General features: G+C 46.0%; 5 protein-coding genes across 5 annotated transcripts in view; 1 reads left to right on the forward strand and 4 right to left on the reverse strand.

The window, feature by feature from the left end:
* Positions 1 to 1,830: 1,830 nt before the first annotated feature.
* On the reverse strand, positions 1,831 to 32,990 carry LOC108153259 (dendritic arbor reduction protein 1). The gene is made up of 6 exons (XM_017283122.2): positions 31,887 to 32,990; positions 10,629 to 11,175; positions 9,333 to 10,153; positions 8,618 to 9,245; positions 6,184 to 6,243; positions 1,831 to 2,781 (listed from the first exon to the last, which is right to left on the reverse strand). Exons 1-6 carry the CDS (start codon positions 31,947 to 31,949, stop codon positions 2,594 to 2,596), a joined length of 2,307 nt encoding a protein of 768 aa, XP_017138611.1. The 5' UTR covers positions 31,950 to 32,990; the 3' UTR covers positions 1,831 to 2,593.
* A 5,355-nt stretch (positions 32,991 to 38,345) lies between these two features.
* LOC108153260 lies at positions 38,346 to 39,046 on the forward strand. Its single transcript, XM_017283123.2, has 3 exons — positions 38,346 to 38,533; positions 38,588 to 38,670; positions 38,755 to 39,046. The coding sequence occupies exons 1-3, from the start codon at positions 38,437 to 38,439 to the stop codon at positions 38,968 to 38,970; spliced, it is 396 nt and encodes a 131-aa protein (XP_017138612.1). The 5' UTR covers positions 38,346 to 38,436; the 3' UTR covers positions 38,971 to 39,046.
* A 21,101-nt stretch (positions 39,047 to 60,147) lies between these two features.
* LOC108153535 (divergent protein kinase domain 1C) lies at positions 60,148 to 62,483 on the reverse strand. The gene is made up of 5 exons (XM_017283600.2): positions 61,669 to 62,483; positions 61,432 to 61,584; positions 61,222 to 61,359; positions 60,949 to 61,157; positions 60,148 to 60,890 (listed from the first exon to the last, which is right to left on the reverse strand). The coding sequence occupies exons 1-5, from the start codon at positions 61,816 to 61,818 to the stop codon at positions 60,299 to 60,301; spliced, it is 1,242 nt and encodes a 413-aa protein (XP_017139089.1). The 5' UTR covers positions 61,819 to 62,483; the 3' UTR covers positions 60,148 to 60,298.
* An 894-nt stretch (positions 62,484 to 63,377) lies between these two features.
* The window catches only part of LOC108152190 (glucose transporter type 1), an 82,090-nt gene continuing 74,340 nt past the window's right edge, over positions 63,378 to 71,127 (reverse strand). Inside the window, 1 exon segment of the mRNA XM_017281336.2 lies at positions 63,378 to 68,301. Coding sequence (XP_017136825.1) covers positions 65,669 to 68,301 — 2,633 coding nt within the window. The 3' untranslated portion in view covers positions 63,378 to 65,668.
* On the reverse strand, positions 69,129 to 71,111 carry LOC117186167 (glucose transporter type 1-like). Its single transcript, XM_033386403.1, has one exon. It carries the CDS (start codon positions 69,959 to 69,961, stop codon positions 69,497 to 69,499), a length of 465 nt encoding a protein of 154 aa, XP_033242294.1. The 5' UTR covers positions 69,962 to 71,111; the 3' UTR covers positions 69,129 to 69,496.

A 71,127-nucleotide genomic window follows, 5' to 3' on the forward strand; every position in this document is an offset into this window, starting at 1 on the left:
GATCTGCGATCCGCGATCTGCGACTGAAATCGAATCAATTTTATATGAAGTCTGCCTGCCTCCCCCCTCCCCCGGGTCCTCCTCCTCCTCCTCCTCGATTGTTCGTCATTCAAGTGGGTGCTGTAGACAAAAACCTTTGTGGCATGTACTCGTGCCTCGTATCTCGTACTCGTATGCATAATATCAATTTGTGGGGTCCTCAGACATACCGACACGTACGACTACGAGTACGAGCTCTTTGTGTGTGTGTGTGTGCGTTTATATTAAGTTTATCTAGCAATCTTAAGCCAATTTAATAAGCGGGTTGCCCCGTTGTGGCCGCAAAGTTGAGCTGTCAGTCGTAATATGATTAATCAGCGCACCGTACCGCACCGCACCGCACCGCCCCGCCCCGCACCGCTCACCGCTCACCGACGGACGCACCACAATTGAAGATACTCGTATGAGAGGAATTGTACGGTACAATGAACGCGGGGCCCCCAAAGTGAGCGATGGAATGGCACAAAGATTGAATGGATGGATGTGGGGATATGTGGATATGTGGATGAATGGGGGCATGCCAATGTCTCAACGCCCACATGCGTGGGTATACACAGAGCGGTCTGCTTCCAGAGTGTATCAGCGAATGGAATGGGTAACGCGTTGATGGGTATGAAAGAAAGCTGGCCGAAAAGCCTTGAACTCGGCCAAAGATTCAAGAAGATACCAGTAATCGAAGCAAGAGTTGTCCAACACTGCCTCCTTTTAGTGTTGAACAGAGCAGCTGAGATGGAAGGACGTAGCATCGGTCCACAAATTAGCTGTCATAAATTTGTGACAAATTTAACGATTTTCCCCCGTGGGGTTTCCCCCCAAAACCCCCCAATAATTTGATGGTGCCCCACGTTCTCGTAAAACACAAAATGATTAACCTTTTTTCGAGCCCAGACGCATTTTTATCGCCTCCAATCAAAACACAATGACGCGCTCGAAATTCGAAATGCAATGCGAACAATCGAAATTATTATTGTTTTTTTGTTAACAATTTTCAAGCAGCAGCGCGGGGCAGGGGCAGGGGCAGGGGCACCGCATTTGCTTGACATGTTTGATTCGTGTACAAAATATCTTGATAATGATCGCGGGGCAATGACAACGAAACGCAATTCAGTTTCAAGTTCCACAAGACAGAGAGAGAGAGAGAGAGAGAGAGACATTCCACCTGGTGTCGGGTCTGCGGTTCGGTGCGGTCACACTTATCGGCTTTGGATTCCCGTGATCTAAATGAAATAATTGTCTACTTGGTGGCTTACCCAGGGGGGGATTTTATGAAGAGAAAACAATGGAGGCAACTCCTTGGAGACTAGAAAAGAAACGGGAGACTTCAGGAAGTTTTCCTATTCATGAAATCGAAGATGAACACACCTCTATGCCTGGGAGCAGCTTCGCACGGAACATTCAACGTGAATTCAAATATTTTTAATCACTTTTCAAGAACTCAAAATATTTGTGGATTTCGTCATTTCCAAGGGTTTTCTATGCCTGGGAGCAGCTCTGCACGGAACATTCAACGTGAATTCAAATATTTTTAGTCAATTTTCAAAAACTCAAAATATTTGTGGATTTCGTCATTTCCACGGGTTTTCTGTAATTTTTGCGCTGTAATGGGTTCGATTTTAACGTTCAAATATCGTTTTTAGGTTTATAAATTCATGGAATCGAGAACCGAATCGAGGCCTTGGAATTTGCCTTATCTTCAGACCCAATGGAGCTGAAATCTCTGGTAAGTAATGCTTACCAAAGCTTAAAGAAATATTTTGTGACTGAGAGAAAAGATTTTGGTTTTTTTTGGTTTTCAAAAATGTTTATTGGATTGTTTTGTGCCAGCACTTTTTGGTGGTTTGAAACAGTATACAGCGACGCACACACATACTTATAATCTACACATAGTATACATGGATACATGCGTGGAAATACATATAGATCTATGGCTAAAAAAAAAAAAAAACACTAGTCGTACACGGAATACAGTTACAGTTACAGTTACAGTTACAGATACAGATACAGTTGGATAATTATACGTTAGATATAGTACATACAATAAATGTAGCATTTAGCGGTCTATCAACTATATGTGTGTTTTTTGTTGTTTGTTTGTCTATGATCTAATCCTACGATGACGGAATCTATTTAGATCTTATGCGAGAGAAAACCTTTATACAAGTGCGAGTAGTGGGGGGTAGTGGGGGTGGTGGGGGTGGTAGGGGGATTAGCGATGCTTAAGAGTAGGTTTTTGTTTTAGTTTGTTGAATGTTGAAGCAGGATGGTAACAGTAATTTCACTAGTACTTAAGCTAGTTATAGATTTTTGAGTTAGTTTGAGTTCTTGCCAGCGATTCCTAGATGCCTAGATGCCTAGAGTGTAGTACCATGTAGTAGTTAACCTTTCAACTAAACCGAATTCATGTCATATCTAAACTAAAGTCCTTTGGATTGTGGTATAGTTGATTTTGTTGTTGTTGTTGTTGTTGTTGCTGTTGTTGTTGCTGTTGTTGCTGCTGTGTTTGTTGCTCTGCTGCTGGTCCACCGCCGCCTGCCGGGGGGACCTTCTTTCGCTCTCATTTGTTCTTGGGCAGATGCCGCTTCATGTGCAACGCCAAATGATCGCTACGCGCAAAACTCCGCTCGCAGACGAGGCACTTGAAGGGCTTGGCGCCCGTGTGCTTGCGGTAGTGCCGCGTCAGCTCATCGGAACGGGCGAACCGCCACTCGCACTCGGGCCACTGGCAGGTGTAGGGCTTTTCACCTGTAAAACCAAGACAAAAACAAAGATGTTTGTGGATGAGTATCGAGTATCGGGCATTTGTGAGCTGTAGAAAACGGAAACTTCTAACGACTAAACCTCGTTTGGACACCCTCCAGAGGCCTTTTGAGTGCACTTTCCACGAGACAAAAAATTGGGTTGGGACTGGGACTACTGGGATCTTTCCATTTTATAATTTTTATTCGGCATTTGTAGGGCGGATATCCAGCAAAATATTGATGGATTGAAACAAAAATTATACGACTCTTTACAGGATTTTTGATTCGTGTTGATAGAGCGGATGTACTAGAAGATACAGCGATCCAAAGTTAAGGTTTTCTAACATTTTAATTTTTTTATTTTAAATTTTTTTATTTTTTTTTTGGTAATTTTTTTTTAAATATTTAATAAAATACACAAAAAACCAACTATTTTTATAATTTTTGTTTTATTGTATTTGGTGCTATTTTTAGTTCCGCTAGTTCTTGGGTCGCAAATTCCCAGCAATTCCCCAAAATGTTTGCTTGTTGATCTCTGACATATTTTTTTGGTGTCTTTTCTGCAGAAATTATAGAGTCTGCCTAAGGCTTATAATCTTATAATGTATATGTGAAAATATAGCAATCAAAAAGCCCCAGAAAGACTTTTTTCTAAGGCTGTTTCTTTCCATAAACTTTCGCCCCGAAAATTCCACATTAATTTTGACAGCTTTCTGGAGACCATCTCGGAATCTCTGAGAGCATAAGAAATACTCGTAAACCTTTTCATTGGTGGCGGACAAACGCACAAATTTTGTTTAGTTTTGGTTTCGGTTTCGGCTTCGAGTGTTGCATGAGCTTCGATCTCGAGTGTCGAGTGGCCACTCGTCTGACACTTTTCGATTTTTGGTGGGGGGAGGGGAGGGGGATGGTGGTGTCTTTTGCGGCGTGACTTATTGGTTTATTCAGATCTCATTTTAATGAACTTGAGTGTTCATCGATTCGCAGAGCTAACTGGAGACACGTGTGCTCTATGCTGTGTGCTTCGTAGGGGGTTTCGAAAATGTGACTCATAGAATCGAATCGAATCTCTATGGAGAGGAAAGACCTCCCCGAAACACACAGCAACAACAGCAACAGGCTGTCCGTGGGAATATAATTTGGCAATGATCAGAAAAAAAAGGCCAACAAACAAACAGACAAAAGTTATGTAAATGTTGTTTTGTAATGTGCGATGAACGCAATGCGATAAGCGGATCGGAGTGGAGCAGAGCAGAGCGGAGAGCAGAGAGAATTACTTCATAATTTTACTTGTGGGGCCGCCACCGATAAGGCCGCCCGGCAATACAAATAAATTTCGAGCTAAACCAAAAAAGGCGCTGAATGGGGAGGCTGAAGCAGGGACTGGGACAGCGACTGGGACTGAGGCTGGAGCTCGCGACTATAGCCTCTGGCTAATCGTCGATTCGAGTCCGGTGGGTCCATGGGTCCACAGCCTAGACCTCCTCCAGTCGCCGGTCGCCGGTCGCCGGTCGCCGGTCGCTGGGCATAAAAATTCAAACTAATTTATGGCAGCGCGAACATATTAGCAAACAAATCAGTACAAAATAAGCCACAGTCGGAGGAGCCGCAAGAGGCCTAGGGACGGACCGGGAATGGAGACTGGGAATTGGGAGACCGCTGACTGGTAGATACGAGAAATTTATGCGTTCGCTTGTTGCATAAAGATTAGTTACCAAATGATTTTCTAATCGACGCAGGCAGATAAAAACAAAAAGCCCAAATAAAACGGAGAAATTTACGAGCCAAGTGGAGGATGAGGCCGGCCAAGAGGCTGTGGATGGGTATTGGTATCTGATCTGATCTGTGGACTCGATTTTCCCTTTCGTATGTCTTCCCTTTCCATTAGAAACGCATTAGAAACAACAAACAAAGGCCACAAACGTGGCTAACAAACATCTCAAGCGACAGACAGGCAGATCTCTCGATGACTCGGGCAAATATTGAAGCAAAATTTCCATCGGGCATCCATCTGCAGGTCTCCTCCTGCTGCAGCGTTGCGTTGCTAATCAGCAAAGACAACAACACTCGACTGGCGTCTGTGGCGCCTCAAGTTGTGCCGCAAATTGCATGAGGAATGCCTGTCTGTCTGTCCGTGTGTGTGTGTGTGGAGTACGGGTGGGGTTTTCGTCGAGTGCTGTGGTGTGGCACGGACGTTAACTAACTCAAAAGCCAAACAAACGGACAGCCATCAGACGGTAGCCAAAAACACTTGAGAAACTGAGTGAGAGGGAGAGGGAGAGCGAGACAGGGGGCCAGTGGGGCTCAAAGGATCGTGTTGGCCAAAGGCTGGGTATAAAAAGTGTTTGCCCCAAATTAGAAGGAGAGAAAGAGCCGAGATGCCCCAAAGTCCGCCTGCATTCAGCATTGATCTCTACGAGATTCCACATTCGAGAGTCAAGGTTTTGGCTTCTCTTTGACCTTTTCTCCAGCGGCGGCAGCAGTAAATACTTGGGGCTATTCCGTTTCCCCCTTTTGATGGGGCGTTAACGTTTATCGCTTAAGTGAAAATCAGCGCAGAATATCATACGAATGCGAATGCGAATACGAATACGAATACTCGTAATAATAAAAATGTTTTTAAGGGGCAGACGTTTTAAGTTGTGGCATAAATCAGGTGGTCATGTGCGATTAATAAAACTCCCCACCCCACCCCACCCCACCCCCTGCCAAGGAAAAAAAAAAAAAGGAATGGGGAAGAGCCACTGGAGGATCCGCTGCCTTGTTGTTTTTTTGTCTGTTGTCTGTTGTGTGGGGCATAAAACGTGTGGCCCATAAAACGAAGGCAAAGGCAGAGGCAGTGGCAGTGGCAGAGGCAGATGCAGGTGGTGATCAACATCATCAGGCATCCAGGCATCGGGCCTGGGGAGAGAGCATCAGGCAGTTGCAGCAGATCCGAATGGAACGTCAAGTGTAATCTGAGCAAGAAGAAGGAGCCGCCGAAATGCAGGCCAAACGTGCGCCCAGCTGATGGCGTTGGCGATTGCCGCTGAATTGCTGCTGCTGCTGCCGCTGGATGTTGCAACAACCACTGACCACAAGAAAAACAAAGCCAGAGCCACACGAAAGAAAAAAACCAAACCATAGAAATCACGATTTTTGCTCTGCGGTTGAAAATTGAAAAAAAAAACCAAGAAAAAAAAAAGAAACTGAACAGCAGACAAATCCGCTCGAAGGCGATCTTTGGGCCAAATTATTTGCCTGGCAGAAACAACAAATATGAGATTGCGAATTAATCAAAAGGCTGCCCACTCTGCCACTGCCAGTGCCACTGCAGCTGCAGCCCACATGCCCCACAGACCTGCAGACCTGAAGACCTGAAGACAGACAGAAATCTGTGACCCGAGTGGGTGGAAGGCGGACTTACCCGTGTGTATCCTCTGATGGGCCTTCAAATGCGAGCTTTTTGTGTAAACCTTGGAGCAACCTGAAAGATACGAAAGGAAAATGGATTAGGAAATGGCAAAAGAAAAATATATGTGGCTCCATCTCGATAGAGAAGTGGGTCACTGGGCGTTGGCTCTGTGGATTTTGTTCCTTTAATTAGGAAGTTCATTTAAGAGAAAGTCTCCGCCACCGAGGAGACGCCACTCGGATCGCTGGGAGCAAGTGACATTTATGAGGCACTTACAAGGATGCCATGCCCCCTCCTCGCACACGTACGCTCTAATTGAAAGCTGCAGCATGTACGTGCCGCGCCAAACAATGCCCCCGAAACCGAATCAGCGGCAGTCAAGAATGTTGCACCGAGAGACAGCAGCAGGCAGCAGGCAACATGCAACCAGCATCGACAATCGTCGACAGTTGAACGCGTGATTGGTCGCATAGATACGAACCGAACCGAACCGAATCGATACGGAGGACTGCACTGCACTGCACTGCACTGCGACTGCACCTTCGATCTCCTCCAGACATAACTCACTTGTTGCCACAGTCCGAAGTTGCATGCAGCAGAGCCAACCGTTCACCCATCGACTGATGCGTGCGTTTATGGCATAATAACTTCATTTGGACAGCATTTTTGTTTGCCATTCAGTCAGTCAGTCAGTCAGTCATTCAGTCATTCAATCGCGAGTCCCATTCCAAGTCTAATATTTGTGGTCTTACGCGCATTCTGTACTGTACTCCCCGTACTCCCCGTACTCCCTGTACTCTGTGTACTCCGTGTACTGCCTGTAGTTGCTGTTAGTTGTCTAAAAATGGCCATGGCAAACGTGTCAGACAATTGTCAATTATTTATTAGTGGCAACGCACGTACAGGCCCCAAGCCCCAAGACCCAGGCCCCATCGATCCATCGATCCCAGACAGACACAAAACTCCGTCTGGGACTCCGCTTTGGAGTCGCTATTTTGTGGCTAAATCTGTGGCCAGACAATCATTGCCTCTAGCTTTGGGCTCTTAAGTGCTTTTTTGGCCATCCATCGATGGCTAATGGATGGAGATACGCGTCGGGTACTCGGTGGAGGGGACAGCATAGAGCGTGGAATTGAATGGCGGGGGAGATGATGTGATATCTCCCATCTTTAGTTGAGTTCTCTTTAAAGAGCTTTTGATGGATTGTTGTTTTGGTATTTTGGAGAAGATCTTCCGTTTTGGACTTAGAAGATCCAAGATCGAAGGCGGAAGGAAACAGAGGGGTTTCTGTAGACTGCAGAAGGTTACCCTTCTCTGAACTTCTAGCTAGAGGTCTACAGCTCTAACAGAGCATAGATATTTCTTTGGTGGTTTATTGGGAGGATCTTCAGAAGATTCTCTTAGAAGACAAGTTTTCTGAATAATTTTCCATACTTTTCCAAAGAAATACTCCCTCCGCAGTGGCCCCTCTTCTGTACTCGGCTGTAAGGAGCTCCATATCATGGTGATTCTTCAGAGATTCTTCGTAGATCGTTGGAGGATCCCAAACTTTGAGGGGATTGTTCAATTGTTCTGCTTGAACCGAAGGCTAGTGATCGAAGGCGATCCTCGAAAGGTTTCTTCAAATGAAGAAGCCTTCTAGTGGGTAAGCGATCCTCTTGTTGTGTGATCCTTAAAGGCCTTACTGTTTTCCCAATCGTTCTTTACCCAGGAAATACTCTTTACAGGAAACATAAGAAGACAGATCAATCGAGAGATCGTTCTTTTGCTCATTGATTTGTGGACCTCTCCTCCATGATCCCATTCAGCCGTGAGTCAACCTATTTGCGGATCTGTGTATCTATGACATTGAAAACGCTCTGTGCAACGATCGGTTGCAATGTGTAACGAAAGCCACAGCTCACTGTGGATGTGGAGGTGGAGGAGTAGGAAACGTCGTCTTACATAAATATGGCAATTGGCTAATTAGAATTACAAAGAAGGCAATAGAAAAAGCGCCACAACAGCCACAACAACGGCAGCAGCAAAGAGCACTGTGGCTGGGGGCAGGGGGCAGGGAGGGGGGGGTCACTGTCACACAGTGAGCGACAGAAAGATGCGGACGATGGCAGAAAGATAATAAATAAATGTATAGATAAATGGAGAGAATAAATAAATGCCGATTGGAAATACGCGTCACGCATGCGCAATGGGGAACGCACGTGGAGCGGGCTCTAGAGCTAGAGATTCCTCTAGATGGGGCAGGGGAATGGGGCAGGGACTGGGGGCAGGGGAGTCTTCTCTGTTACGAAAAGTGTCGCAAAGCGCGCGAAATGATAAACGAGAGGAGCGACATGCAGCGAATGCCTAAAGATCTACAGATCTACAGATCAGCAGTCGCGTCGAGTCGAGTCGAGGAGGAAGCGCAGTGGCATCTTCTGGCACTGGCACTGGCACTGGTACTCACCCACGAAATCACAGTGATGGATGCGACGCTTCTCCAGCTCCGGATTGTTCCGGCGATTGTAGCGCACTGTCCGGACGCTCATGAGGCTGGCAATGTGCGCCGCCGTACCGGGCTGATGGTGCGCATGCCGGCCCCTCCTGCCCCCGGAGGAGCCACCTGATCGCGGCGGTGGGGCCGCAGGTGCCACGGGGGAGGGCTGCTGCTGGGGCAGCTGCAGTTGCACGGACGCTGAGGCGGAGGCTGTGAGGGCGGTGAGCGTTGTCGAGGAGCCACCGCCTACGCCCAGCAGCTGCAGCTGCGGCGGCTGTGGGAGTCCCAGGAGCCCGTGACCTTGCTGGTAGGGCGGTGGCGGGGTGGTGCGTCTCTGAGCGGCAGCGGCGGCCGCTGAGGGGCTGCCCGGATCGGAGCTGGGCGGCGTCAGGGGTGGCACGAACATGTGGCGCGTCGACGAGGAGGCCGATGACGAGGAGGCTGAGGAGGATGTGGCAGAGGGAGTGCTGGGTGCCGCCGGGGGGCACAGTTGTTGCAATTGAGCAACGCCATGTTGAGCTGTGGGCGTGGCAGTGGCGGACGCAGCACTGGCTGCTGCTGCGGATGGCGGGTGTATTTGGTATTTGGTGTGAAATGTCTGCAACGAAACCGAGAAGGGAAGGGAAGAGAAGAGACGGGAGAGATTGAAGGCTGGTTAGGGGGCAACGTTGGACAAGACTCTTACCTGACTGCTGTGCCAGCTATAGCCGTAGCTGCTGCTGCTGCTGCTGCTGCCGATGGCCGTTGCACTCGTGTTGCCACCGATGCTGCTGCTGCTGTTGCTACCGTTGAGATAGCCGCCGCCCGATGCGGCATTCAATTGAGATGCGTATTGCTGCTGATAGGAGGAGGTGCTGCTGTTGTCGCCGGGGGTCGCCGTCGCCTGCAGCAGCTGCTTGGGGCTGTTGCTGCCACTGTGCTGCTGCTGCTGCTGTTGCTGTTGCTGCTGCACTAGCTGTTGTTGCAATTGCAACTCCACCACCGTCTCGACAGCGGGTGGCAGCACCGACGACAGGCTGGGATGATGCTGGTACAAGTGCTGCTGCTGTTGCTGCTGTTGTTGATAATGTTGCTGATAGTGTTGCTGATGTTGCTGCTGGTATTGCTGCTGCTGCTGTTGCTGCTGCTGCTGTTGCTGCTGCTGCTGCTGCTGCTGTTGTCGCTGCTGCTTCTCTGTCTTGATCTCCAGGGGACTGAGCAGTGGCGTTGAGAAAGTCTCAAGCAGGCTCTCATCCAGTGCCTCCATTTTGACCTGTGGCTGCTGCTGCTGCTGCTGTTGCACCGATGCTGCATTGTCCCCATTGCTGGTGCTGCTTGTTGTTGTGTTGTTGCTGCTACTGTTGTTGCCACTGTTGCCGCCACCATTCGTTGTGGCACTCAGCATGAGCGCATTCTCTGGATCGATATTTTGGATTGAGGTAGTAATATCGTCCCAGAGCACTGGCCTCTGATACGGATCGTCCAATGGATCCGCAAAGAGCGTAGCCGTCTCTTTGTTTTTGGTTTCTGTTACAAAAGAAGAGGAGGAGAAGCACAGAGGAAATCGCTTTATAATCGATCGATGCTAACACATTATGCAAATCATTCGGGCGTGGATCGGGGGGATCTATGAGAAATCTCGCATATGCATGAAATTTTCTAACCAGCTGCTGATTTGTTTGACTATTTATAGAGCTTGCTGTGCTGCCCGAAGAAGGGGAGGCTCAAGCAGAGTCTTAAGAGGCCCATGGATGCGCTATAGACGTATCTTTTGGATACACCAAAGATCTACAAGAGATGGCAGCTCATTCGCACTTCGCTGAGGCTGGAACTTGTCTGAATTTTTGTGGGTCTTGGCTTTTGGTATCCGATTTCACATTTTCGATATTGACTTGCGAGATTTCTCCATGCGTGTAATTTTCGGGGTGCCTCCCCTCTATCCTCTTCCCTCTCCGTTCTCTATTCCCTAGGGGTGGGGGGGAGGGGGGTGGTTGGAACTTACCATACAAATACTCCTTCTCCCCGCCAGTGCTGCTGCTGCCGCCCGTTGCCCGTCCCCCGCCATAGCCCAGGGCCACCTCGTAGGTCGCACCATCGTAGAGGGGCGTGCAGGCATAGGCAGAGTTCGAATTGGAGTTGGGGGAGCCAGCGGCATGCTGCTGCTGCTGCTGGGGATCCGCTGTGCCATAGCCCACCGATGACAGCTGCCACGCGTCTGTGGCCCCAGCACCGCCGCTCTCGCCGCTCTGCAGGCTGTGCGACTGCTGCTGCTGGTGCAAGTGGTGCGCGTGGTGGTGCTGGTGCTGATGGTGGTGCTGGTGCTGGTGCGAATGATGGTGATGCAGGTGATGATGGTGGAACTGATGCTGCTGCTGGGTCTGCTGCTGCTGCTGCTGCTGCTGCTGGTGGGACGTTGCAAGGCTGGGGGTCTGGCTGCCATTGCTGTTGTGGCTGTTGTTGGTGGCGGCCAGAACCTCCAGCTCGACGTCGGCGGGCTCTATCTTGTGGAGACGTCCCATCAGCTCGTGCCGATAGTCCAGTTCCGGGGACTGCCACAAAAAACAGAGAGAAAGAGAGAGAGAGAAGGGAAGAGAAGAGCGTAAAGTGTTAGTAAATCGTGTGGTATATGGCCCATCTGGTAATCAGAGGAACGGCTCTCCGCCTCCTCCCTGGCCATAAATTTTGATTAAACTTTTATCGCCCTGCCTTGCCACACTCTGGGCTCCAGGGGCTCCCCTCCCTCCTGCTCCTACTCCTGCTCGTGCCCTCCCCCTTGCTGTTGCCGCTGCCGCTGCCGCTGCTGCTGCGGCTTCTACTTTATCTTTATGTTCCGTCTTTGAGCATTTCTTTTCTCTCGCTTTTCTTTCTTTATTTTTATTTGTTGGAGTTTTATTTTTATTCTGATTTTGATTTTGATTTGGATTTGAAGTTTTATTTTTATGGCCAGCAGAGACACAGCACAGCAGTCGCTGTCGCAGTCGCTGTCGCAGTCGTGCTGTGTCTGCTGCGTTTCGTTGCAAGTTCGTTGCCTAAGTCTTTCGGTTTGGGGCAAACAAATTGGTTTTGCTTAGTGGCTTTTGCGAGCCCTGGCATTTGTCCAGGCCCGAATGTTGCCAATCTGTGAGATGATTAATCCAAAAGTAGAAAAAGAAGGTATTTATAGATCTATTTATAGATAGAAGCCTTTGTCTCCACCTTTCCTTTGTTTTGGGGGGCCGGAGAAGAGGCCACGTTGTCTCCGCCGCTAATTTATGGCAACACTTAACGTTGTTTAGGCAAACATAATAATCATTTGGCAAATTAGCCAGGTTTTTGCTTGTTTTTATACTCCCCACAGAACCGCAATGAACGCTTTTCACATGCAAATGATGTGTGGCAGCAGACCCAAGGGACAGTATATCATCAAAAGTGTCGATCCGATCGAAAGGCCAGCCAAAAAATAGCCAAAAAAAAACCACACACACACACAAATCTGACTCAATTCGAGAAATGCTCGACACTGACTCATGATGCCCCCCGTGCCACACATCAGCAGCAACCCCGAACCGAATAGCAATGTTGCCTCGTTTTCTCTGCTGTTTTTTTTTTCTTTTCTGTTTTGTTTTATGAGCTGAAAATTTACGAGCATGGCAAATTATTTTAGCTGCAATATTTTTGCTGTGCGGTGCGGTGTGCCGCAGCATTTTTTCCATTTTATTGACTGCGGGAATACCTTTTTGGATACCCCGTGACTCTAGGGGTATATTGGAGGGATCACCCCTCAAAACTTCAATTTCTCTCCGACTTCTATACATAATTTCTTTAAATAAGGAAACCACAAATGCAAAAACATTGAGAAGTATATTATCTAGTAGATTGCTGAATCTGAATCAAATCGGTTGATTATTGCAGCCAGTCGTTTGGCTGTTTGAACACCTGGCTCCTCCTCGAACACTATTCAACACAGAGCAATGAGCTTTTGCCTGGCTACAGGGGGCACATGGATCTTGGGTATCTTGCGGGTCGAATCACTTGGGCCTTTTCCGACTGGTTATGGTTGTGTTTTTGGGGGCTTTCTGTGGCGGCGGCGGCGGCGGCGGCCCCACTCTTTTTGGTGAATAATGTTTGCTCAAAAGCGGGAGGTCAAACATATGGCGTGTGATAATTTTAATAGATTTTCGTGTATACCTAGTATATATATGTTTCACTGCTGTTCGTATGAGTAATGTCTGTTTTCCCCGCTGTCGCGAGAGTCGCTAGTGCCGCTCAGAGCGGAGTGTAGAGTGTGGAGTGTGGAGGAGTGTGATGTGATTGTCTCGATGGATTGTGGACTGTGGATTTCCACGAATCGGTTTTCCCTGTTGGCCCCCAACTATCGCCGTTGGCAAAAGTTCTCGCTCTCCCTCTCGCGCGGCGAGTCCAGGGCGCATTTAGTGGGCTCCCCACGCAAATGACCTCATAAGAATGCGTGGCGTGTCGCCGCGTCACTGCTGGTGGAGCCTTGCGGAATCTTTAATGAAATGGGGGCCTTTGGGCATTAGCCCCGTAGTTCGATTTGGACTTTGGAGGCAGCCGGCAGCAGGCAGCTCTCTAGGCAACGGTAACCTGTCTTTGGGCCTCTCTTTCACTGGGTCTCTCTTCGTCTCTCCCCGTCTCTCCCCATCTCTTGTTGACACATTGACAGGGCCCCAACGAGAGCCACAAACATGAATTTCAATTATGAACCTGTTGTTGTTGTTGTTGTCGTCGTTCTTTTGGACATTTCTCTATAGAGTTCTCTGCTCGGCCCTTCTCCTTCCCTCTCTCTTTCTGAGGAGGAGAAATTATGTTCAGGTACTTATAATTTCAATTTCTTTTTTTTTTTATACTTTATGTTTTTTATTCTTTTTTTTTTCTGTGTGTTTCCTTTGTGTCTGTGGCACACCAAAGTATTTTTATTTATTTATGATTCTTTTTTGAGCATTAAAATGCCGTTGTTAATAAACCCCCCGCCCCCCTCCCGATAAATGGGCATTACGTATAATGCCAGATAAATATTTGCATAAATTTGTAGGGAACTTTGGTAGGAGCTGCCTTTCAAATGCTCGAATGCTCAAATGCTGTCCCTGATTTGGTTCTTTCTTCGAGTGGTTTGTGATTTGTGTTTTGTTTTATGTTTTATGTTATTGTTTATTGATTTGACCCATTTGCGGCGCTGTGGTGTTGCGGGTGTTGATCGATGGGGCTTAGATGGGGCCCATAAACCATAAAACTGCAGCACCAGTGATTGCATGCCATTCCATATGCAGGCCAGGGAATGCGTTGGATATCGATGAGGGTTCTGGTGGGAGGGAACTGGGGTGTGAGAGCTCTGGAAAGCCATTGAGTATGAAGACACTTTGGACACTTTTTGAATCTCTTTCAAGGGAAATAGTTGGCGGAATACCATGAAAACCTTTCAAAGGGCTTCTATTCCCAAATTTCAGGTGTGCCTAATGCCTTTTTTTCCATCCCTCATTGGCCATTTAGCTTTTCACCAGGAATTTTCCTTATTCTTCCATCTCCAAATCCTTTTTCCAGGGCTTTTCATAGGAGAATTGTATAAGTATTCCATTCAAACCCATTTCCAATGATGAAGTACAGTGAAACCTGCCACAATTCCAGGGATTTCCGCCCATCTCTGACACCAGCTATGATTCATTCAAGGAAAGCTCTTCTTCCTTTTCTTATACCCCCGTCCCCTTCGTTTCCCTGTATAATTTTTCTCCTATTTTCCCATGGTTTTACGCTGCCCTCCCCTCCCCTCCCCTTCCCTTTGTTCCACCCACCGATTGGCCATGGCTCGTGGATTTTCGAGTGCATTTTTGCGGCTATTTAGCAATTCGTTTTGGTGATTTTTCATAGGTATTTCTGACTTTTATGTGGACTGACACACAGCTCCTGCTGCTGCTGTTGCATCTGCAAGTGCAACTGCAGCTTCATTAGGTGCTGTTGATGCTGATGCTGCTGCTGCTGCTTGTGGCATGCCGCTTTGGCATTTCTCAGGTGAATGGCGGCTACAAAACGTGAGCCTCTGCTGGCTGTTGCCTGTTGCCTTTTAATGGCCAAAAGCGTTAAGTGCATATAAGCACACAAATAAAGTTGTTAACTATTGTTTAACGCCACAGAGCGACAGAGGGACAGAGGGACGGATCAGACAGAGCAGACAGACCAGACGGAGACGGAGACAGAGGAGGGACAAAGACATTGTTGTGGCACCTACACGTGTATTAAGGCCCCCAAACAGCAAACGGCAACAACAGAAACCATATTTATTTATAAGAAAACAACAACAAGCTGAGACCAGAGACCAGAGGGAGAGCATAAAAAATAATGACAAACATAAATATCAACGTTTACGAGTGCAACGTGACTTCATTTCAAATCGAACAAAATATGCAAAATATCAACACCACAAAACGCACAAAAAACAGACGCAAAGATACAAATATACCCACGATATATATATACATATATATGTATATATATAGGAGGGAACACTGAGAGATATATGCCTTGTATTCCTAGTATATTTATGATTTCCCTAAAGAGAAGCCCAAAAGATGGAACATACTTCTACAAGAAGGGAAATATATATTTATTTCTTTGAGTGTACAGAAGGGGAGAAAGAGACAGAGAGAGAGAGAGAGAACTGTGGGTCTGTCTGTCTGTCACACGTGCTTCGGATGGTCAAGAACCTCTGCTCTCAAAGAGGGCCCAAATTTGGCACTTGCTTTGCTCTGCTCTCACAGATACACACACACACACGTACAACTAATAATAATAGCCATAAAAATTAATAAATTTGATGTTCCATTATATTCCGCTGTGTTGTTGGTACTTTTATTGTGCTGCCTCGACAGGCGCTTTGCATTTTAAAGAGCCCCACTCTATGGGGACCCCTTCACCCTTCTTCTCCCTCCCCCCCTCCCCAAGTCTTTGGGCACACATTTGACATTTCTGGCAGTGTCTTTCTCTCTCTCTCTCTCTCTGTGAATCGTTTTCCCCGTGTTTCTATCGATTAACAGCCATCAATATGCCAAAAATCAAAAAGCCCCTATTAAAAAAGATGTCAAATTGCCAACTGTTTATTTGATATTTTTACTATTATTAATTTTGAACATTTTCTTTGGAGCAGAGCTGCTGTTGGGGCGCTTTGGTGATCGCTTGGATCTCGGATCTCCACCAATATTGAGCCATAAAATTGGCTTCATTTTGCGGCTCTGACAGATGCCGCTGCCGCTGCCGCTGCTGGTGCTGCGTCGTCGCATAAAACCTGATCATAAATGTCGCTTGATCTGTGGATCTTTGGATCTGTGCATATATTTCTTCCAATAAAACCGCTAAGAAATGGGTCCAAATATAATATCAATAACAAAAGCATTTGAACTGCGGGAAGATAATAAATTAAATGCCTAAATGGTTCAACAGGGAATGGGTCTATAAAAAGCCAATGGATCTACGAGAACCAGGCGCCCACGCCGAACAGCAGACGGAGGGACTCTGGTATACAATCTGGTATATCCGAGAAATATATACGGGATTTATTTGGAGGAGAGTTTGTCTTTTGGGGCTGTTGTGCGGTAATTGCTGCGGACAAAACGATTCGATTGAACGGCAAACTTCATTAACGGCACGTGCCAAATATCACTGAATAGATCTTTGCCTTTGGAATTCCATGGGGGCCATGGGACGGGATGGGGCCCCCTAACAATGGATGCCCGATGTATCCAGCGGATAAGCGTCGAGTCGAACGGCCAAAAGTAATTGCTTGGCCAAAGAGAAAGAAAATAAACGACAAGAAAAGAAAAGAAAAGAAAAGAAAGAGAGGAGCTGCCGCACAGACAATCGAATAATCGTTCAATAATCGATGAATTCATTGCGCGAGTGCGCGAGTATTGTTCCCCCGAAGACCTCCCCCCCCGCCCCGCCCCCCGGCCCGAGGGCAAACTTCAATCGAAAATATTTCCTGAAATTTTGTTTAATGAAATTTTTTTTTGCATAGAAATAGTGAAAGTTTTCCATTAAGACGGGAAACGATATATTTGACACATTCAACGAGAGAGAGAGAGAGAGAGAGAGAGAGAGACGGCAACTTTGTGGCAAGAACAAGTTCGTTGCCAGAGTCATTCGATTCGATTCGATTCGATTCGATTCGATTGAAATCAATGCCAAATGCCACATTTGACCCTCTTCAAGGGGCAGGCACTCTTTTTGCAAATTAGAAACCTCCTTTTGCCATAAAAACTAAACGCTCGGCCATAAACAAAACAAAAACAGAAGATCGTAAAAATCGTTTAGTTTTACTCGTTGTTCAGTTTTGTTGTACCACATATGTATGTGACTCATGGGGCAGGCAGGCAGGCAGCCAGCAGGCAGGCAGCAGCCCAAGAAACAATTTGCATAAAAAATCACTGGCAATTATTTTATTGGACCAAACGAACATAAATCTTGGCCAACGAGTCCACAGACGAATGGAGATGGAAATGGAGAGAGAGAGACAGAGAGAGAGAGAGCGAAAAGTAGGAAAAACTATGCCAAATATGTTTTCCGCATTTTTCACTGCCTCTGCACCTTTTGCCTGCCACGTTTTGTCGCCAAAATATATCAGCATAGCAAATCAAATTTGGAACAGTAGTTGGGCGGGGGGGGTTGGGTAGCGGGGAGGGGGCCTTCTGGGGCCCACTCTTTGCCCAGATGGAGTGGAGTCGGAGTCGAGGCAACGACAAGTGCAGGCCCATGCTCGACATGCGTTTTGCATCGTTTCGTTTCGTTTCGTTTCGTTTTGGTTTGGTTTTGGCTTTTGGGTTTTTCGTTTTTCTGGTTGGGAAATGGTCTGGTCACTCCACACAGCCTTTCCCCCCCGCTTGGGGCTTTTGTGCAGTCAATTTCTTGGAACTTGGAACTGAATTTTGTATGTCTTTTGGGAGGAGAAGGATTACATGGCGACTGCACATTTTGCATTATTCAGTGTGCCTCTTTTCGAATCGAATGGGGAATGCCCTGCCTCCTCCAGCCACTGCCCCATTGCCACATTGCCACATGCAGTTGCAAGCAGGCAGGCAGGCAGGCAGGCGTGTAGGTATTGACAGGCCATGCAGCTACCTGTTGCACACACTCGTGCTGCAACCTTTACATGGGACATGCCGCAGCGAGAATCATTTACACGCGAGCAGGTCTGCAGAGGCAGAGGCTGTAGCTGTAGCTGTGGCTGTGGCACGAAGGAGGCACTCTGTGGTGGCTCATGCCGCGCTTGGAGTCTGATTTGGTTTATTTGCTTGTCGCCAGCTGCCCCAATTTGTTGGCACAGCGGGGATGCGCGTCTGCTGTGGCACCAGCTAGAAGTATCTGCTGCAACCGCCCCCCCCACCTCCTTGTAACACCTTCCATCCACCAGAAAGCAGAGCCCATCAATTAGGTGCACAGATTCGAAGCTTATAAATATTTAAAGGGCATTAGGAGGGGGCAAAGATCTATCTCAAGAGACAGATAGATCTGTGAGGAATTTGGGAAACTCTACGAGACCCTCGAGAAGGTGTCAATTTGACATAAATGGGTCTCTTCCTCTCTCCTTCTCTCTCCCTCCTGCTCTCTCTCTCTCTGTCTCTTATCTACTGTGCTCGCGTCGTTTACATAATTAAATGAGGTCTCTCCTGCCTCTTGCTGCATGCCCCCCCCCCCCCCCCCCTCTCTGCAGTCGCAATGATTTCTAATCGTAAAACAGGCGCTAAGTGGAAGGGCAAACATTAGCCACAGAGAAGAAAAAAACATCTCATCTCTCGACAAGAAAAAAAGGTGTTAAAAGAAAAGCATGAAACGTTTATCTGCCTTCCCTTTTCCCTCTCTCTCGCTCTCTCTCGCTCTCCCTCTACGCTTTGGGGTTCGTTTTCTTAAAAGTCCATTAAAAAAAATCAAATGTTGCCTGGTCATCTTTTTAATAGGGGCAGCTGCAAATTCCACTCTCCCTTTCGCGCTCAGAGCTCTGGCCGAGCATTCATCAACTCTGATCAAATTTTAGATCATCATCATAAATTTAGTCGAACGCCCTCGCCCCCATATCATATCATATCATATCATGGCGAGGGAGAGACCCTTAACCCTCAACCCTCAACGCTCCTCCGCCCAGATAATGATGCCAGTCCGTGGCAGACCCTCAACCCTCCTCAATGGCGTTCATCTGCTGCCGCCGCCCCCGAGCACCTCATCCATACAGCCATACAGCCGTATAGCCATATCCATCTCCCTTTTTTGTTGTTCAGTGTCTTTTTCATTAGCGTTCGGGTTATTAACCACCTTTCTGCCCCGTGTCCCGTGCCCCGTGCCCCCCACTCCTCTGTCGTGGCATGTCTGTCCTTTGGCTGTGCCTGTGCCTGTGCCCTTTAGAGCCCGACATTTTAACACCTTTATGAAGGTGTGTGCCTGCCTGTCGATCTCTGGCACTGGCATTGCCATTGGCATTGGCGTGTGCTGCCGCTGCCGCTGACGCTCGAGGAGACGCGTGCGAGTCTTTAAAAATTAACTGGCGTCGTCTTTCTCTGACAAAATGTGTTTTTCTGACTCCTTCTTTTTGTATTTTAGTGCCAAGGAGAAAACCAGATGGAGCACGGGAAGGAGGAGGAGGAGGAGTTCCCTGAACCAAGGATCATAAATCTCCTGCAAGCCCAAGCCCAAGCTTTAGCCGAATGGAATGCAGATTGAAGGGTGAGAAAAGTATTCTCTAAAGGAAATCTATCCTCCAAATACTCCCGATATTCGGTAGAGAATCGTGCAATGTTCCCGCCTGGACCAATCCCCCCCGAGCTCTCGACCCAAAAAATGAGTCCACTTTTAATTCTTGCAACCCACTTTTGAGCGCCAATGATTCATTTGAAAATGTGTGTGTTGCAATCGTATTCCCCTGCCGCAGCGCGATTCCCGGGCCGCGATTCAATGGACCTTTTCAAATGCCATTCATTATGCCACTAAACTTATTAGCTACAAATGTGTCTCCTCAATGTGTCACGTTACAGTCCCCCAACGGCGGCATAAATCACTTGCCAAAACAGCGGCAGCGGCAGTCCCACTGGCGGGCAGACAGGGGAGTAGGGGAACAGCCACAATTGTTGTGGCGGGACAATGCGAGACAGCAGCAGCAGCAGCAGGCCAAAGAAATGCGTTAATCAATGCAAGAGCCCCAAAAAAAGAGTAGCAGCAGCAGCAGCAGAAAAGCCGAAAAGCCAAAGCCAAAAATGGGCAGAGGGAGACCAGCCCACAAAAATCAGAAAACACACACACACACACACACACACACAACCATCGACTGTGTCGCACGTGAGTCCCAGATGAGTGGCTCCACGAAAGGGAGGAGGAGGAGGAGATGGAGGGGCAGCGACAGAGACACTTGCCGAAACGCTTGAAACTTCCTCATTTGGCATGACCACAAAAAAACACGTATCCCCTCCCGTGCATACCCTGGACATACCCCTCCTCCCTCCCTTAGGTCTCCAGTGAAGTGAATCTGAATCGCACTTCATTAAGACGTATTTTTTATTTTTTGCTGAATATTTGCTGTAAAAATAACAAACGAGAAAAACAAAATACGAAAACTGAAAAACGAAAACCGAAATGTAAGCTTAAAATATTTGCGCTTTTGTTAACGAGAGAGGCAGGCAGGCAGCCGAGGAGCATTTTGCGTTAATGATGCACATTGTTCAATGAAAATGAAAGCACCCCCCGCCCCCCGTCCAGCTGCAACTGCAACTCCAAGCTGAGGCTGAGGCTGAGGCTGTGACCTGCGTTTCAAAAGGATTCCAGGGCTGTGCCGGACATTGTTTGGGGTATATTTTCCCTAGAAATGAAAGAGACTTTCCCTTTGAAATCAGATTCCGACTGGATACACTTTCGACCTGTGCATTCCCATGGATTCGATGCTCGAAAACTGTCTCTGGATTTGCCCTGAAATGGTGTCGAATTTCCTTTGAAATCAGGACACCATTGCGTCTATCTTGGGTTAGTCGTTGACCTCGCTCTGGAGACCATCTTGGCGACCAGTTGGTACCAGTTTAGGTCTGGCTGTTGTACTTCTGAATACCCTTGTTCGTCATGTGCATCCCTGTGGGATTTATGGCCCCACTCAAGCCGATTAGTTTGCCTCTCTCGCACAAAAACCCACTCTGACGTCAAAGGCAGCTCCTCCTCGGCTCCTCCTCTCGTTCGCCGCGCAGGTGGGCGTCAATTGGAGCAGCAGCCGAGCAGCTGCATCCAAAATAAGACCCCAAACAAATGGCAAAACAAGCCGAAATGATTGCCCGCTTCCTGCTCACAAAGAGTTGGGTGGGGGGAGGGGCAAAGGGGCGGATGGGGGCACTGGCACTACAGTGTCTGGAGAATTATGCACTAAGCGATTGTCATTACAATAAATTTCGCATATTGTGCGCATAAATTTCGCACAAGCTTCAAAGGAGTCGTCGTTGCAGTCGCAGCTGCTGCTGCCACAGTGGGGACATCCATAGCTGGATAGCTGGATAGCTGGGGAGCTGGGGAGCTCGAGAGCTGTGTGCCCCATGACTCATGTGGTGGTGGTGGTGGTGGTGGTGGTGGCTGTTCTTATTGTCGACAAAACTGGGTCAAATTGCGGCACATTCGTGTGCTTAGAATGCCGCCTCATACAGACGGTGCGACATAGAGACAATGAGTCAACGGTTACGTATACGCAATGTGGGCCAGGGCAGTAACTTCTTCGAAATGACATTTTCCACAGCTGGAAGTTTACTCTTTTTTTTTTTTGGGTTTTTTTTGTAACATTTTTGGGCAGCTGTCGAGCTGTCAAAACGTTTGCCTTATCGACAATTCAATTAGCTTCAGTTTGAGCCGCAGAGAGCCCGAATGTTGCCACAGAAAAAGTGGCAGGCAAAACCGAATCGAAGCGAAACGAAACGAAACGAAACGAGAGTCTGCCACATTAACGATATAAATTGATAGTTGGCCTGTCAAAATCTTTTGGCACATATCTATTTCGCGTTGACTAGCATTCAAATATCGGGCCCAAATGGACTCTCCTTCGTATGCCGCATGCCTGCTGCTGCTGCTGTATGCAGATTGTGTGGCAAGTTTAAAATGCCACCAGACATCACCACCAGATAGACAGACAAACAGACAGACAGACAGACAGACGTTTGTGCTACTGTTTAACATTTTTGAAGCATTTTTTTTGTTGTTGGTTTTTGCCGAGTTTTTTTTTGCTCATTCAAAAGTCCATCGACTGACTGTCCAATTAAGCATTTATTTTCCAGCATTTAATTAGAGGAGAGATAAAACTAAACGTTTAGTTTAGTGATTGGAAAATGGGTGGAAAAATATGACAGAGAATGGGAATTCCACATGGAAATGGGCGAGCTCCAGAGGTGGCCTCTCCTCTCTGCCCCCCGCCCTATTCCTCTGCTAATTTCACTTATTATGGAACACCTTTCACTGCCTCTGCCTCTGCCTCTCTCCCTCTCTCTTTTTGTGAGTCGGTGTCCCTCCGTGGAATGGCAGAATGTGATTTATTTTAACGATCCACCCAAATGAGTTTAATTTGCTACTCGATTGTATTTGTTGTATTGGCTTAACTGTTTGTTTAATTCTCGTGTTAAGTGCATTTAACTTTTAACAGTGACATATAAATTATCAGGCAGCAACCTTGGGCAGTTCTCGATTCTCTCTCTTTCTATAATTGCAAATGAACTGTCGGCAGAGGGAGCACAGAGGAAGGGAGATACAGTACTCGTACTATTGGTAGAACCAGAGATACATACATACATACATACGTATTTGCAGCTCTTATAAAATCAAATAAAAGTAAGACTGAAATGTACAAATGCGCCTCGAGGGCAGACATATTTTGACCATCGGTTTGTACAATTAATAAAATCAGAAACAGAAACATAAACAGAAAAAAAAAAACTCACAGCACAAATCCAGGGGCATAAATTATAAGGCTAACATATGTCTGGCCTGCCACTGCTCCCTGCCCCCTGCCCCTCCCCTCTATGGGAGGCAACTGCTGCCAATTGCAATCACGACTCAGACGCGGCGGACCCGGCCAGAAATCTGTGCCTGGGCCTGGGCCTGTGCCTGGCCAGAAATCATAGCCACGGCTTGGGACAAATGCGGCATGATGGCCCAAGGGGACGGGCCAGGCAATTACCAACAACTGGGAAATTAAAATGCATGTGCAGCAGAGGGGCAACGGAGGGGCACCATCGGTGGGGCGAACACCGAGATGAATGCGTGTGGGGCACACACGGCTGCTCGGTGACCCCTTGAACCGCCTGTATGCCGCCGTCGCCGCTGCAGCTTCATAAAATATGTGACAGCTTTGACACCAACAAACAAATAACCCTCTCCTCTCCTCACCGTCCTGCCCTGCCCTGCCCCTACCTGACTCTCCCTCTCCCTCTCCCTTATGCCCCCACCTGCAAACCTCTTTAGGGGGCAACATCATGTCCAACAAGATTTTCGTTTAAAATGCGAACAGGTTTCGCTTTTATTTTCCCTCTTGGAGTGCCGCCACGCCGCCGCTGCTGCCACACTGCACAGCATCGAATCGAAGATATTTCAACTCTTACTTTCCATAGAAACATCACACCTTTGGCGGGGAACGAGAACCCCTGTTGGCCAGTGTAAACCCAGAGCGAGAAAGGCACAGCCACAGCCACCACCAGAGATAGAGATTATGCTAATTTTCGGCATTTCATTGAGGAAAAAGAGCCTCCATATCCATATCGTAGCTATGGGAGGAGTGCAGTGTGAGTGCGGAGGCATTTCATTGAGGCCAAGAGATATTTACGCAACCAGTTAACAGAAAACCCGATTCCCCCGCCAGTCCCCCCCCCCCCCCCCCCTCCCTCTCCCAGAGGGGTCCAGAATAGAGCGGGGCAGGGGAGGGTGAAACAAAACTCCCGAAAATAGACAAACAGAAACAGGAAAAAAAAGAGGCGAAAGACAAAAAAATTCGAAATAAATCAATGGTAAAGACGACGACGGAATAAACAATAATTTGGTTAAATTAGAAAATCGGTAACAAAAATCAATGATGCTGAAAATTTTCATAATAATAGCGTTAATAGGTATCATAACAACGCTGCCCCCCCTCCCATACCCCATACCCCTACCACAGACCCCAACAATGGCTTTTGAGGGAAAGGTGGGAAAAGATACTCCCCGCTGGAGTTGGGGGCTCTTGGATTTGAAAGATGGCAGGGCAGTGGAGTAGCGCGGGGGGAGGGGTGAACAGTTAATGGACGACAAATTGTTGAATGAAATTGATATGGGAATGGTTTGGGGGCCATGGGAAAGAGATGGAGTATCGATTGTGGAATTTCTCTAGGACTTTATTATGCTAGGAAATACAATAAAATAATTCCTATATTTCTATTTCTACTAGAAATTTCCCGAACAATCAAAATGGCGACATTTTCCATTCGTTCTTGGCATAACTGTTTCAGTGCGAAATTCTTCCTATATACAGCACCCACACTTACACACACTCTATATATACACTGGTACATACATATGTACATATGTATACGTATACTTTCCGTTAAGCTATGGAACATGCGCAGTCGCCTCTATCCGCTCCGCTCGACGGCTGTTAAGCACCATTAAGCAGCAAAAGCAAACGTCGCCATGTTGAGACAGCCCCCAGTGCCTCCCCTCCCCCTCCCCTACCACCCTGCCAACATCAATCCCCACCGCAGACAGTGCCCGACACCCGCTGGAAGCGTCCAACCAGCAGCCGCCAGCAGCAACAACAAGCAGAGGCATTAGCAAAAGCTTTGCGGCAAGCGCAGCAAATCAAAACACATTTCATAGTTTCACACACACCGAGAGGGAGAGGGAGAGAGAGAGAGAGCGTGAGGGAGAGCGCGAGCGAGAGAGCGAGACCGAGAGAGAGTGATAAATACAGCAGCAAAAGCTGTGAGAGTATGTCAGACAGGGGTGTGGTCAGAGAGGGGGTTGCCAAGATAAATACTAAGAATTCTGCAGTTGTAAAATATTTGAGCATTTATTTTCTAATCAGTTCAGGCGACCCCTTCTGCTGTATAGTCCCCCCTCCCCCCCCCCCCCCCCCCCCCCCCCCCCCCCCCCTACGCCACTGCCAGCACACAGGCACACAGACACACGGCCATACAATATGCTCATATTTATGCGTGTGGAGTGGGGAGATAATAGCAGAAACAAAAACAGAAACTGCTTGCTTTTGTTTCATTTAAAGCTGAGTGACATCGCTGCTAGGTGCTCTCTCTCTCTCTCTCGCACGCACGCTCTCCACTGCTATTTATCTATCACCCACTCTGCACCCCCGCTAAGTACCCAACCTCCGCTCCGCTCCATCCACAAGCATCGATTGCCGCGACGCCATTTGCTGCTGCCGCTGCCGCTGCCGCCGCTGCTGCCGACGGCCCCGACCCCCGCTGTCGTTCTGCTCATGTGCGCATGACGAATGACCGCAATTTGCGACAGTTTTTTTTTTTCTCCCTCAACTATGATATCTTTCTCTCCCTCTAGCATTATCTATCTCTCTTTCCGACTGATGTTTGACTATCTATTGATTGTCTGTCTATTTTCTTTATTGGCTGCCTTTAAATGTATATATTCTTGCCTATTCTCGTACCCGTACACCGTACCCGTACCCCTACACCGTACGCCGTACCCCTACACCCTACCCCTACCCGTATATAAGTTTATTTATTCTAATGACAAGTCACTCGAAACTGAATTATATTGATATTGCGCTATTGCTATTGGCATTTCGTGTTCGTCGTTCCCGTCTAGAGCGCCATTTTCTATGGCCAGCAACGATTTGTTATAGTATTTTATGTGAGGTTTTTGTAAATGGAATTAATTGGATTTTTATGGGAAATTTATTTTGAAATTGCTTTTGTGCGGGAAAATGCAATTGCGAAATAGTTTTGCAAAAGAGTTTCAGCAAAGGAATTACATATGTATGTACATCCACACTCGCAGAATCTCAAGGGAATTCTCTTAACTTGAACACACACACACACATTCTGTTTACATTTCCCATATGACACCGAGTATCCTGTGCTGTGCTGCACTTTCCACTTTCCACTTTCCACCCTCTGCTACGCTGCCACTCATTTGCATGAAAACCTTCGCACAGCTATTGCATATCATCGGGATATTGAATATCCTTTGCTCCGCACTGAACAAACACACTAAAAATGCATAATAAAACATTAATTGACGTCGATGACGCGTCGCCTCAAAAATATTCTCACAATTTCACGCTAAGCAATCATCATCGCACACGGACACACGGGCAGACGGACACACGGGCACATGGAATGGGATAGGATGGTAGGGTGACCAGTGAAGCTACGAAATGGTTATGGTTGAGGGTGACAACCCTGACATCGGAGGGCACAGGAAATGCCCGAGCCGAGGGCGACCTGAGGGCATTTTCGCTGTAAGTGGAAGAACATTGGAAGCACATAAAACCAATTTCCGATCAAAGGTGGAAATCACTGAAGCCTGACGATCGCCAGAAAGAGGGGGGAGGGAACTGCTGGCATGCGCAACATGTTGGAATCAATAAAAATTTGAAATGAAATGAAAACTGTTGAATAATACAGGATTTGCGGGCAATTAATTTGTGTTTTGTGTGCAGCAGCAGCAACAACAGCAACAGGAAATATGTTTGTACATATGTATGTTTGTAGTAGTAGTACCTCCCAGGGAAAAGCAAACCTGCCGAGAGGGGTCCCCGAAAAGGGGTTCAACGGCCAAGCACAAGATCACTCACTGCGACTCCCTTTTCCGATACTATACGATACGATACGATACGATACGACACGATACGATACGATACTATTATTGACAGGCTCTATTAGTGGGTCAATTGCCCAACACACAGATCTCTGGCGCTACGATCTTCCATTCTCTCCTCAGGCTCGTGCGTGTACGGCTGCGTACTGTGGCAATTAGCGCAAGTGATCGACGGATCAACGGATCAACGGAACGATGATCGATGATCGACGATCGGCGTTCGAGTGGTACGGGGAATGGTACCCGGGGTAATAATAGAAATCTTCGATCTTTAGGTGATAAAAGTTAAGTAAGCAAATAATGTAAATTGGAATAATCTTGTGCGCATGCTGTATGCTTTATGCTCTTTGTGTGCTCTTTGTGTGCGTCTTCTTTCCAGTTCCAATTCCAATTCCAGTTCCAGTTCCATTCCATCAAAAGTTAAGCTTACGAAATGGGTTTACATCAACTTGAACGAAAATTGGCCCGCCATTAGCTGGGCCGGGATTTCGATTTCAATTTGAATTTGCAATTTGAGCGTATCTTTTTGGGATGTTATTTATTTATTTGAACTTTTGTGCTTTTGTGTGTTGGGGCTTGGGGTTTGGGTTTTACGAGCTGCCCAAAGGGACGCCCATCTCGGACCAGATCTCGAGATGGGAGGCGGCCGGCTGGTGATGCGATGTGATGTGATGTGATGACTCTATCAGTGGTCGCCGATCGAAATGTGTTTGCCCCATTGTTGTTTTGCCACATTTCTCACCTTCAGGCTTCAGGCCCAATGATGTTTTTTTTTTATTTTTTTTTTTTCGGGGCGATGAGATGTTGCGCCTTGACGCGCTGTCGGCAGAAATAAATTTCAGTTTTTATTGAGATTTACAGCAAGAGCGTTTGACATCGGCCTGGGTCACCTAAGCCGTTCAACTATTTGAAGATTTTACGCGGATTTGGTTTCATAATCAAATAATTGATCTTAATGCGGCATCAAATGAGCTCTCTCGAGGGGAGAGCTTTAAATATATTTTATTTCGTTTCCAAGTCTCCCCCCCCGGACTCCCCCAGTACCCACCTCTGTCCCATCTGTGGCAACTGTGGAAACGTGTCTCTCTGTCAGCTGCTGAGCTTTTGATCCAATCAAACTTGAAACGAATTGCGCTTCAATGTTGCCTTCCAGCCGGCACAGGGGACACCGATACCGAGGCGATACCGAGGGGCACACAGGCACACAGCCACACAATGCTCTGTGTTTTAGCACCTCCACTGCGGCAGAGTGCGGAGAGTGGAGAGTGGACCCAGCAGCGACATTCGAGTAGTATAAAAAGTATGGTTTTTATTTCAGCAAACTAGTTTCCGCAATAATTCGCCGAATTTGAAACGTTTCTTTGGCTGCGACTCGAGGCAATCTATCAAAAATTTGTCTGACTCGAAGAAATGTTGGGATTAAGTGGAGAAAAGGGTACCCAAAGGCGGCAATAAAAGCGCTCACGTGCCATAAAAAATGGGGTTTAATGGCGGAGGGAAGCGGGCAAGATTGAAGAGGGATTTGATATTGATTGCAGGATGATTCAATCGAAAATCACTCAAAGATTGATGGAGCCTCCGGCTGTGGATCGTATGACCGTCGTATATCAAATCCAGATACGAGTATCTATAACTTTTAGTTTCTCTTCTAAGCAGTCCACTCTTCTATCTACGAGGTATCCTTAAGGTTCTCTCTCTCTCTCTCTCTCTCTCTCTCTCTGCTATGCTCTGATCTCCGATTGTGCACTCAATGAATTGTGAGTGATTGATTTTCCTCGGACAAAAGTTGACCTCCAGACTGGAGCGGCGTATCAATCAAAATTTGGCCAGAAATAAATGATATTTTGTGCCATTTTTGGCGCATTTTTTTCTGTGTTAGTGTTTGTGTGTGTGTGCCAGTTTTCGTTTTCGTTTTCATTTGCATGAATTGGCAAAAGCCAGACCAAAAGGCAAGAAAAAAAAAAATAATAATAAATATATGGCAAAGACTGGCAAATAAAATCTTTGTGGCATTGTGATTGAGGAAACAGAAAATTGAACAAGGGATTTGCATAGGAATCGATCGAAGATAGAAAGATGGATGGATGGTTGGATGGATGGATGGTGGGATGGGGGGGGATAGATGGATGAACTGTCGGCGATCTCCCACTGTGCACTGCGCGGGGCCTTAATGAGATTTTTGCAAACTGTTTTCATGGCTTACTCCAGTTATTATCTAACTGTTGGCCCCAACCATTGTCTGGGGCCCTGTGTAATTGGCATTTTCGGTGTCTTGTGGCATGGGGCATGTAGCTGGTGCCTGTGGGGCTGCTTCACTCTTGAACTCAATTTTTTCGAAATGGAAAGTCAACTATTGACATGAACATTTCTCGTAATTATCTTATCGGAGCCATTATTTGGCCTTTTTTCTATCTAATTTGCCACAAAGTTTTTATTGGCCGCCCGATGAACAGACAATTGTATCTGTTGTGTATCTGGCAGATACTCCGTATCGGTGGGTGGGGAGGGGGCTCTGCAATTCTTGTTAAATTTTCAGCTCCGATTGCCACTTTGAAGGCGGCCGCCGGCCTTTGTGTGATTCGTGAATGCAAATACGAGTACGGGTATTTTCTCTATTGATTTAGATACGGAATAGCCCATGCCCATATAATATACGACTATACATATTTGTGTCTATATTTTTAAGGTTTCTTTGATTTTTTTGATTCCTGTGTGTCGCTTAGAATCGTATCTTTTATTGACAAATCACTCTTTTGACTGCAGGTTTCGTTTAGTACAGCAATTTGCATAAATCTTTGCCCCGTGCTGACAGTGGAGTCACCTCCATCGCCACCCCACCCCCCTTGTTCTTGGCAAACTTATGAGTTATCTGATTTTTATCTATACTTAATTATTTACGATTGAAGCACAATGGTCTCAGGGCCATTAATCAGTGCAGTGCCAGAGCCAGAGCCAGTAACAGTCCCAGTGCCTGGCCCCACAGTTGGACTTGAGTGGAGTGGAGTGGAGCGGAGTGGAGCGGAGTGCCTACGTGCTTGATTAGCTCCATTATTCACCCGATATCTATAGGATATGTATACCGATACATACGTACCGATATATGTACAGCAGTACGCGACTCATTGCTTGCTAATTCCTTGTAAATGGATCGTAAACTAATTCGTAAACTCGTTCGCTAAATGCCATAAAAGATGAAAGTTTCTGTTTTCGTCATAATCGGTGTGAATCGTGGGAATTACCGCGTCATATCTGTCGAGTCTGTCTGTCGAGTATCTGCCGAGGAGTATCTACGAGTGTGGCAAATCAGTGGACAAAACGGAAGAAGCGCCGCCCGCTCCTCAGACGCCCCCCCTATCTCTGCACTCGACTCCAATCTTCCACTCTTTCACTCGTCCATGCAGACAGGCAGTCGGACAGACGGACAGGGGGGCAACAGCGCTTTGTACTTTTGCGACTGTCTGTAAATATTTGACAACACATGCCTAATTAGTGCAGCTATTGAGTGTTGGATGGGTGACAGGCGGAACAACCAACGTCACCTGCCATAACACCATAAGACAACAACAACACCACCGCAGAGGAACAACAACCAACACTTGTCGAACATGAAGGAAGGAAAAGAGGGGTCTGGGGGCTCTTTTACGACACTGTGCTGTGTTTCCTGAGAAGTGCCAATGTCGCGGGTTCTTTTTCGGAGAGTGCTGGGCTCTTCTCTTATCTCTCTGGAAGGAAGGAAGCACTTAAGTTGTTGCTGTGTGGCGGGAGGGGGAGGGCTTTTGTTGAGTAAGGCAATAGTTCTTGCAGAGAACTTATCAATGAAGAGGCGTAAGACTGGAAGGCCGTCTTCTGGAGGGAACAAGTAGATAAAACAAAGGGGGAAATGTTTGCCACAGAAGGAGGGAAAAGCTCAAAGAACAGGCACAAGGAATACTCTCCGATAGGCATCGAATCAATGAAGTTCCAGTAGATATTTCTCTAGGAGTTGATCGCTTTCTCATGGAAACCCCCTCCAGTTCCAAGGTCCTACGCATTGAACTGCAACATCTGTTCTGTTGACATTTGCCCACTTATTAATAGGAAGGATAAATATTCCCTGGAAAGGCAGCATTACTCATCCGCAGAATAACATATTTATAGACTCCCCGCCCTGCTCCCACCGCCGCCAGCGATGCCACACAGGCTGTAGAGACCGACCAGGGACAGGGGTTTCTCGGGGTTCTACGGGGATGAAGAAGGCACCACCTCATCAGTCGACAGACGACAGACGGCACACAGCACTTGGCACATTGGCAAAGTGTTGTGGGCAAATATTGACGTGGAGCTTCGCAAGTGAGCGCGAGTCAAACAATGGAACAAACACAACACACACACGCAACACACACACACGCAACACACACACACTCGAGCAGGAACAGGCTGGCAAACATTTGCCCCGAAAGAAAGGAGCGGGAGAGGGCGAATGGAGGGTGTCAGAAGATCGCCACAATTTCCTTGCGGAACGCGTGAAAAGTGCGGCCAAACGTTCGACGCCCCTGAGACGGCCAGGGGATGGGTTCTCCGGGGGCTCTACTCTGGGACCAGTTCAAACGATCGGCCCGACGCGCTGTTTAAGAACGGCTTAAAGAGCGTCGGACTGCATCGAATGTGCCCTGCAGGTGATAACGAGATTTACAAATCGATTGCCGCGTTGACAAATACACAAATACGAGACGAGTACGAGTACACGTATGGCAGGGAATCGCCGGCCCAGGGAGAAAGAACTAAGAACCAGAGGGACACCTGAGAAGGTGCTAATCCGTGTGAAAACATTCGCGGAGACGCATTATTCAAGTGCAGTCCGTCCCCGTCTCCTGTCGATCGCCTCAGATACAAGTATCAATCCATCCGCTCGATAATCAAGCTAATTTGTTTTCAATTATTATTGTAATTTACGATTGCCGCGTGCGCTTTTTATTTACACTCGTAATGTCTACCTCCCTCGGAGATTGAGATTAAGATGGAAATCCAGCGAAAATCAGGCACAAAAATCGACACAAAAATCTGGCCCAGGGCAAGATTTGCATTTTGATAAGCGGAAGTCGGGGTTACTCGGAAAGGTGTTTGTTTTTTGTGTGGTTTTTTTTTCTCGTTTAGGCCTTGTCTTATATGTCTTATTGTTTTGTCAAATTTGGCTAAAATTAATTTGCCATAAAATCTGTTTAATTAACGCATTTTGCTGATAATTATGGGAAGTAATTGTTTACGAGATGTTTTTTTGGCTTTTTCAAGGGAAGGCACAAGTGCTAAGAGGATTGGTTTTTTGATTGAAAGGCAACCCTTCCACCTGAATCTTTTTCCTGTTTGCAAAAAGAGGGTTTCTCTGAGACCCTCTACCTTAGATGCAGAATGATGCTCTGCAATTTCTATCGATGTTTGACCCACTTTTGGACGTAGTTCTCGTTCGGGGACTCACCTGCATCACCCAGTAGTTATTGTTGGCCGCGAATTGGTCACCGATTATGATATCCGTATGCATTTAAGCGGAGTTTCTTCGCATCCAGGGGCTCCGTTCGAGGAAAGGCTTCAGAGGACACCACTCACACACACGCACACGCACACACGCACACGGAGAGCGGTGTTTGCGGCTGCGGCTGCTGCTTGCGGCTTGCGGCTTGTGCTTATATTTAACTGAATAATTTGTTGAATTTGTTGAATTTTGTCTTATTTGCGGGTAATTAAGGCAGCGACAGCGACAGCGACAGCGTTTCCCTGACTCACGAGTCACGACGACGACCAGTTCAAGGCACAATGATTAATCAAAATTTGCAGTCGGTTGCTGGTTGCTGGTGGCTGGTTGCTGGTTGCTTTTGCGGGTTTCAGTTTCGGGAATTTATTTCCGAATTATTGAATATTATCGAATATTATTGAATACCTTTGAATCTTGGCATGGCACTTGGTGAGGGAACAACAGTAACAAAAAAAACAGCAGCAGGCATTGGCGCACGTCTTAACAATATTTTTTTAATTGAATTTACTTGCAAGGATATGCAAATGAATGGATATGCACTCTCGATCACTTTCTTCCTCTTCCCCGGAGCTCTTTTTTTGCGAGAACATTAAGTATCGTTTGGCTTTTGTTTTGCGGGACTTTTTATGGCTCGATCCTTTACGACGTATCGCAATACGCGTAATGCAAAAAAAAAAAAATTAAAAGCCGCCGGCTTTCCACTTCCGCATTCGTTTCAGAGAGACGATGCGATGCGATGCGCGCGTTCTCCACTGCGGATGGATGATTATTCGTATCTAGTATCTTTTGTTGTATCTTGTCTGCGCCTGCAATTTGTGGGCTATAAACGATTTCTTCTATATCTTATAGAGGGAACTTCTTGGTCAAGAGAACGCGACTCTGACTCTGACTCTGACAGTGGCTCTGACTCTGACTCTGACTCTGAATCCGGCTAACGGCAGTCGAGAGTGATGGGACAGAAAGAGTGGTTTTCTCGCGCGGTGTCGGTCGTGTCTGGGGAAGTCGTCACTTCGCTGGCGGGAACCGAGTTCGTACTGATTGGACGAGCGAGGGTTTTGCGCAGAAGAACCTCGCCGCCAGTCCAGTCGCGCTACAGCGCTGTAGCGCTCTGCTTGGATAACCCTCCCCTGCTTGCTCACTCTACCTCTCTACCTCTCCTGCTCGCTTTCTCTCTCTTTCTGTCTCTCTGCACACCTTTGCCGGAGCGCCGGAGCGCCGGTGGCCAGGTGTGCTCCCCAGACCCAGCCACAAGCCGTCAGGCCGCCAGGCCGCATGTGGGTGAGAGCAGCTTACGCTTGCTCGTTCTCTCTCTCTGCCTCTGGCTCTCAGGTGATCACCGCCAACTCGTTTTCTCTCTTATACAAGGCCTCTCTCAGGTGTGCGAGCAGCTGATCTTATTGGAGGTATAAGAGTATAAGAGCACCCGATGGGTTTTAATTGAATGAACTGCTGGGATTCGCCATTTTAGATTCAATCTCTAGCGGGAGGAGCGGACTCGAGGGGAATTAAATGAGGGAAAGCACGTATAAGAAGTAAATAAAAGTCACTTCCTAGCTCAAGGAACCCCCAAACTAACTCTAGAAAATGTTGGGAGCTTCTCCCTCCTTCAGGGATCATTAATTTTGACACATTTCAGATGGGTTATACCATTTTCCCATACCCCTGCCATTTTCCAGTTCCCAAAAACATCACGCAAACATCGAACGGACCCCAAGCTGTTACCACAAAATAAAACATAATTAAACAAAATTAAAGCATTAATTTTGGCCAGGTTATGGCCTGTCTTTGGCCAGAAATCAATACTATGACAATTAAAACACATTCGCAGGAGTATCTACATATTCGTAATCCAGAGTCAAGAGTCCAGAGTCCAGTGTCCAGTGTCCAGAGTGCGGTTGCCAGGTGGAAAGCAGTTTTCCGCCCCATGGGGCAAGGGATAAGGGTTTCCCCGAACGGTCCCCCAGTGTTGGCCATAAAATTACCCCAGCGCACGCCACGCATAAAAGCCATTTTCATTTTGTCCTCCAGGCGGTGGAGAGCCATCCCCCAAAAGCCATTTAGGTCGAAAGCTTATGTTGGGCCAATGATGGGGGGATGATGGTGCGAGTACATGGTATTGGAATAGTGTGGTGGGAGGTGGGGGGGTGGGGAGGGGGAACCTGCACGCAAACGTCGCTTTGTCTGGGGCTGCAAACATGAGCGATGCATGGGGTAGGGCGGGGGGCAGAGAACAGATAAAATAGAGGTGTGGCCTCTCCGCAAAAGCGGCGCAGACGCCGAGGCCAGCCAATCCGCAGCCAAGTTAGAGCGAGAGAGCGCGCACAGACAAAGCAAGAGGGAGAGATGGTGAGAGAAAGAGCGAGAGAGAGAGGGAGAGCGAGAAAGAGAGGTCGAGAGCGAGAGCGAGAGAGAGAGAGAGAGAGCTGCAGCTCACGCAGGTGAAGTAGCAGCAACAACAGCACTGAAAACATTAACCAGCGGCAGCCAGATACAAATGTATCTATGTATCCATCGTATAGGTGTGTTAGTTACTTACACACACACACACACACATGCAGGTATAGATGCAGATACACACATTCCAGTCTATTGATAATTGACTGCCGCTGTCTATCCATCCGTCCGTCCGTCCTTCCGTCCGTCTGTTCTGGTACGAGTATTTACTCCGTGCAAATTTACCATTAATGCCAAAGCAGACGTTTCTACAGATACACAGCCATAGATATGGATACCCTTCGCAGCGTACACCCGCAGATACATTTGAATCTTTGGCTGACATTGTTGTATCCCCCTGCAGCCCCCCGCCAGTGTTTTCTTTGTTGGTTTTCAGACGAGGCTTTTGTTTGCTCCCGAGCTGCTTGTCTTACGTTGAACGCAAGCAAAAGATACATTTTGAAGTCCGTACTTGACTCCATGCCCATTGACAAATGTTAAACGATTTATGGTGATTTTGGCCTAGAATGAAGAGAGCCCGATCATGCCTATACTCGTCTGTCTGATGATGGCAGATGGCAGCAGACGAAGAGCAGCAGATTCACTCCCATTCATGCCCGTATCGTATCTGCGGCCCAAAGCCCTGAAGATCTTCCAGCAAACTTCTTCCCGTAACTAATCCATCACTCGGTGGTATCTTTTACCCGTAATCTCTTCCTTAATTTCCCCCAAAACTACTTATAATGTATCAATTTTGGCGCTCTTATGTCGTGATCTTTCGGATACATCATAAATATTCGAATGGGATGTCCTGCGAGGGTCGTAAGACCCCTTCTGGATTATTGATTTGCCCGCAAGCGATACTCGCACCCGATATCTTGTAGATTTATTGAGGCTACTGCTCACTCGGAGAGTCTCCTTCCTCCTACTCCTCCTGGAGCTCCTCCTGCACCTCCTGTGTTCACCGCACACAACGAAGGCAGTCACCTCTCATTGAACTACCTGTTGTACCCTCGAAGGAGATCTCAACTTATCGTTCAAGTCAACATGATTAATTACATTCTGAAGACCCTTGGCCCATGCCCCTGCCCCTGCCGCTGCCCCTGCAACCGATGGCCCCTCGAGATCGTTTCGTTTGAATTTGTGGCCAAAATATTGTCACGCTTCGAGATCGGTCTTGACAACAAACATGACCGAAACCCTCCAAGGAAATAAATGCTCTCCTCTCCGCCTGATTGATTCCACTTGGCGGCACTTGTCGATAAAGAGTCTCTCTCCCTCTCTCTCTCTCTGTTCCTCTGTCTCTGGGAAACGATTCCAATTTATTGTCAACTCCGATCTACCATCCAAGGCAACCCACAAGATTACGCGGCAATTTGTTTTGTCTGCACAATTCTTAGGAATTATTTTCTTAATAATTTCTTTCCTTTCGGTTTCGGTTTCGGTTTGGGCTTCGGTGTTCTTATCTTTTGAATTTAAACGAAATTATTTGTTTGCATAATAAGTGAATTGAAGTGGAGTGAAGTGAAGTGTCTCCCGTCTCGAGGGAATTGGGGCAGGGCCCACACCGAGTGCCGTCTAATCCAGCCGTCGATTGGCCAACAGAGATAGCGTCCTCTACGGCTCTTCTTAGATCTTTCTCTATCTCTCTCTCTCGGTTTTGAGGGCAATTCCATCGTTCTGCAATGCGCATTCTATGCAAATGCCGAGATGCCGCGATGCCGCGTTGCAACTGCGAAATTTATGCGAATGCTAATCAAGTTAACACCAGATCTCGGCTGTCTTTGTCGTCTGACAATTTTTAAAGTGCGTATCTGTGTCGCACAGCAACAACAATTATTAATGATTTTGCTAAATGTTACAGAAAATAATGACAGCTACAGAGAGCTGCCAGAGAGCACGGGGCACCGCAGTGCCGCAGTTGAACAATTACAAATGCACACAAAATGCCTCCTGCACCGGAGGGAGGCAGAGGCAGGGGCAGGGGCAGGGCTCTCTGCAGAGCACCGTTTTCAACACCTCAACGAAGACCCCGCCGAAAGCCCACATTTTGTGCGTTGAATGAATGATTCGACATGTTCCAAGTGGGCGGCCTGGCGGGCCGCTGAGGGCGTGCCACCACAGAAAGAGAGAGAGAGAGAGAGAGAGAGAGAGAGAGAGAGAGACCAGAGTCAGACGATGGAGCACAGAACAGCAGGCGGCTCCGAGCTCCGATCTGCGTCCATGGGTTTCTTTTTGACATTTAGCGCGTGCGCAAATGGAGAAAGAAATAAAGAAAGAGTCATGATCTAGGGAGATCTAACGATCTATTCCCATTCCCTGTCCCCCACTTGAGGTGTTGTTAGGGAAAGATGAGCCCCCAGTTACAGTTCCAGTACGAGTCCCAGCCGGCACTCACTCCACTCTCGAACATCGTTTCTATGATCGCGTTAATCACCTTTCAAGCCCACTCATAAAAACGATATGGCACTTCAGATGAGTCTCTGCGATGGAGGATGGAGGATGGTGGATGGAGGATGGGGGCAACCTATAAACGATATCATTGCTTACTCAGCAGGTTTGCTTGATGCCTCTTGGCCCAGTCTTGCACGAGGGGGAGGATAACTGGGCTGCTAATGATGCGACTGCACAATTGAATCGAAATTAATTTTACTCAATAATTAATTAAAGCGCACATCTGTGGGCGCAGAAGGAGAGAAAGCTAAGGCCTCCACCTACACTGCAGTCCGAAGAAGATCTGGGGCCCCAACCACAGCCCCAACAACAGCCAATTATTAATTGGTCTAACAATTCCACAGCCATAGCCGTAGACATAGCCATAGACAAGTTTGGGGGTTGTGTTGTGAAATCCCGTGTTGCCTTGCCCGGGGCGACCGGCAACCAAAAGCCAGCCATAAACCACACTGATAGATCATAAATGCGACGACGCACAAAACAATTGCACCGAAGAAATAACAATATATAATGATCATAAGGTGAAATTCGTCAAATTAAATCGTAAATCGTAAAATCAACAGCCGTCAACAATTCGCCAGCTGCCAAACCCACAATCCGCAATCCCAACGTCAGACGCGGAGCAGACGCGACTCGTCAGACGCGGCTCGACAGACGACACTGACACAGAAAAGAGCAAACACCGTCCGTCCGCAGCCAAAAATTTCCATAGCATTTTCTATTGATTTTTATGGCTAATCGGAAAAGTTTACCCAAAAAAGGTAGATAGACAGATAGATAGATAGACAGATATACAGATAGACATGTAGATGGAACAAAGGCCAAATAGATTTCGTAGAACTTTCGGGAATTGTTAAATTTTTGATTAGATGAAGGCTGGAAGTGGGCTCTTGGAATTCGCCATGAGTGTTGAATTCTAAGAGTTATCTGATATCAGCTCTATATAGCATATGCCTTGCAACCAGCTAATTTCCTCAGAGCCATTTAGTTCTCCATCAAAATGAAAACACCTTTAAGACCTTGGGTATTAACTGGATTCGAAATTAAAGTCCAAATGATGTATCTATTTATATGCCATATTGCATATTAATAACCTTCTTCTACACTTTTCTCTCTCTATTCTCTTCCTTCCGACAGCGCCTATATGCCCCGCCTTGATATGCCACAAAATCTGGTTCGGAACGAGTTGATGGTAAAGGATGCATATAGCACAGCGTAAGTATTCCAAAATAAACCTTTTGAGAGTACCCTAACTATATTAGGATGCCTTCATTCCAGTGCACCATTGGCAGCCAGATGGAGGCAGATCAGATGGCTTGTTGCAGTATGATTTCCATGGTACCGGCCATTCCAAAACATCTACAGCGCCAATGGAACCTCTAAGTGTCCAGGGATTCAATAGTGGAAAGCTATTCTATACCCATAGCTATACTATACCTATAGGAAATAATCCATACAAACGGAACTGGTGAAGCATAGACTCAGTAATCTAGTAATCACTGATTTAGTTTATATTTAGTTAAAATCTGATTTCAATCATTCAGGTTCCCAAACATCCCAGACAAGCTGTTAACAAAATTACTCAATAGTATTTATTTATTTCACGAAAATGCCTGAAAGTTCACGGTGTCGATTGGTGATCCTGATTGTGGCGGCCGCCTACATAATCGGTGTGGTGATCCAGTCACAATTTCATTGCGAGCCGCGTAAGTGGAGTTCTTCCAGTTGGGGTGGAGCTAATGGCTCTCTCTTTTCAACAGCTTTCGAGAGCCGCTGTCTGGCCCATAAGTTGGAGAACAAATTCCGACAGTACCAGGAGGCAGAGTTCCGCCATGCGGAAAATGTAAGTATTCCCGAATAGTACTTACCATTTGAAAGCAGATAGATGGCATTCTTATCATCCCTCCTCCCTCCACCCTCCTCCCAGTGCACCATAGAGAGCGAGATTGGGGACTCTTGCGTCCAGTATCTGAGGATTAGCTGCCTGGTGGACGATCCGGCCTCAGGCGGTCGTCCGCGTCTCCAGTCTGGCGACCACTTCCGCAATGTGTTCTCAAAGCGAAGCATTCCGAACCCGCTTATGCGCAAATGGACCCTCAGAGTGCCCCGCGATGCCGTCGAGCGACTCGGCGAGCCTGCTTGATTGATTGGCAATGGGTTTACCTTCGAATTCATTGTATTGGGCCATAAGCGATAAAGAAAATGTCAGAGCAAGTGGAGACGACGGCACTTATCACCAAATTAGGGGCCACTATCGAGAGGAACCAGAGGGGGGACCAGCGAACCAGTAAAAGAGTTGAGCAGGGGCGGCCCACCAACAGATTTCAATTAAACGAAAGGTCAGGCTGCTGTCATAGATGATGCCGCTACCGAATGATCTGATCCCTGATCTCCTCCTGGAGAGAGGAGAACGGAGAGTGCGGAGCGGAGAGCGGCGCGTCTCAGCTTAATGAGCTTATCCATCATCACGGTCACAGCTCCTCCAGACAGAGTCAGAGTCAGAGACAGAGACTCCTCATCTGTCACAGGGCTAATAGGTTTCATTAGTCATTTCCAATCGCTCCTCCTCGGCTGCTTCTTTGACTTATCAGCTGCGCTGCTCTTTCTGTTGGCCAGTCATTTCTCAAAGCCAAAAAATCAACTTCAGAAATGCTCGACTTTGGTCGCTGCGGATCAGCGGAGTATAGTATGCGGTGTATGGTATATGGTACATGCTATGTGGTATATGGTTTGGCTTTTACCTTTTCAGTTTGCGTGTCGACAGCAATTTTCACCTTAATTATTTTTGGTGCCAAGGAAGAGGGTACGCTGCGGTTGGGGTTGAGGGCTGAGGATTGGGGGTGGTGTCGGTTGATGTGTTCAGCACGCGCTAATGTTTAATATCCGCCATGGCCGGCAGGATAACAGACAGCCCTGACCAGAGCGACCAGAGGGGAGTGCAGCGAAGAAGGCACCCAGACCCAGTCCCAGTCCCAGACCCAGACAGTTATGCAAATTTCCAACATTATTTGTATATTCAAAGAAGAACAAGAGCCCCGAACGACGGCTGATGGACGAGGAGAGTACCTTGGAAGGCCTACGATGGCCCTGAAACAGAAGTGAAGTATTGGTAGTGCCAGGGAATGATTGTGGCAAGATATCTCCCCTGCAAATGGTGGCCAAGAAGGAAGGGTGCCGTGCCCATGCTCAAGATGAATCTTGTGTGCCCTACATGCCACTCACACCGTTACATAGTGTCCCACAAATCCCGTACTCCCTTTGGCATCAATGGATGTCCTGTACGAAACGGAAGCAAAGTCCGTGGCAAAGCGTGCGCTCGTAAATTATCGAAGCAACACACACACACACACACACACACAGACAGCACACACAGATACACCTCCTATCTCGCGTTTGTTTGTCCATTTGGGCCAACGTCCTTTCGTGTCGTCCTGGCTGTCTAACATTGTTCGTCCATTGTCTTGCCATGGCCCGTTTTTTGTTGCCAGAGCGAAGGTGACAGGGACAGAAGAGGGTCCGTGTCCGTGTCCGTGTCCGTCTCTGTCTCCGTGCTCTCTCTGTTTGCCATTCAATATTGGCGCCATTTTGGTCAGGTCCTGTCTTTCTGACTCTTTGTAAGCAGCACCCCCATTCCCCCCGGCCCCCGCCACACGGCCCCCATTCAGCTGTCTGCCCATAAAATGTTCAATTAGTTAATGAAAAATTTTCCAATTGGAAAACAACATTTGACTTCAACTAACGACCGAAACGCGGGAGGAGGATATAAAGGATGAGGCGGCCTGGACTCCATTCCACTCCACTCCACTCCACTGCGTCTCCGAATCGGTGGATCTGGAGGAGCGGGAGGTGGAGGTGGATGTGGAACATTCGTTGCCTTTGTAGAATGCCTTCGAGGTTCGAAATTTATGCATGTGATTTATGCGGAACAACGATTGCCAATTACAATATCATTTCTCTTTCTGTCTTCCAGGCTTTGTGTTTGCATTTGTTCATTTTGTATTCATTCGCCTCTGGCTCGCTTCGCTTCTCTTCTCTCCTCTCCACACCGATTGTATCTGTGTGGAGTGTAGGTGCATGTATGAGTGTGAGTGTGAGTGTGCGTGTGTGAGGTGCCATTAAGAAATGTGTCAAAACATGTGAGGAATTATATAAGCTAAAATACGACAACAGCAGGGGGTAAGGTTAGGCAGAGGATATGCCAGAATGCCAGGTAAGATTCGAGAATATAAATCGATTTTGTTTTTGGGGGGGTTTCCCAGTTGGATTCCATAAAGCATGAACTGCGAAGATATCATTTGCCAAAGCAAACATTAACTCGGATCGAAATTGAATTAGAGCAGAACATTGGTCATTGGCACGTACCCCCCTCCCCCCCGACCACCCCTCTTGAGAACCACAACCCCATCCCCTCGGAGAGGCATACGACCAACCATTCAACCATTCATCCATCGCCAGAATCAAGAGTCAACAACTCTCGCTTTGTTTTACTTTCCCAGCAAACAGAAATTAAAGCCAAGCGGGAGAAACGAGAAAAAAACGCAAAGAGCCAACAGGAAAACCCAACGCATGACACAAATTTACAAAAGGTGGTAGAACAAAAAGCGGAAAGCGACGGAAGGCGACGGTAAGCGACAGAAAATGCCCATGGAAAACGGGTACGGGTAGGGGGAAATCGAGTAGGGGCGATGGAAATGATGGAAATATTGAGAACGCATACGAGTAGCATGAGAAGAGCGAAAGCCCGAAAAATCATTCAGTCCCAGACATCGGCAGGCAGTCCAGTCGGTCGCGCGGCATTCAGCAAACAACGAAACGAAGCAGAAAAACACAAAAACAGAAACTCGATGGTTGACCGAGCATCAATAGAGCGACTAACTTAGTGGATTTAGACTGTAGGTGGGGTGGCATTAGGTTAGAGGGTGCCGTTTGGGGGCATGAGCTAGTTTAACGCATTTGTGTTTGCAATACGAAAACGGGAGGAAAACAAAGGAAAAGCTAGAAAAGCGAGCGGGAGTTTCCTGTGCTCCGCGCTCTGATGGGGGGAGCTAATGAAGCCTGAAATCGATTTGTGGAACGAGTGCGAGTGCGAGTACGAGTACGAGTAGAGCACAATGCCATAGACATAGCCGCTCTGGCAAGTGATGCGATGAATGAGAACGCAGCCAGCCGAAGGGAGTCCACTGAAGTGGTCAAACCACCCATAGAGCTCAGATCGGAAGGCACTCGATCGACAGACAGCTGTTGCCATCTCGAAATCCCCAAATTTACAGCATTCTTCCTCCTTTTAGTGCCAGTCCCAGGCCCAGTCTCTGTCTGTCCCCGTCCCAGTCCCAGTCCCTGCCACTTCCACTGCCACTGCCACTGTCCCGGCTCGGCATTCGTTCTTTTTATTGTAAATTTACGATCGCTCTTTCTGTTGGTCTCTTTTTATTGTGCTCTGCCCTCGGGTGTCTCCGCAGTGGGGCTCTCTCTCTCTCTCTGTCTCCTTGCCGCACGCATTCCGAAGACGAAGACCAGACCCACACAAGGCAAGGTGTCAAGTGTTTTGTGTTATCTGCTGCGGTTGGCTTCTTCACTTCTTTGTAGGCCAGACCCGGAGAGCTGGTGCTGGTGCTGGGACTGAAAGTGTGTCTGGGCCCAGACCTGGGAGCCAAGAGCCAAGAGCCAGAGATCGACCGCCGGTGTGTCTGTTTCTCAAATTGCGTCAAAAATTATCGCCATTAAATGTAGATGAGCGTTTAGTTGTAAAGTTATTGGCTCATAAATAACCTCGGTCCTGGTTCCTCGATTCTCCCTCTCCTTCGGTTGTGGGGCCAGGCAGATGCCGAGTTCTGGTGAGCAGCGATGGTGCAGGAGGACTATTTGTTTTCTCCATTCATAAGAGGCTTTTGATTTATGAATCAATAGTCTTGCGGCTCTCTTGGATTGCACATCAACGGGGTTATGGCTTGTTGGCTTTTTGTTCTTCTCTGATACTATCAAATTACGAAATTCGCAGTCGACTTTTTATTTTAACATTCTATAATGTTTCCTTGTAAAATATGCGATTGGGTAATCGTCAGGTGTCTATTTTTATTTGCTATACCATGCTCTGTAGCAGAACTGAATGAAACACTATTATTTATTTCTTTATTAACTTATATTTATCCACGCAGCCGCAGAAGGAGCTCCACCATGGCGATTACGACGAGGTGTCTGTGATATCGCCCTACGGATGTTGAGTGGGATCTTCTGGGACTTTGAGGATGCATTAGGTATGAATTTGATGAATAATGACACAGTGATTCATCTATCTAATTCTTCATAATGTAGCTGCCTGCAGCCTGGACGCATCCGACGCCGACTGCAAATATTAAGGAAGCACAAAGACCGAGCTCCCGGCCTCCACCTCAACTACGTCAACCTCAAGTTGGTAAGAATGAAGAAAGCGTGTGTTGCATTATCAGACCTAAGCAATTGTATATCCATTTCAGATTTTCAATTTATTTGTACTTGGATGCGAACAACAAGACCTAGATCTCGGCCTGGAATGGAAGTAACTCCTGCATACCGTCTAAATCCACTATTGACGCCACAGCACCACAACGTGTTCATTTGCTGATTCCAACGTTTATTTACCAATTCCGATCTTGCCCAGGACCAGGACCCAGGACGGGGCTCTCCTTGCTTCATTCCGTTTATTTTTCTTGATTTCGTGACCATGTAAATTTAGTAATATAGAAATGAAATGAAGCATGGAGGCCGAAGTATGTACACACTAAGCAACTGAAGACATACACATATTAATATCAGGCACGCCTTTTTACTGGGCGTGTTCGAATCGGTCAGAAATTTATCTCAGTTCTTATATATGTACATCAATACAATCAACTGTACCCACTTTCAAAGCTCAAACTTAATTTATCGAATTTATGCCAAATTTTCGGCTTTCTGGACGATGTTGCTTGCCCTATGTTGCGCAACATTCAAGGCTCCCTCTATTGTTAAATTTCGTAAGTCATAGCATACTTTTAGCATAGCATAGCATTTCGCCTTCAGGTGTGTTTTTTTTTCATGTGGAAAATTTGTATTTTATTGTAAACAAGTTTACTGCTACCTTTCGTGGCAACTTAATCTAGTTTTACATTTAAGGGGAACAACAATTGATCACAGGAGATACATATGTACATACATAAAATAAATGTTACATATATGGAAAGGGTATATACATTATTTACAATATTTATATAAAGTTAATGGAATTTTATAGGAGGGATCTAGTAGGGAGATCCAGTGGGGGACACCTATTGAGTCTTCTTTTCCTTGGCGGGGTAATTAGACGTCTGGCTAGTGCATTAGGGTGACCACCAGGTCACGTAGGCGTTGCAAGTACCTCGCTGCATGTAGTTGTATAGCATCGCCCACGTTGGGAACCTTTAGGTCCCTTTCAATGTCGCTGTTTCGCGTGTACCAGGAGCATTGCTTATACATCTTAGAATTTTAGCTTGAGCAACTCTCTGCCGTAAATTCGAAGAGCGTATTTCCATATGGGGCTGAGGATGTACTTGTATATCGTGACTTTGCTGTACAGTGACATCTTATTCCTTGGTGCAAGTGCCACGCCATCTTTCCCGCTTTTGCCATCAACGACTGTCGAACCATGGTAGTATGGGTTTTGAAGTTTAGTTTCCTGTCCAGTAAAACCTCCAAGTATTTGTGCGAGCTCTTGTGCGTAAGTGTGGAGCCCAGCATATTAATGCCTCCGCAAGAAAGTGTTCTTGTAGCAACAGCAACATCAGCACATTTGCTGCTGTTGATGCCAATGTTCCATTTCTGAGCCCAGACCTCAAAGCTGCTCACATTTTGCTGCAGAGCTTCAGTGGCTAGATTTATGCTTGGACTTCTGGTCAGCACTGCAGTGCCATCCGCGTATGCTGCTATCAACACATCGTCCTCGTCCCACCCAGTTATTACCCTTGAGGAAGGCATATCGGCAGTATATCGGGTATATAACGTTGGTCCGAGAACGCTGCCTTGTGGGACGCCTGCACATATTGGGCGCTTCGAGGATTTTGCTCCATTTACAACAATACTAAAACTTCTGTCCTTTAGAAAGCTACTAACCAGTTGGAATAGCTGCGGCGGCAATATGTTTCTCAGCTTAAAGAGGAGGCCATCATGCCACACCCTGTCAAACGCTTGTTGGATGTCCATGAACACAGCTACCGAATACATTTTTTTGCTCAATTGCATCAAGCGCGAAATTGACCACACGATGAAGTTAATCTGGCGCGCCGTGACCTTGTTTAAAACCAAACTGCCACTTTGGAATTTTTCGTTTTACACGTTCAAGATCATTATTTCTGTCATCTTCCCTAGCACTGAGAGCAGGCTAATTAGTCTGTAACCAATGTTATGTTATCAATGCTCCTCTGTTTGACTTTTGCAAACGGTTTGATAATCTCACGTAAATTTGGTAAACCCGAATATCACCCGTTCTTGCATACCCTCTTCTTACTCTTCTTTTCAGGCGTAAGAGTGCATCGGCACTCGGGGGAAGAATATCTTGTCGTCGTTGGCTTGTAGAACATTGTTTTACGGGCGCAACAGAAGATGCAGCCAAAATTACATTTTTCATAAATTTTAGCCGCTCAAGTGGCCAAACACGAGAATTTCAGGTCTGGGATACCAGGCAAACAGAAATCAGCAGAAGGTCTCGGGTTTTTTTCTTTTAATTTTTTCAACATTTATTAAGCAGAAACAATAAAAATTCCGATGGCAGTCGATTGGCAGGACTCTCCCGATCACGGTGAGACATGCCACGCCCAGATCGGCTACTTTGTAGCTGAGATATAGCTTACAGAAAAAACCAGTATTTTAATGGTGTGAACATTAAAATCCTCAGAAGGCTATATCTCAGGCAAATAGGGCCAGATCGGTGAAGGACCTACTTTCCCAGGATCGCGAGGATCCAGCCTGTCGAACGGCATCAAAATCTCGACTACGAAAGTGAGGCCGATTTTTGGCAAATTTAATGATGTAACCATCATGATATTTTGCGAAAATCATGATGGAAAGGATGTCCTTTTTTCCGATGGTAGTCGATTGGCAGGACTCTCCCGATCACGGTGAGACATGCCACGCCCAGATCGGCTACTTTGTAGCTGAGATATAGCTTACAGAAAAAACCAGTATTTTAATGGTGTGAACATTAAAATCTTCAGAAGGCTATATCTCAGGCAAATAGGGCCAGATCGGTGAAGGACCTACTTTCCGAGGATCCAGCCTGTCGAACGGCATCAAAATCTCGACTACGGAAATGAAGCCGATTTTTTGAAAATTTAACCATCATGATTTTTTGCGAAAATCTTGATGGAAAGGATGTCCTTTTTTCCGATGGCAGTCGATTGGCAGGACTCTCCCGATCACGGTGAGACATGCCACGCCCAGATCGGCTTCCGTATAGCTGAGATATAGCTTGCAGAAAAAACCAGTATTTTAATGGTGTGAACATTAAAATCTTCAGAAGGCTATATCTCAGGCAAATAGGGCCAGATCGGTGAAGGACCTACTTTCCCAGGATCGCGAGGATCCAGCCTGTCGAACGGCATCAAAATCTTGACTACGGAAATGAGGCCGATTTTTTGAAAATTTAATGATGTAACCATCATGATTTTTTGCGAAAATCTTGATGGAAAGGATGTCCTTTTTTCCGATGGCAGTCGATTGGCAGGACTCTCCCGATCACGGTGAGACATGCCACGCTCAGATCGGCTTCCTTATATCTGAGATATAGCATACAAAAAAAACCAGTATTTTAATGGAGTGAACATTAAAATCTTCAGAAGGCTATATCTCAGGCAAATAGGGCCAGATCGGTGAAGGACCTACTTTCCCAGGATCGCGAGGATCCAGCCTGTCGAACGGCATCAAAATCTCGACTACGGAAATGAAGCCGATTTTTTGAAAATTTAATGATGTAACCATCATGATTTTTTGCGAAAATCTTGATGGAAGGGATGTCCTTTTTTCCGATGGCAGTCGATTGGCAGGACTCTCCCGATCACGGTGAGACATGCCACGCCCAGATCGGCTACCGTACAGCTGAGATATAGCTTACAGAAAAAACCAGTATTTTAATGGTGTGAACATAAAAATCTTCAGAAGGCTATATCGCAGGCAAATAGGGCCAGATCGGTGAAGGACCTACTTTCCCAGGATCGCGAGGATCCAGCCTGTCGAACGGCATCAAAATCTCGACTACGGAAATGAAGCCGATTTTTTGAAAATTTAATGATGTAACCATCATGATTTTTTGCGAAAATCTTGATGGAAGGGATGTCCTTTTTTCCGATGGCAGTCGATTGGCAGGACTCTCCCGATCACGGTGAGACATGCCACGCCCAGATCGGCTTCCGTATAGCTGAGATATAGCTTACAGAAAAAACCAGTATTTTAATGGTGTGAACATAAAAATCTTCAGAAGGCTATATCGCAGGCAAATAGGGCCAGATCGGTGAAGGACCTACTTTCCCAGGATCGCGAGGATCCAGCCTGTCGAACGGCATCAAAATCTCGACTACGGAAATGAAGCCGATTTTTTGAAAATTTTATGATGTAACCATCATGATTTTTTGCGAAAATCTTGATGGAAGGATGTCCTTTTTTCCGATGGCAGTCGATTGGCAGGACTCTCCCGATCACGGTGAGACATGCCACGCCCAGATCGGCTTCCGTATAGCTGAGATATAGCTTACAGAAAAAACCAGTATTTTAATGGTGTGAACATAAAAATCTTCAGAAGGCTATATCGCAGGCAAATAGGGCCAGATCGGTGAAGGACCTACTTTCCCAGGAACGCGAGGATCCAGCCTGTCGAACGGCATCAAAATCTCGACTACGGAAATGAAGCCGATTTTTTGAAAATTTAATGATGTAACCATCATGATTTTTTGCGAAAATCTTGATGGAAGGGATGTCCTTTTTTCCGATGGCAGTCGATTGGCAGGACTCTCCCGATCACGGTGAGACATGCCACGCCCAGATCGGCTACCGTATAGCTGAGATATAGCTTACAGAAAAAACCATCAACCATCATTGCTTACAGAAAAAACCAGTATTTTAATGGTGTGAACATTAAAATCTTCAGAAGGCTATATCTCAGGCAAATAGGGCCAGATCGGTGAAGGACCTACTTTCCCAGGAACGCGAGGATCCAGCCTGTCGAACGGCATCAAAATCTCGACTACGGAAATGAAGCCGATTTTTTGAAAATTTAATGATGTAACCATCATGATTTTTTGCGAAAATCTTGATGGAAGGGATGTCCTTTTTTCCGATGGCAGTCGATTGGCAGGACTCTCCCGATCACGGTGAGACATGCCACGCCCAGATCGGCTTCCGTATAGCTGAGATATAGCTTACAGAAAAAACCAGTATTTTAATGGTGTGAACATAAAAATCTTCAGAAGGCTATATCGCAGGCAAATAGGGCCAGATCGGTGAAGGACCTACTTTCCCAGGATCGCGAGGATCCAGCCTGTCGAACGGCATCAAAATCTCGACTACGGAAATGAAGCCGATTTTTTGAAAATTTTATGATGTAACCATCATGATTTTTTGCGAAAATCTTGATGGAAGGGATGTCCTTTTTTCCGATGGCAGTCGATTGGCAGGACTCTCCCGATCACGGTGAGACATGCCACGCCCAGATCGGCTTCCGTATAGCTGAGATATAGCTTACAGAAAAAACCAGTATTTTAATGGTGTGAACATAAAAATCTTCAGAAGGCTATATCGCAGGCAAATAGGGCCAGATCGGTGAAGGACCTACTTTCCCAGGATCGCGAGGATCCAGCCTGTCGAACGGCATCAAAATCTCGACTACGGAAATGAAGCCGATTTTTTGAAAATTTAATGATGTAACCATCATGATTTTTTGCGAAAATCTTGATGGAAGGGATGTCCTTTTTTCCGATGGCAGTCGATTGGCAGGACTCTCCCGATCACGGTGAGACATGCCACGCCCAGATCGGCTACCGTATAGCTGAGATATAGCTTACAGAAAAAACCAGTATTTTAATGGTGTGAACATAAAAATCTTCAGAAGGCTATATCTCAGGCAAATAGGGCCAGATCGGTGAAGGACCTACTTTCCCAGGATCGCGAGGATCCAGCCTGTCGAACGGCATCAAAATCTCGACTACGGAAATGAGGCCGATTTTTTGAAAATTTAATGATGTAACCATCATGATTTTTTGCGAAAATCTTGATGGAAGGGATGTCCTTTTTTCCGATGGCAGTCGATTGGCAGGACTCTCCCGATCACGGTGAGACATGCCACGCCCAGATCGGCTACCGTACAGCTGAGATATAGCTTACAGAAAAAACCAGTATTTTAATGGTGTGAACATAAAAATCTTCAGAAGGCTATATCGCAGGCAAATAGGGCCAGATCGGTGAAGGACCTACTTTCCCAGGATCGCGAGGATCCAGCCTGTCGAACGGCATCAAAATCTCGACTACGGAAATGAAGCCGATTTTTTGAAAATTTAATGATGTAACCATCATGATTTTTTGCGAAAATCTTGATGGAAGGGATGTCCTTTTTTCCGATGGCAGTCGATTGGCAGGACTCTCCCGATCACGGTGAGACATGCCACGCCCAGATCGGCTTCCGTATAGCTGAGATATAGCTTACAGAAAAAACCAGTATTTTAATGGTGTGAACATAAAAATCTTCAGAAGGCTATATCGCAGGCAAATAGGGCCAGATCGGTGAAGGACCTACTTTCCCAGGATCGCGAGGATCCAGCCTGTCGAACGGCATCAAAATCTCGACTACGGAAATGAAGCCGATTTTTTGAAAATTTAATGATGTAACCATCATGATTTTTTGCGAAAATCTTGATGGAAGGGATGTCCTTTTTTCCGATGGCAGTCGATTGGCAGGACTCTCCCGATCACGGTGAGACATGCCACGCCCAGATCGGCTACCGTACAGCTGAGATATAGCTTACAGAAAAAACCAGTATTTTAATGGTGTGAACATAAAAATCTTCAGAAGGCTATATCGCAGGCAAATAGGGCCAGATCGGTGAAGGACCTACTTTCCCAGGATCGCGAGGATCCAGCCTGTCGAACGGCATCAAATTCTCGACTACGAAATGAAGCCGATTTTTTGAAAATTTAATGATGTAACCATCATGATTTTTTGCGAAAATCTTGATGGAAAGGATGTCCTTTTTTCCGATGGCAGTCGATTGGCAGGACTCTCCCGATCACGGTGAGACATGCCACGCCCAGATCGGCTACCGTATAGCTGAGATATAGCTTACAGAAAAAACCAGTATATTAATGGAGTGAACATAAAAATCTTCAGAAGGCTATATCGCAGGCAAATAGGGCCAGATCGGTGAAGGACCTACTTCCCAGGATCGCGAGGATCCAGCCTGTCGAACGGCATCAAAATCTCGACTACGGAAATGAAGCCGATTTTTTGAAAATTTAATGATGTAACCATCATGATTTTTTGCGAAAATCTTGATGGAAGGGATGTCCTTTTTTCCGATGGCAGTCGATTGGCAGGACTCTCCCGATCACGGTGAGACATGCCACGCCCAGATCGGCTACCGTACAGCTGAGATATAGCTTACAGAAAAAAACAGTATTTTAATGGTGTGAACATAAAAATCTTCAGAAGGCTATATCGCAGGCAAATAGGGCCAGATCGGTGAAGGACCTACTTTCCCAGGATCGCGAGGATCCAGCCTGTCGAACGGCATCAAATTCTCGACTACGGAAATGAAGCCGATTTTTTGAAAATTTAATGATGTAACCATCATGATTTTTTGCGAAAATCTTGATGGAAAGGATGTCCTTTTTTCCGATGGCAGTCGATTGGCAGGACTCTCCCGATCACGGTGAGACATGCCACGCCCAGATCGGCTTCCGTATAGCTGAGATATAGCTTACAGAAAAAACCAGTATTTTAATGGTGTGAACATAAAAATCTTCAGAAGGCTATATCGCAGGCAAATAGGGCCAGATCGGTGAAGGACCTACTTTCCCAGGATCGCGAGGATCCAGCCTGTCGAACGGCATCAAAATCTCGACTACGGAAATGAAGCCGATTTTTTGAAAATTTAATGATGTAACCATCATGATTTTTTGCGAAAATCTTGATGGAAGGGATGTCCTTTTTTCCGATGGCAGTCGATTGGCAGGACTCTCCCGATCACGGTGAGAGCATGCCACGCCCAGATCGGCTACCGTACAGCTGAGATATAGCTTACAGAAAAAAACAGTATTTTAATGGTGTGAACATAAAAATCTTCAGAAGGCTATATCGCAGGCAAATAGGGCCAGATCGGTGAAGGACCTACTTCCCAGGATCGCGAGGATCCAGCCTGTCGAACGGCATCAAAATCTCGACTACGGAAATGAAGCCGATTTTTTGAAAATTTAATGATGTAACCATCATGATTTTTTGCGAAAATCTTGATGGAAGGGATGTCCTTTTTTCCGATGGCAGTCGATTGGCAGGACTCTCCCGATCACGGTGAGACATGCCACGCCCAGATCGGCTACCGTATAGCTGAGATATAGCTTACAGAAAAAACCAGTATTTTAATGGTGTGAACATAAAAATCTTCAGAAGGCTATATCTCAGGCAAATAGGGCCAGATCGGTGAGGACCTACTTTCCCAGGATCGCGAGGATCCAGCCTGTCGAACGGCATCAAAATCTCGACTACGGAAATGAGGCCGATTTTTTGAAAATTTAATGATGTAACCATCATGATTTTTTGCGAAAATCTTGATGGAAGGGATGTCCTTTTTTCCGATGGCAGTCGATTGGCAGGACTCTCCCGATCACGGTGAGACATGCCACGCCCAGATCGGCTACCGTACAGCTGAGATATAGCTTACAGAAAAAACCAGTATTTTAATGGTGTGAAATAAAAATCTTCAGAAGGCTATATCGCAGGCAAATAGGGCCAGATCGGTGAAGGACCTACTTTCCCAGGATCGCGAGGATCCAGCCTGTCGAACGGCATCAAAATCTCGACTACGGAAATGAAGCCGATTTTTTGAAAATTTAATGATGTAACCATCATGATTTTTTGCGAAAATCTTGAAGGGATGTCCTTTTTTCCGATGGCAGTCGATTGGCAGGACTCTCCCGATCACGGTGAGACATGCCACGCCCAGATCGGCTACCGTATAGCTGAGATATAGCTTACAGAAAAAACCATCAACCATCATTGCTTACAGAAAAAACCAGTATTTTAATGGTGTGAACATTAAAATCTTCAGAAGGCTATATCGCAGGCAAATAGGGCCAGATCGGTGAAGGACCTACTTTCCCAGGATCGCGAGGATCCAGCCTGTCGAACGGCATCAAAATCTCGACTACGGAAATGAAGCCGATTTTTTGAAAATTTAATGATGTAACCATCATGATTTTTTGCGAAAATCTTGATGGAAGGATGTCCTTTTTTCCGATGGCAGTCGATTGGCAGGACTCTCCCGATCACGGTGAGACATGCCACGCCCAGATCGGCTACCTTATAGCTGAGATATAGCTTACAGAAAAAACCAGTATTTAATGAGTGAACATTAAAATCTTCAGAAGGCTATATCGCAGGCAAATAGGGCCAGATCGGTGAAGGACCTACTCTCCCAGGATCGCGAGGATCCAGCCTGTCGAACGGCATCAAATTCTCGACTACGGAAATGAAGCCGATTTTTTGAAAATTTAATGATGTAACCATCATGATTTTTTGCGAAAATCTTGATGGAAAGGATGTCCTTTTTTCCGATGGCAGTCGATTGGCAGGACTCTCCCGATCACGGTGAGACATGCCACGCCCAGATCGGCTACCTTATAGCTGAGATATAGCTTACAGAAAAAACCAGTATTTTAATGGAGTGAACATTAAAATCTTCAGAAGGCTATATCTCAGGCAAATAGGGCCAGATCGGTGAAGGACCTACTTTCCCAGGATCGCGAGGATCCACCCTGTCGAACGGCATCAAAATCTTGACTACGGAAATGAAGCCGATTTTTTGAAAATTTAATGATGTAACCATCATGATATTTTGCGAAAATCTTGATGGAAAGGATGTCCTTTTTTCCGATGGCAGTCGATTGGCAGGACTCTCCCGATCACGGTGAGACATGCCACGCCCAGATCGGCTACCGTATAGCTGAGATATAGCTTACAGAAAAAACCAGTATATTAATGAGTGAACAAAAAATCTTCAGAAGGCTATATCGCAGGCAAATAGGGCCAGATCGGTGACGGACCTACTTTCCCAGGATCGCGAGGATCCAGCTGTCGAACGCATCAAAATCTCGACTACGGAAATGAAGCCGATTTTTTGAAAATTTAATGATGTAACCATCATGATGTTTTGTGAAAATCTTGATGGAAGGGATGTCCTTTTTTCCGATGGCAGTCGATTGGCAGGACTCTCCCGATCACGGTGAGACATGCCACGCCCAGATCGGCTACCGTATAGCTGAGATATAGCTTACAGAAAAAACCAGTATTTTAATGGAGTGAACATTAAAATCTTCAGAAGGCTATATCTCAGGCAAATAGGGCCAAATCGGTGAAGGACCTACTTTCCCAGGATCGCGAGGATCCAGCCTGTCGAACGGCATCAAAATCTTGACTACGGAAATGAAGCCGATTTTTTTAAAATTTAATGATGTAACCATCATGATATTTTGCGAAAATCTTGATGGAAAGGATGTCCTTTTTTCCGATGGCAGTCGATTGGCAGGACTCTCCCGATCACGGTGAGACATGCCACGCCCAGATCGGCTACCTTATAGCTGAGATATAGCTTACAGAAAAAACCAGTATTTTAATGGAGTGAACATTAAAATCTTCAGAAGGCTATATCTCAGGCAAATAGGGCCAAATCGGTGAAGGACCTACTTTCCCAGGATCGCGAGGATCCAGCCTGTCGAACGGCATCAAAATCTTGACTACGGAAATGAAGCCGATTTTTTTAAAATTTAATGATGTAACCATCATGATATTTTGCGAAAATCTTGATGGAAAGGATGTCCTTTTTTCCGATGGCAGTCGATTGGCAGGACTCTCCCGATCACGGTGAGACATGCCACGCCCAGATCGGCTACCGTATAGCTGAGATATAGCTTACAGAAAAAACCAGTATATTAATGGAGTGAACATAAAAATCTTCAGAAGGCTATATCGCAGGCAAATAGGGCCAGATCGGTGACGGACCTACTTTCCCAGGATCGCGAGGATCCAGCCTGTCGAACGGCATCAAAATCTCGACTACGGAAATGAAGCCGATTTTTTGAAAATTTAATGATGTAACCATCATGATTTTTTGCGAAAATCTTGATGGAAAGGATGTCCTTTTTTCCGATGGCAGTCGATTGGCAGGACTCTCCCGATCACGGTGAGACATGCCACGCCAGATCGGCTACCTTATAGCTGAGATATAGCTTACAGAAAAAACCAGTATTTTAATGGAGTGAACATTAAAATCTTCAGAAGGCTATATCTCAGGCAAATAGGGCCAGATCGGTGAAGGACCTACTTTCCCAGGATCCAGCCTGTCGAACGGCATCAAAATCTTGACTACGGAAATTAAGCCGATTTTTTGAAAATTTAATGATGTAACCATCATGATTTTTTGCGAAAATCTTGATGGAAAGGATGTCCTTTTTTCCGATGGCAGTCGATTGGCAGGACTCTCCCGATCACGGTGAGACATGCCACGCCCAGATCGGCTACCGTATAGCTGAGATATAGCTTACAGAAAAAACCAGTATTTTAATGGAGTGAACATAAAAATCTTCAGAAGGCTATATCGCAGGCAAATAGGGCCAGATCGGTGAAGGACCTACTTTCCCAGGATCGCGAGGATCCAGCCTGTCGAACGGCATCAAAATCTCGACTACGGAAATGAAGCCGATTTTTTGAAAATTTAATGATGTAACCATCATGATTTTTTGCGAAAATCTTGATGAAAAGGATGTCCTTTTTTCCGATGGCAGTCGATTGGCAGGACTCTCCCGATCACGGTGAGACATGCCACGCCCAGATCGGCTACCTTATAGCTGAGATATAGCTTACAGAAAAAACCAGTATTTTAATGGAGTGAACATTAAAATCTTCAGAAGGCTATATCTCAGGCAAATAGGGCCAGATCGGTGAAGGACCTACTTTCCCAGGATCCAGCCTGTCGAACGGCATCAAAATCTCGACTTCGGAAATGAGGCCGATTTTCTTGAAAATTTAATGATGTAACCATCATGATATTTTGCGAAAATCTTGATGGAAAGGATGTCCTTTTTTCCGATGGCAGTCGATTGGCAGGACTCTCCCGATCACGGTGAGACATGCCACGCCCAGATCGGCTACCTTATAGCTGAGATATAGCTTACAGAAAAAACCAGTATTTTAATGGAGTGAACATTAAAATCTTCAGAAGGCTATATCTCAGGCAAATAGGGCCAGATCGGTGAAGGACCTACTTTCCCAGGATCCAGCCTGTCGAACGGCATCAAAATCTTGACTACGGAAATGAAGCCGATTTTTTGAAAATTTAATGATGTAACCATCATGATTTTTTGCGAAAATCTTGATGGAAGGGATGTCCTTTTTTCCGATGGCAGTCGATTGGCAGGACTCTCCCGATCACGGTGAGACATGCCACGCCCAGATCGGCTACCGTATAGCTGAGATATAGCTTACAGAAAAAACCAGTATTTTAATGGAGTGAACATAAAAATCTTCAGAAGGCTATATCTCAGGCAAATAGGGCCAGATCGGTGAAGGACCTACTTTCCCAGGATCTCGAGGACCAGCTGTCGAACGGCATCAAAATCTCGACTTACGGAAATGAAGCCGATTTTTTGAAAATTTAATGATGTAACCATCATGATTTTTTGCGAAAATCTTGATGGAAAGGATGTCCTTTTTTCCGATGGCAGTCGATTGGCAGGACTCTCCCGATCACGGTGAGACATGCCACGCCCAGATCGGCTACCTTATAGCTGAGATATAGCTTGCAGAAAAAACCAGTATTTTAATGGTGTGAACATCAAAATCTTCCGAAGGCTATATCTCAGCAAATAGGGCCAGATCGGTGAAGGACCTACTTTCCCAGGATCGCGAGGATACAGCCTGTCAAACGGCATCAAAGTGTCGACTTCGAAAATCAGGCCGATTTTTTGATAATTTAATGATGTTACCATCATGATTTTTTCCGAAAATCTTGAAAAAATTTATTTCCTTTTTCTGATGGCAGTCGATTGGCAGGACTCTCCCGATCACGGAGAGGCATGCCACGCCGGATCGGCTACTGTATAGCTGAGATATAGCTTACAGAAAAAACCAGTATTTTAATGGTATGAACATAAAATCTTCAGAAGGCTATATCGCAGCAAATAGGGCCAGATCGGTGAAGGACCTACTGTCCCAGGATCGCGAGGATCCAGCTGTCGAACGCATCAAAATCTCGACTACGAAAATGAAGCCGATTTTTTGAAAATTTAATGATGTAACCATCATGATTTTTTGCGAAAATCTGAATGAAATGATGTCCTTTTTTCCGATGGCAGTCGATTGGCAGGACTCTCCCGATCACGGTGAGACATGCCACGCCACGATCGGCTACCGTATAGCTGAGATATAGCTTACAGAAAAAACCAGTATTTCAAATGATGTGAACATACAAATCTTCAGAAGGCTATATCTCAGCAAATAGGGCCAGATCGGTGAAGGACCAACTTCCCAGGATCGCGAGGATCAAGACTGTCGAACGGCATCAAAGTCTCGACTTCGAAAATCAGGCCGATTTTTTGAAAATTTAATGATTAACCATCATGATTTTTTGCGAAAATCGTGAAAAAATTGATGTCCTTTTTTCCGATGGCAGTCGATTGGCAGGACTCTCCCGATCACGGAAAAGCATGCCACGCCCAGATCGGCTACTGTATAGCTGAGATATAGCTTACAGAAAAAACCAGTATTTCAAATGAAGTGAACATAAAATCTTCAGAAGGCTATATCGCAGACAAATAGGGCCAGATCGGTGCAGGACCTACTGTCCCAGGATCGCGAGGATCCAGCCTGTCGAACGCATCAAAATCTCGACTACGGAAATGAAGCCGATTTTTTGAAAATTTAATGATGTAACCATCATGATTTTTTGCGAAAATCTTGATGGAAAGGATGTCCTTTTTTCCGATGGCAGTCGATTGGCAGGACTCTCCCGATCACGGTAGAGACATGCCACGCCCAGATCGGCTACCGTATAGCTGAGATATAGCTTACAGAAAAAACCAGTATTTCAAATGGTGTGAACATAAAATCTTCAGAAGGCTATATCGCAGCAAATAGGGCCAGATCGGTGAAGGACCTACTTCCCAGGATCGCGAGATCCAGACTGTCGAACGCATCAAAATCTCGACTTACGGAAAATCAAGCCGATTTTTTGAAAATTTAATGATGTAATAACCATCATGATTTTTTGCGAAAATCTTGAAAGAATGGATGTCCTTTTTTCCGATGGCAGTCGATTGGCAGGACTCTCCCGATCACGGAGAGGCATGCCACGCCCGGATCGGCTGCCGTATAGCAGAGATATAGCTTACAGAAAAAACCAGTATATCAAATGAAGTGAACATCAAAATCTTCAGAAGGCTATATCGCAGGCAAATAGGGCCAGATCGGTGAAGGACCTAACTTCCCAGGATCGCGAGGATCCAGCCTGTCGAACGGCATCAAAATCTCGACTACGGAAAATGAGGCCGATTTTTTGAAAATTTAATGATGTAACCATCATGATTTTTTGCGAAAATCTTGATGGAAAATGATGTCCTTTTTTCCGATGGCAGTCGATTGGCAGGACTCTCCCGATCACGGAGAGCATGCCACGCCCAGATCGGCTACCGTATAGCTGAGATATAGCTTACAGAAAAAACCAGTATTTCAATGATATGAAATAAAAATCTTCAGAAGGCTATATCGCAGGCAAATAGGGCCAGATCGGTGAAGGACCTACTTTCCCAGGATCGCGAGGATCCAGACTGTCGAACGGCATCAAAGTCTCGACTTCGAAAATCAGGCCGATTTTTTGAAAATTTAATGATGTTACCATCATGACTTTTTTCCGAAAATCTTGATGAAATGATGTCCTTTTTTCCGATGGCAGTCGATTGGCAGGACTCTCCCGATCACGGAAAAGCATGCCACGCCCGGATCGGCTGCCATATTGCAGAGATATAGCTTACAGAAAAAACCAGTATTTCAAATGATGTGAACATAAAAATCTTCAGAAGGCTATATCGCAGGCAAATAGGGCCAGATCGGTGAAGGACCTAACTTTCCCAGGATCGCGAGGATCCAGCTGTCGAACGCATCAAAATCTCGACTACGAAATGAAGCCGATTGTTTGAAAATTTAATGATGTAACCATCATGATCTTTTTGCGAAAATCTTGATAAAAATTGATGTCCTTTTTTCCGATGGCAGTCGATTGGCAGGACTCTCCCGATCACGGTGAGACATGCCACGCCCAGATCGGCTACCGTATAGCAGAGATATAGCTTTCAGAAAAAAACAGTATATCAAAGATGTGAACATCAAAATCTTCAGAAGGCTATATCGCAGACAAATAGGGCCAGATCGGTGCAGGACCAACTGTCCCAGGATCGCGAGATCCAGACTGTCGAACTGCATCAAAATGTCGACTTCGAAAATCAGGCCGATTTTTTGAAAATTTAATGATGTAACCATCATGATTTTTTGCGAAAATCGTGAAAAAATTGATGTCCTTTTTTCCGATGGCAGTCGATTGGCAGGACTCTCCCGATCACGGAGAGGCATGCCACGCACGGATCGGCTGCTGTATAGCAGAGATATAGCTTACAGAAAAAACCAGTATTTCAAATGATAGTGAACATCAAATCTTCGGAAGGCTATATCTCAGACAAATAGGGCCAGATCGGTGCAGGACCAACTGTCCCAGGATCGCGAGGATCCAGACTGTCGAACTGCATCAAAATCTCGACTTCGAAAATCAGGCCGATTTTTTTGAAAATTTAATGATTAACCATCATGATTTTTTGCGAAAATCGTGAAAAAATTGATGTCCTTTTTTCCGATGGCAGTCGATTGGCAGGACTCTCCCGATCACGGAAAAGCATGCCACGCCCGGATCGGCTGCTGTATAGCAGAGATATAGCTTACAGAAAAAACCAGTATTTCAAAGATATGCAAATCCAAATCTTCGGAAGGCTATATCTCAGACAAATAGGGCCAGATCGGTGCAGGACCAACTGTCCCAGGATCGCGAGGATCCAGACTGTCGAACTGCATCAAAATGTCGACTTCGAAAATCAGGCCGATTTTTTGAAAATTTAATGATTAACCATCATGATTTTTTGCGAAAATCGTGAAAAAATTGATGTCCTTTTTTCCGATGGCAGTCGATTGGCAGGACTCTCCCGATCACGGAGAGGCATGCCACGCACGGATCGGCTGCTGTATAGCAGAGATATAGCTTACAGAAAAAACCAGTATTTCAAAGATATGCAAATCCAAATCTTCGGAAGGCTATATCTCAGACAAATAGGGCCAGATCGGTGCAGGACCAACTGTCCCAGGATCGCGAGGATCCAGACTGTCGAACGGCATCAAAGTGTCGACTTCGAAAATCAGGCCGATTTTTTGAAAATTTAATGATGTAACAACCATCATGATTTTGCGAAAATCGTGAAAAAATTGATGTCCTTTTTTCCGATGGCAGTCGATTGGCAGGACTCTCCCGATCACGGAGAGCATGCCACGCCCGGATCGGCTGCTGTATAGCAGAGATATAGCTTACAGAAAAAACCAGTATTTCAAAGATATGCAAATCCAAATCTTCGGAAGGCTATATCTCAGACAAATAGGGCCAGATCGGTGCAGGACCAACTGTCCCAGGATCGCGAGGATCCAGACTGTCGAACGGCATCAAAATGTCGACTTCGAAAATCAGGCCGATTTTTTGAAAATTTAATGATTAACCATCATGATTTTTTGCGAAAATCGTGAAAAAATTGATGTCCATTTTTCCGATGGCAGTCGATTGGCAGGACTCTCCCGATCACGGAAAAGCATGCCACGCCCGGGTCGGCTGCTGTATAGCAGAGATATAGCTTACAGAAAAAACCAGTATTTTAATGATGAGAAAATCCAAATCTTCGGAAGGCTGTATCTCAGATTGTTTGAAACCTGATTGACATCAAGGATTACCTTAGCTTGGGAGCCAGCCCATCCCGAAAGTATGCAATGATTAGTTTAAGTATTCTTAAGTCATCTGATATCTGGTTTAGTTAGCTTTTTAGTCATTAATTATGTTAATTAAAACTACTTGTAAAAAATGCTATCAGTTTTGAGCAAGCTGTCGTCTAAAGCTGCTCCGCAATTAATCTACTTTCTACTATTCCAGTTAGTCGCCGCGTTGATCCTCAATCTGACGCGGTCCGGGTCCGTCCTCGCCAGCCTCGTTTCCTGCAGCCGCCGCCGCCGCTTGGTACAGCTGCTTCAGATCATTGTAGAGCCGCACGGCGAGCTGCATATTTGGAGCCTGGTGGCGGCCTGGCACCTGGTGCTCCTTGGGCGGCTGCACGCACATTTTCACCACCTTCTGCATGGGTCGCGTGAGCCGCACACCACTCAAGAGTCCAGGCTGAAAGGTTCCGCCGCCCAGGAGTATGTGTTCACAAAAAATCTGGAAGTTGTTGTTCTGCTGGATGTGGGTGCAAGCATGTCGCTCCTCGTTGCACATTCCGCGACAGGAGTGGAAGTGGCAGTCCTTGTCGCTTTGGCACTTCACCCCGCGGGACAGGCGTTTGTCCAGCTGACTCTCGACGTACACGTGCTCGGCGCTCTGGTACTTGAGGCGACGCTCGGGCGTGGTGCCAAATCGATTCACCTGCATCTTGCACATTTTCAAGGGCTCTGGCTTCATCTCGTCCATGCGGAAGATGTACTCCATAATGTTGAGAGCGTGCTTCAGACGCTGCTGCCGATTAGAGGCTCTGAAAAAATACATTGAATAGCTGAGAGGGAGGACAAAAGGGTTTCTAATGTACTCACAAGTACTGCATAATGCTGGGATTCGATTGCACTATCTCCAGTCCTTCGGTGGCATAGTAGGGCCCGCAAGACCCGAGTACTGCTGGGAATACAGACTCCTCGTCGAAAAGCTTCCCCATCATGTAGTTGTTATCCTTGAACAATCGCCAGAAGCTGACCATCTGCTGGGAGTTGTCATCGGCAATCTCCTGGTTGACCAAGGCGCGTATCTGAAAATATGTACATAAAAAAGTTAGCCATGGACCAACCCTTGGACCTTGCTCAGAGCCCCACCATGTTATCGTCGAGGGTGACATTGTAAGCGAGTATAATGTGTAGCTTGACAATCTCATGGAACTCCTCAATCTTTGGGTAAATCGACTCCCCCTTGGTGTTCTTCCAGCTCAACTCGTCATCGTTGTGCCTGGCCAGCTGCAAAAACGGAGTTATGAACGGAATTGGTAGGCATGACAACGCCCCGATATTGCCAGATACGCGACCTACCTTCACCGCATACATATCACCATTCTTTTCGGCCGTAAACAGAATGGTCTTCATGTCATTCAGCGGACACTGGAAGTTGTCGAATGTGGACTGTGCCCCGCATAGCTCTTCGCATAGCGAGCCACTGTACTCCTGCTGCTCAAACTTCTGACACTGTTTCGACAGAGACGGGTAAATGTATGAAAGGATATACTCGTACATATGTATGTATTTAGTGTGCAATTTCTTAGGGCTCACCATGAGATTGAGACTCCTGTGCGACATGAGCTTGAAGCAGAATTTTAGGTTGAGGAAGGCATAGCTGAATAGGCCCACCGCCAGCAGGACCGCAATGAGAACTGTTCGCTGCATTCCAAACCGAAGTTTCCGACGCAGGGCGGACAACATTTTATTGAATTTCGGTTTTCATTATGGATACATTTGCCACTACAGCAGGTCCTAATTGTCGTGAGGTCTATCCCCAGGTATATACACTTGAAGCTGCAGAAGCTGTCAATGGAACTGACACGAGTCCAGGTCGAGGACATGCGCATTGGATGCGCACCTATCGATGACTATCGATTACTATCGGACCACACGCACCCCCAGCTAGGCAGCCAGCCAGCTGGCCTGCCAGCTAGCCAAAAATCAAAAGGGTGTTTGCATTTTGAAATTATTACTTAACGTATAATTCTTTATTTATACTCTCTGCTAAATTGAGCAATTATTACCGTTACTTAATTCATCAATTTTTGTATTATTTTTTGTATTTTTTAATAAGTGTTTCATTTTAATTTTCATTCAAGTGTTTAGAGTTTCTTCTGTATTGTTTTTGTATTTGGTTTTGGTTTTGTTTTTGGTTTGTTCTGCTTTACTAAAAATTATTTAAATTCAGAATCATATACCTAGGTCCAAGTTTTATTGTTGTATATTTTTAATAATATAATTATTATTTTCGCATTATCTATCTGCTGCGCTGCACTTCTTGCCATTGAATTAGTGTCTCCATTGTGTGTTCAGTATCAGTATCTGTATTTGTATCTGTATCTGTATCTGTGTCTGTGTCATTTGTCTGTATCTGTACCCGTGTCTCAGTATCTGTCTCTTTGTCTAATATTCATCTTTGTGTGTATGTATGTATGTATGTGTACGTGTATTTATATACTTAAGATAACCGTTCTTTATGCACAATTTTATTTAGTTATATACACAACTATAGTATGTGGCTATGACAAATGCTACAACAAATCAAATAGGTAAAAAAAAATATTATTCTAGGGGATAAATGTCAGTGCACTCGACTCTGAATCGTCTTGCGCTAATTGTGTTTAATTCTGCTATATATATACCTCAAACGGCGCATCATATCATCTGTCTATAGAGCTCTCTCTCTCCCTTTCTCTCTCGCTCTGTCTCTAATGCTTTCTGCAGTTTCTGTGTATAATTATCGCATCCAATATCTGTTTCCATTCGTAACACTATCTTCTGTCCCTCCAAAGTACTCGTATTTTAGGTATTTTCTTGGTAAATTTGTGTCTCGCTACGTGAACATTAAAAATGGTATGCCTCGGCTTAGTTATTCTTTGCTTTACTTTACTTTACTTTACTTTACGTTACTCCTCTCCTCCTCTCGTTAGTACCTCGTATTAGATAATTTCATTAACTTGCATTAATCGCTCCGTGTTTTTGTTTGTTTTTTGCTTTTTTTGCTGGGCTGTAGGCTGTTATGAGTATTCTACTGCTCTGTTATATACACTCTGAAGATTAGAAAGGACCTCTCCTCCGATTTGCCCTGCGCTGCTCCTTTAGTAGTCCTTTCCGATTCCGATTCCGGCATCGTGTTCTCATATTCTCGTATTTCGTATTCGTGTCTTCTGTTCGTGTTGTTCTTGCTCTCTTGTTCTTCTCTGTTGTATATTATTATGTTTTTTTCGTTTAAACTTTATGCAATGTTAACATTTTGTCTGTTTTTTTTTCATTTGATTTTGTTACAAAATTGCAGCCGCTTGGCATTTTCATTTGGTTTCGTTTCGTTCGTAATTTTAACTCATTATTGTTGGTTTTGCTTTTTTTTTTTGTTTGCTTAGTTCATTTAAAATAATGTAAAAAAATTGCAAATTGCATGCGCTCATTCGTTAATTATGTGCCATTAAAAAATGTCTATGATTTCTCTATATGTATTCATTCTTATATTTACAGCAGTTAATCGTTTTTCATCTTTTGTTTTTGGTGTTGGTTTTGGTTTGGGTTTTGGTTTTCACTGAACTTGAACGCAGCTCTCCCCCACTGTGTTCTATCTATCGTTTATTATCTGTTTCTGTCGACCTACTTTGTTGTTCAATTACGTAAAACCTTTGTTTTTGGCAGTGCATTTATATTTATTATTATTTTCGCCCCACTATGTCCTGTCTCGTCCCGTCTCGTTTCGTGATGATTCCCGTTCTTTGTTCGACTACAAATTATTTTTTTTCGTTTAGTTATAATTTACTCATAAATTAAAGGTTATTAATTAATCAACAGCAGTTACTATATATACAGTTTTCATCTCGTGTTTCGCAAGGTACTTCCGATTCAACGGCTATACATACAAACATATATATATATATATCTATCAATATATATATATATTGGGAAATCAATCTGTGTTCGAGTTTTCTTTAAGTTTTGATCTTGTTTTTTTTTTAAAGCGAAACTGAGGAGATTAGAGGACCATCGAATATATCGAGTACTTAATTGGAAGACAGTTGTTTTGGGGATAATGTGGGATAATGCACACAGAAAACGATAATACGGGAAGTTGGGAGAATCCCTCTACCTCCTCTACCTTTGGGGTAGTGGAACCTTCTCTTTAGAGTGGGAGAACCTTCTCTTTGGGGGTCGAAGAACCCACTCCTTGGATCCATAGAGCCCCCTTGTCAAAAGTAGCTGCCAAGAGAACAATATTTGGGGGTTGGTTTTCTCTGGGGAAAAAACAGAATCGTATTTGGTATTTGAGCAAAAAACGGCTTATTGCTTTGTTACAAAAATCGCAAGCAGTCCCTGAAGAAAGTCATCGATCGATCAATCATAAAAATTGCGCATATCAAAAAAATGATAACAAAAATCACCCTCCTCCACTCTTTTTATGCAATATATTGTTATTGTTATTGTTTTTACTTATAATTCGATCTTAAAAACTCTTCTCTTCTGCTTCTCCGTTAACTGCGGTAATTTGTGTGCCAAAAACTACAGTTTGCTGTTTGCTGTTCGCCGTTTGCTGCGGTTGCTTCTTTGGTTATTCATTTGTAATTGTTAATATTATTATTAAGTTGCACGTTGCGTGTTGCAGTTGCAGTTGCGGTTGCTGAAACTCTAAATCTTGTGGCGCTGCTTTCGATGCAATCGGTGCATCCCTTAGAACTATGTATCTTTAACTAGCATTTTCATTTTAGATTGGGTTTCCTACTCCGCTCCGTGTCTTCTCTATCTGCGAGTACTGTACTCTGTGGAGTAGTAGGTGCATTGTTATTTCCAGGCCTCATAATCTTATGTGTCTATATGATGTATATGTATAATATGTATCTCTAGTTTTATATCTGTATCTTTAGTCAATTTAAATACGCAAATTTCAAAACTGTCGCTTAATAATTAGGTTTGAATATACAAATGTTCCGGGAGTGTACAGTACGCGTACTGTGCTTAAGTATTTCATTATCATTATCATTATCATCATCATCATCGTTATTTATTAAAATAGTCGTTGTTCTGCTTGCTGTTTTCTTTCTCCTCGCCTCTCTCTTGTAGCTGTGATTCGTGATGAGTGTGTGTGTGTGTGTGTGTGTATCTGTGATTTGTGTATCTGATTCGTGACTCGGCTATCTTTTTGCGGAGTGCATGGTGTGTGATGAGTGATGAGTGACGCTTTCAACAGAGTTTTTTTTTGGCTTAGCACAAAATTAACCTTAACTTTCTTTCGTTTTTTCATTTCTTGTTTTTGGCAGTGTACAAATTGTAATTAAATTTAAAAGATTTCCATAGGTGTTCCGACATTCTCTGGTCATTACTCAGTTATTGCTTATCGCGATGATGATGCTGATGGCAATGGCGATGCTGATGGACAGCCACTGTCCCACTATCATCTCAGTCCTCGTCCAGGCTCTGCGTCCGCCGTCCCAGGTGCTGTTGTTGGGGTTTCTGTTGCTTTGAGACCACCAGGTACTTTCGGCCAAAGTACGGCGAATCTATGGGATTGGGATGCACGAGACGGGGGAACACTCTTTTACTTCTTCCGCAGGAAATTGCGTGCACGCTTGCGCACTCTCTTCAAGACCCCAGACCCGGCGAGTGGGTCCTCGTAGCGCGTGGCATGTGCTGCCTGTGGCTGATGCTGCAGCATATGGTGGCCATGGCCATGGGCATGGGTGTGAGCATGAGCGTGACTGTGGTGCGATTGCGATTGCGGGTGCGATTGCGTTTGCGTTTGCGAGTGGTGATGGGCATGCGAATGCGAGGTGGAGGTGGAAGCTGTGGAGGCGTGATAGTGATGCATTTGAACAAAGTCGTCGTCGCCAGCGGGATTCACGGACCCGGAAAGCGGCGAACCCGGGGACATGGGCTGCGACAGGAGATTGTGCTCGGAGGGAGCATCGAAGGATTCAAAGTGATGGAACTGCTGCTGCTGGTGTTGGTGGTACAGCGGCTGTGGCGATGGCGATGGCAGCGACGATGAGTGCTCGCTGGTAGTAGAGGCGTCCACTCCGTTGAACTCTTTGGGCAGCTCATCGATCCCCAGGGACTTCTCGAAGTGCGAGTTTCCCGACATGTTCGTGTAATCATAGCTGGGGAAGGTGTACGGCAGATACCCCGCATGATGGCCCTCGCATCCCACCATCCCACTCTCGTCTGAGGTGCCGCCTCCACTCCGATTGTTGATGAACTTCACTTCGTTGGCATTCCGCTCGAGGCTGCTGCTAAACACGATATTGATGTTGTTCGAGCTGGTCGACAGATTGATGTTGGTCGGAGACATGGGCTCCGTCGAAGTCCCAGTCCCAGGTCTAGTTCCAGTCGGCGTCGTCGTCACCGTCGTCGCCGTTTGGTTGAGGTTCGTCTCCTTGGAGCTGGCCCTGTAGCTCTGGAAGCACTCCCCCGCATCGCTGGAGGCTGTGTTCGTGGTGTTCGTATTGTTGTTGTTGCCGCCGCCCTGCTGGAAGTTGTTCTTGTACTGAAACTCCAGCGCATTGCTCGGCTGGAAGGGATAGTTCTTCGAATTGTTGAGGACATCTGCGGCCGTGGGATCGCCCTTGGACAAATACTGATGGATATCCTCGCTGGTGATCTGCAGGTCCTGGTCCAAGTAGCTGTTGCACTGAATGTAGTTGTTGCAACAGTTGTTGAACGACTCCCCGGGATCCTGATGGAAGAGCACCGTCGTGGACTCTTCCTCGAATTCGCAATGGTAGTTGCTGCCGCGACGCTTCCGGGCTGCAGCCGCCGCCGAAGTACTGGGACCCTCATCGTACACAGAGCCACTCTTCCAGCAGGCAGTCTCTGCGCTGGTGATCTTCCTGCAGGGCTTTTTCCCGGGCTCTGGCTCTGGCACCTGCCAGGCATCTAGCTTTTCCTCCTCTTCCCCTCCTACAGCGCCCTCGAAATCCGTCGGCGACTTGCCGTCGGCCAGGAAGCTCCAGCGGATGGGCGAAGGCGAGCAGGCGTATTCGGGGAGATCGTTGCTCAAAGCTCCCTTGGAGCTCTGTCTCTCTAGAGTAGAGCCTGCCGCGTCCTCTCCTGCCTTAAGCTCCCCCGCCATCTGCTTGGCCCTGTCGAAGATGGAGGTCAGTGATCCCAGTTGGCTATTCGGGCGACTGGCATTCAATCCCCTCAAGGAGATGGATGTGTAGCTCGGCTGGCGGTGCTGCAGTCGCTGCTGCTTCCGCATGGCTGCGGACGCCGACTTGATGGAATTGTTGCGGCTAAGCGAGGACCTGGAGCCGTAGAGACTCGTCGAGTCCGTCTGGTAACAGTAGTCGGAGCTGGTGCAGCAGCTGCTGGGGCGTCGCGACGAGGAGCCGTACAGATCCTCGGCGAAGAACTGGGCCAGCTCTGTGCGCGAGGAGGAAGTGCAGCAGGACTTGCGCACCATTATCTCCTGGACCTCACGATCCGCGCAACTGGGATCCTGGCAGGAATTGGTGGACACATCCGTGACTGAGCGATGGCGACGACTGGCGGCGCAGACAGCGCCGTGGCGCGTGGTGGTGCCTGCCGCCGAGTGGTGCCCCGAATGATGGGTGGAAGTGGTGTGGGCTCCCGGCAGACTCCCGCTGCCCTGGCGACGACGTCTACGATAATGATGATGATGTGAGTGATGGCTGTGCGGTGAGGTGTGGCGACTATGATGCGGACTATGGCTGTGTGGCTTGCGTGGCTGGTTCTGCAGTGGTTGCAGCGGTTGCACTGGTTGCTGCTGCTGTTGCATTTGGTGGCAGTGTGATAGAATGGAGACCGTCTCCTGATTCGGCTCGTGCTTGTGGCTGTGGCTGTGCGGTGGAGGCTGCTGCTGCTGTTGCTGTTGCTGTGGCATCTGTTGGGGCTGCTGCGAGGGGGCTGCTTGATCACATACAACATCCTTCTCATAGCTACAATGTACGTATTCGTGTGTGGCATATCGTGACTGGTGATGCGATTGCTGCTGCTGCTGCTGTTGCTGCTGTTGCATGGACATCGGCATCGGCATCTCCTCAGCGCGACTCACGGACCGAGCACTGGCAGTTTCAGGAGGTGAGGCGTTCCTCAGTCAAGGCCCGCTGTTCGGGCAGACAGGTGCTTGCTGACGAAGGTGATGGGGCGCAGAGACACCGCTCCGGCCCTGGTGTGTACTTCGGCCGCCGTCTAAAAATCGCTCTGATGCAGCTGCAGGGAAGCGCAGTTGCGGTTGCGGTTGCAGTTGCAGGAGCAGGAGCAGGACGACAAAGCGGCGGCAACAACGAAAACGTGAGAAATAAAGAACCAAAAAATCGAGAATACAAAAAGCGATTAATATAGCCGCCAAATGTGGTTTAATCGTTTCGTTTTGTGTCGTTCGAGTACTTTATTAATTTCTCTTTTTTTCTGGGCGTTGTTTTTTTTTCTTTAGCTGTGGTTTCAATCACTCATTATAAAACAGTGCATGCAAAAAGGACATGCCAATAATACGCATGCAATCAATGGAAAATAAACGCTTCCACTAGTATCATGCAAATTCTATTCGAAAATAAATGAAAAGCATCCGTATGGACTTTCGTTGATGACGTTGATAGGTGGTTCTACGGGCTTCGATTGATTGATTGACTGATTGATTGATTAATGGTCTGATTCAACGATGGATTGATTTGTTTGATTGACTGTAATGATTTTCATTTGCTTCCTTTATAGTTTTTATTTGTATAGCATACTTTTTTGCGACCATAAACAGAATCCCAGTCGTGTTCCGAGTTTCATTTTCACCAAAATTAAGTGGAAAGAGAAATTCCGAATGAATTTTGTGAGATTTGATAATGAACTGTTTCTAAGGATATTCTTAACATAAATTTCACTTTGTTAATGAGATTTAGCAACGGGTCGTATTTCTGCCAACAAAAAGTATGCCCATGAATCGTTCAAGGATGTCTTATATTTTGAATGAATTTCAATTTAATTTGTCGCCTTAGTTCTTTGACGAAGTCGACTTTCTTATAAGTAGTGTGTGTGTGTATTATGTATGATATTTTTTACGCATTATTGGCACTAATCCTTTTTTTTTTTGATCTGTGAATCTGTGAGGCGAGTGGTGTACGCGAGAGTTTGTTGGTTTTGTGGGTGAGTGGCGAGTGGTGTACGAGTTTTGTTTTGGGTGAGTGTAGATTTTTGGAAAGAGTTGTGCGTGGGGGGCTCTGGGGCTCTGGGGCCCTGGGGCCCTGGAGTTTTTACTTAGCCAATCGGTTGGTTCGCTTGATCCCAAGTCTACGAGTAGATATTCTCTTCACTTGCGTACTATAAAAAGAACGAAATGAAAACAAGATGTTTAAGCAGATTCGAAACTGTCTACGAGTATAGCTCGTTGTAGCCTTAGCTTCAGCATTAAGTAGCTCTAGATATATTTTGTATAGTTAGTTATAGTTCTAGATTCGACTTTTGGGTGCATTGAGTGCATTGACTGGCGCCGCCGCGGCGGGTCTTCCAAGCAGCACGCGCTGGGCATTTTCATGTAAATGCTTTCGTGATTGGGTGTTTTACGAGTAGTTGGGTGCTCTTTGGTAGCTTTGTGTGCCTTTTGCAACCTACATGACATTCTTCCGTGCGCCGAGTGCCGGCGGAAACTGTCGTCGCCCACGTAGTCGGACTCGTTGTGGTAGCACTTTCTTGCTGCCACTGGCGTTTGTATATTCGTGCCATAGTTCGTGTAGCACGTGGAGGAGCCTCCTCCGCCAGCACCGCCGAGGCCTCCTCCCACTCCTACTCCTACTCCTCCTCCGCTCGAGGCCGCCCCGTAGCTGTGGGGAGTCGATGTGGGACCCAGGAGATTGGTGCTGTCGCTTAAGGGATAGGGACCCATGCCTTCAACCGTCAATGAGAACGAGGTCGTACCAAAGACTTTGATTATTACATATAATACGAGTAGTTATAGAAGATTTCGTTTCGTTTTATGTTTTGGTATTTCATGCAAGATTCAGATCAGATTCATAGTCGCCAGATTTGTTGTTGTTGTTGTTGTTTGTTGTTTGTTGTTGTTGTTGTTGTTGTTGTTGTTGCGGTTGGTAGCATACATTACATTTGGTTGTGTGGCAAGTGTGTTTTTGGTCCCAGTAGTAGATTGATGATTGATAAATTGATTGATTGATTGATTTGGTTTCCAATGGTTCAAAGTTTGATTCGATTTTCAGTGACAGAATTCATAAATAAACAATTTGAGAGTTAATTTAACTACCAGATAATACGCGAGTATCACATCGATTTCTCAATTGTAGAGTAGAGAGATTATAATAAATACAAGATTATAAATATAAAGATCACAATTTTCTACACGAACAAGCAGCTAAACAACGAAAGAAGAGTGTACGACGAGTATATTTTTCATTCCAAATGAAAATTCATTAAGAAAAATACTCTATAATACTCTATAGGCAAACGATAATCATAAATAGAGTTTTACACCACAGATACGAGTATGTAGGTAGGAGTATTATAAAAATGAGTGGAATGATTGGATGTTTATTTATTTAGATTATGTTTAAACAGAAACAGAACTTAAATGTTGTATAATTGCTCTTTGGAGTATTTGTGTGTGTATGTGTGTGTGCAATGTATATCCTTTCGTTTAGGGGAAAAGTGTCACTAAAATGAATTTAAATTTACATTTAGATTTCTGTTTCGTTTGCGTTTTCGTGTGGGGCTGTGATTGTGTGTGTTTTTGAACAGTTTACAAGTCTATTTTATATGTAGGTGTTTTTTTCTTGGGGGCAAGAGTCCTGTTTCTGTTTCTGTTTATCTAGAGGTAGGTGTGTGCGTGTGTATCTGTATCTGTATCTGTGTGTATTTGTCTTGCAACATGGATATGCAAATATTTGTGGATGTTGTTTTCGAGCAATTTGCACAACAAATAATGAGGAGCAAAGAGCACAAATGGGGATATTAAAACACAAACTCAAATTGAAATAGAAACAGAAATTCAAATTCAAACTCAAACAAAAGGTGAAAACTTGTGTAGTGGATTTTTTTGGT

Source organism: Drosophila miranda, chromosome XR (assembly GCF_003369915.1).
Source record: "Drosophila miranda strain MSH22 chromosome XR, D.miranda_PacBio2.1, whole genome shotgun sequence".
Classification (NCBI taxonomy): Eukaryota; Metazoa; Arthropoda; class Insecta; order Diptera; family Drosophilidae; genus Drosophila; species Drosophila miranda.

Bases quoted from the DNA above. Each gene is read 5' to 3' on its own strand.
- LOC117186167 (XM_033386403.1), bottom strand. From the start codon at position 69,961: ATGGGTCCCTATCCCTTAAGCGACAGCACCAATCTCCTGGGTCCCACA.
- LOC108153535 (XM_017283600.2), bottom strand. From the start codon at position 61,818: ATGTTGTCCGCCCTGCGTCGGAAACTTCGGTTTGGAATGCAGCGAACA. The intron at 61,585-61,668 runs GTGAGCCCTAAG...CTGTCGAAACAG, and splicing joins ACAGGAGTCTCAATCTCATG to TGTCAGAAGTTTGAGCAGCA. The intron at 61,360-61,431 runs GTAGGTCGCGTA...CCGTTTTTGCAG, and splicing joins GTGATATGTATGCGGTGAAG to CTGGCCAGGCACAACGATGA.
- LOC108153259 (XM_017283122.2), bottom strand. From the start codon at position 31,949: ATGCATACGGATATCATAATCGGTGACCAATTCGCGGCCAACAATAAC. The intron at 11,176-31,886 runs GTGAGTCCCCGA...TTTTTGTGGCAG, and splicing joins ATAACTACTGGGTGATGCAG to TCCCCGGAACTGGACTATCG. The intron at 10,154-10,628 runs GTAAGTTCCAAC...CTTTTGTAACAG, and splicing joins GGAGAAGGAGTATTTGTATG to AAACCAAAAACAAAGAGACG.
- LOC108153260 (XM_017283123.2), top strand. From the start codon at position 38,437: ATGCCTGAAAGTTCACGGTGTCGATTGGTGATCCTGATTGTGGCGGCC. The intron at 38,534-38,587 runs GTAAGTGGAGTT...TCTTTTCAACAG, and splicing joins ACAATTTCATTGCGAGCCGC to CTTTCGAGAGCCGCTGTCTG. The intron at 38,671-38,754 runs GTAAGTATTCCC...CCCTCCTCCCAG, and splicing joins AGTTCCGCCATGCGGAAAAT to TGCACCATAGAGAGCGAGAT.